The sequence below is a fragment of the Homo sapiens genome, chromosome X, assembly GCF_000001405.40.
Source record: "Homo sapiens chromosome X, GRCh38.p14 Primary Assembly".
NCBI lineage: Eukaryota > Metazoa > Chordata > Mammalia > Primates > Hominidae > Homo > Homo sapiens.
Window position 1 is genome coordinate 115,340,918 of NC_000023.11, and position 72,089 is coordinate 115,413,006.

Below are 72,089 nucleotides of genomic sequence, written 5' to 3' on the forward strand. Positions count from 1 at the left end.
TGGAATCATTTTTGAGGAAAAGGTCTCTTTGTGATGTGAAAAGGTAGATGTGTCTTGGAAAAACAAAACAAAACAAAAAAACGAAAGAGCCCACTTCAGATCTAGAGTGTGCACTGGTTTAAAAAGCTATAAACAGGGCTGGAAACAGTAAGAAAAAAAGATGCTACAGATCTCTGGAGTCACAGATTAGTAACTAAAATAGTGCCTAATACTATTGTCAACAAATACCTTAAGAAGGATGGGAGGGTGAGAAGAAGGGAGTGGTGAATAATGTGTGATTAGGGTAGAAATGGCTTAGAAAAGGAATTAGTAATGTGGCCCAGTCCAGCAAAAGTCAAAGAACTATTGCATATCCAGCACCGAGACACTTCCAACTCCCCCTTATAAAGCTGTCGCTTTCTCACAAGACCCAACTAGTCCTTTGATCTTTGTGTACTTCTCAAGTTGAGGCAGGAATCGAGTTAAAAAATAAAAAAGGATCCCTTTTTGCTTAGAGGGAATAGGACTTTGTAGGCATTATAGAGACATTAGTGGCACTTGGGAGCTCTTCCCAAAGGGACTAGGGTCAGCCCCATCCTGACTAGGGCACCTGAAGAAAACAAGGGAAACTTTAACTTTTAAAAGAGAATTTGCAGAGTCAAAAGATTTTTGATGCATCATTGTGGAAAATTTCAGGGCTTTGTTCAGTGTTTTGTTGACTTTTTTCCTAAAATCAACATTGTCGTCAGAGAAAGTAGCAAATATGGTTACTATATGTCTGTTTACATTATCTTCTGCATTCCCAGAGAGAGGATGTTCTGACTTCTGATAACTGGGCAGAAGTCTGACAAAAAATATTTAGGTGGTAGAGGTTGTTCCATTAGGAAGATGAAAAGACCTCTTAGTTCCATTATTCTGATTTTTTTTTTTTTTTTTTTTTGAGACAGGTTCTCACTCTGTCACTTGGGCTAGGGTGCAGTAGGGGGACCTCAGCTCACTGCAACCTCCACCTCCCGAGCTCAATCGATCCTCCCACTTCAGCCTCGCAAGTAGCTAGGACTACAGGTGTGTGCCACCACGACCAGTTAATTTTTGTATTTTTTTTGTAGAGACAAGGTTTCACTATGTTGCCCAGGCTGATCTCGAACTCCTGGGCTCAAGCGATCCACCAGCTTCAGTCTCGCAAAGTGCTGGGATTACAGGTGTGAGCCACTGCACCTGGTCTATTCTGACTTCATGTCATTTAATTATACCACAATATAAAATCTAGACAGTATGTTGTTTCTCTAAATGGACTTCCTGACCAAGGAGATGGGGCCTGTGCAGAAAACAGGGTGTTCAGGCTTAGATTTTGGTGCAGTTCAGATTAGGAATAGTATAAGCCATTCTGAGGCTCAATCATCCATGGGTAAGTGGACTCTCAAGGTTTTGGGCCTACAGAGCTGAGAGAGAGAACACTTTACCTTCGAGAACCAATTTCTTTGTCTTCTCTCGCCCTACGTGGACAAAGTGTGACCATCCATGAAGACTCTGTCCAGATATGCCTTGCTCTATTTTACACCATTGCCAACAGGTTTCCACCACAGCCCAGCAAGCTTTGCTTTTTTACTTTGCACCCCAGATTGGTTTTTAAAATTGACTCTTGGCCTTTTGCAGTGGCTCATGCCTGTAATCCCAGCACTTTGGGAGGTCGAAGTGGGAGGATCGCTTGAGCTCAGGAGTTCAAGACCAGCCTGGGCAACATGGCGAAACTCCATCTCTACTGAAATTTAAAAATAAATTTAAAAAATAAAATAAAATAGACTCTTGGAGAACACTTCCTGGCACAATAGTCTGTTCCATATTCTGTTGCACCCAATAATTAACTCTTAATAATTGTAGTACAATGGGCTGCTATTTATAGTGACTATTAAAATATCCTTCACTGCCTTTTGCTGTTAAAATGCCTAGAACCCACTTTATAATATTTTAACATGCTTAAACAGTAATATAAAATGGCATCTGCGTATGTTTTTCCTTCTTGAAAATTAATAAAAGAGTGGTTCGCTAATGACTGTGTCTGTACAGAGCAAGACAAGGCTTCCAAAAGGGGCTAACCATCTGTGTATCTACCTTCTCAGTTCTGGTGAAGAATTCTGAGATGACGGGATGAGGACAAGAGAGTTGAGAAGAGCCTGAGAAGGGTGAAATTAATTAGATATCAGGAAATCTCTGGAAGCTCCTTTGAAACCATGCTAGAAATCAATGATATTTGCTATGGGCCAGCCACTGCATCAAAGAGAAAAGAGAGAGTTAGTGTGGACTTTGCAGAAGCACAGCCACATGAAGGGTATTCCACGCAGGGATTTACATGTGCAATTCTGTAAATTTGGGCAAAAAGTCAAGTGACGATGCTATGGAGATAAGTGCTCCAGTGACACATTAAATCACTCTCTGAGAATCTGTTGATTCGGATCTAGTTTCTTTTCGTATTCCAGAATAAAGCTAGAGCAATGCTGTCCTCTTCAATCTCAATATATGTATTGCTTGAAAAACAAGGGAGAATATGAGACCTTTTGCATGTTCACACAGCAAGTACAAGAGAAAGGGGGCAACGTGGATTTTTTCTAAATCATGTTTCCCAGCTGAGGAACAGGCTGGAGCATGAGAGGAGTACAGAGCCATTACAACCGTTTAGATGGGCTTCTCGTTTCAACAGGGTCACACTATCTTCTCCGGAAAGCCCACTTTCCATGCCAAGCAACAGGAGAGGTTTTGAAGGCCAGGGATTTGTTTCTCTTCCTTGTTACCCTTCCCACCCAGGTTGTCACACCATACAAGAGGAATAAAGAATACACTGAGAAATACTGAATAGACCAAAAGTCTGACAAATAACCAAGCATTTTCATAAAAAGAAAGAGTTTGGTAATTGTCAATTTACTCTGGTTTTGCTTCCAGTTGGTTCCCTTTTCAGCTGATTAGCGCAAGTGACTATTGAGAGCATGGAAGCATCTCAGGGTTGAAGAGACAGGAGTCCCATTTTCCACTTCCTGCCCTCTTGGGTAACTCTGCTTCCTCCTGAGCAAAGAGTTAATGAAGACATTGTTGCTTTTTTTTTTTTTTTTTTTGCAAATAAGGAAAGGCAGACACTGAATGTTTATTATTCAGTATGAACATAGAGGCAAAACTAGGAGAAAAAACAGATATGAGGTTTCCAGAACTATGGAATTTTAGGCATATTATATTATCAGTTATCATTTATTGAGTACTTACTATGGACCAGCCACTGCATTAAGCATTTTACATAGTCTATTACATAGTTTAATTTTAAATTTTTATTTATTTACTTATTAGAGTCCCACTCTCACCCAGGCTGGAGTGCAGTGGCATGAAATAATAGCTCACTGCAACCTCAAACTCCTGGGCTCAGGTAATCCCCCTGCCTCAGTCTCCCAAGCAGCTGGGAATATAGGTGTGTGCCACCACACCTGGCTAAAGTTTATTACATAGTTTATTAGTCTTGACAACAGCCCTATGACATAGGTACAATTATTATCCCCATTTTACAGATGAAGAAACTGAGGCTTACAGAGGTTAGGTAACTTTAACCAAGCCTAAACAGCTAGTAAGTGGTGGAAGTGATTCAAATCTAAGACTGTGTTACTAAAAGAGCTGTGTTCTCAATCACTCTGCCACACGGTACAAGAGAGGTGTTAGCTAGAATGCCTTCAGGGGCATAATAATAATTATAGTTAATGCTGTTGTGGAAGGCTTATTATATGGTAGACCCTATTCTAAACACTCACCTATGTCAACTTTAGGCTCTGCATCTCACACTCTATAAAGAAGGTGCTATTATTGGGCGCATTTTACAGTAAGGAAAGTGAGGCACAGAGAGGTCTTAAGTTCACGGAACTAATGAATGGTGGAGCAGGGCTACAAATTCAGGCACTCTGACTCCAAAGATCATCCTCTTAGCTGCTAAGCTATGTTAAGGTAAAATGTTCGTTTCTGTGTGAGGAAGCCCAGTCCACTTCGAGAGTCAGCTTTCTTTGTTAGAAAGTTGTGCCTGCAGCTCTAATAGACTTCTCAGAAGCAAACAGAAGGGTTCAAGAGTCCAGCTGACAGCAGAGGCTCTTGCTCAATCCTTTCCCAGAATGCTTGTCTCCATTACCCTTTAACCTGCATCTTTGAACAAATTGATATATGGGGAGTTCAGCAATGGCAGATCTCAGCTGTGCCTTTAATGTTTGATATGTCTGCTAGCACACCATGTTTTTCATTGGATCTAAAGGAGATCTAATGAGAGATCATTTCCTAGTAACACATTGTCTGCTTTCAACATCACTAGGAAAGCACTTTGCTGCAAACAATCCCTATGTTGGTTTAATTGCCTTTGAAAAGGGGCACAAGAGGGAGCATCAACTCTTCAGAGTTTGGGTCTGATTTCCTGAGGTGTTCCATTTCAGAAGAGGCCCCTGACAACAGGCAGAGAATAAAAACAAGTGTGGTCTAGGGCAGACAGTGTTTTTCAAACAGTTGGCCAAATCTCTCCTGGCAGCCGGGAAGCAGCTGAATCATCAAACACTAGGCCTCTAACGAGATGGAGGCTGGGCTGTATTGAAGTGCATTCCAGACTGACTGTGAAACCCAGAGCTGCTGCTGCTTTCCCAATGCTGGCTCCCTTCCAAGGGGCTGGCCCAGCTGAGCTGCTTGTCAAAGCTTCATTTTGTCTCTTCTCTCTCTTTTTTTCCTCCTCTTTGTGATTTCCCATGTAGCATTTGCCTGCCCTTGGATAGAATATTTGGATGAATTTTGGGGTCACCTCAGGTACAGCCTCTGCTCTGCAAGCTAAAGTTCATGAACTGTGTTTACCTGTTGGAAAGTCAGAATGGCAGAGGGGAAAGGCACTAAGCTAGAGCACTCGGGGAATGGACAAGTGGACAGACATTCTTTTCTGAGAGGCAGGAATGACCTAGACATTCCGAAATTGAAAGCCAGATGTTGGGATAAAACTCTAGACTCAATTTGAATCGTAGGAGTGTTGACAACCTTGATGAAATCCTATGACTAAAACTTTCTAGAGTAGAGGGGAATTAATGGGGCCTAAGTAGGGTAACCCACCTTGAAAATAACCAGATCCCTCTATTTATATCAGAAACAAATGTTTGGACTCTTTAAGTGCCATGGTCTGAATGTTTGTGTCTCCCCCAAAATTCATATATTGAAACCTAATCCCCAACGTGGTGGTAATTGAAGGCAGAGCCTTTAGGTGGTAATTAGGTCATGAGGGCAGAGCCCTCATGAATGGGATTAGTGCCCTTATAAAAGAGGGCAGAGGGAGCTTGTTTGGCCCTTCAGCCATGTGAAGACGCAGCAAGAAAGTGCCATCCATGAAGCAGAGAGTGAGACCCCATCAGACACTGAGTCTGCTGATGCCTTGATCTGGGACTTCCCAGCCTTCAGAACTGTAAGCAATAATCTTCTCTTGTTTATAAATTACCCAGGGTAATGTATTTTGTTATAGCAGTCTATTAAACATGAAGAATAAACAATATTTTCTGTGCCTTTTATGATGACTACCTGTGGCATGTACCATCCGCATGCCTTTTTTTTTTTTTTTTTTTTTAATTTATTTTTTTATTGATAATTCTTGGGTGTTTCTCACAGAGGGGGATTTGGCAGGGTCATGGGACAATAGTGGAGGGAAGGTCAGCAGATAAACAAGTGAACAAAGGTCTCTGGTTTTCCTAGGCAGAGGACCCTGCGGCCTTCCGCAGTGTTTGTGTCCCTGATTACTTGAGATTAGGGATTGGTGATGACTCTTAACGAGCATGCTGCCTTCAAGCATCTGTTTAACAAAGCACATCTTGCACCGCCCTTAATCCATTTAACCCTGAGTGGACACAGCACATGTTTCAGAGAGCACAGGGTTGGGGGTAAGGTCACAGATCAACAGGATCCCAAGGCAGAGGAATTTTTCTTAGTGCAGAACAAAATGAAAAGTCTCCCATGTCTTCTACTTTCTACACAGACACGGCAACCATCCGATTGCTCAATCTTTTCCCCACCTTTCCCGCCTTTCTAATCCACAAAGCCGCCATTGTCATCCTGGCCCGTTCTCAATGAGCTGTTGGGTACACCTCCCAGACGGGGTGGTGGCCGGGCAGAGGGGCTCCTCACTTCCCAGTAGGGGCGGCCGGGCAGAGGCGCCCCTCACCTCCCGGACTGGGCGGCTGGCCGGGCAGGGGGGCTGACCCCCCCCCACCTCCCTCCCGGACGGAGCGGCTGGCCGGGCAGAGGGGCTCCTCACTTCCCAGTAGGGGCAGCCGGGCAGAGGCGCCCCTCACCTCCCGGACGGGGCGGCTGGCCAGGCAGGGGGGCTGACCCCCCCCCCCCCCACCTCCCTCCCGGACGGGGCGGCTGGCCGGGCGGGGGGCCGACCCCCCCACCTCCCTCCCGGACGGGGCGGCTGGCCGGGCAGAGGGGCTCCTCACTTCCCAGTAGGGGCGGCCGGGCAGAGGCGCCCCTCACCTCCCAGACGGGGCGGCTGGCCGGGCGGGGGGCTGACCCCCCCACCTCCCTCCCGGACGGCACGGCTGGCCAGGCGGGGGGCTGACCCCCCCACCTCCCTCCCAGACGGCACGGCTGGCCAGGCGGGGGGCTGACCCCCCCACCTCCCTCCCGGACGGGGCGGCTGGCCGGGCGGGGGGCTGACCCCCCCACCTCCCTCCCGGACGGCACGGCTGGCCAGGCAGGGGGCTGACCCCCCCACCTCCCTCCCGGATGGGGCGGCTGGCCTGGCGGGGGCTGACCCCCCCCCACCTCCCTCCCGGACGGGGTGGCTGCCGGGCGGAGACGCTCCTCACTTCCCAGATGGGGTGGCTGCTGGGCGGAGAGGCTCCTCACTTCTCAGACGGGGCAGCTGCCGGGCGGAGGGGCTCCTCACTTCTCAGACGGGGCGGTTGCCAGGCAGAGGGTCTCCTCACTTCTCAGACGGGGCGGCCGGGCAGAGACGCTCCTCACCTCCCAGACGGGGTCTCGGCCGGGCAGAGGCGCTCCTTACATCCCAGATGGGGCGGCGGGGCAGAGGCGCTCCCCACATCTCAGACGATGGGCGGCCGGGCAGAGACGCTCCTCACTTCCTAGATGTGATGGTGGCTGGGAAGAGGCGCTCCTCACTTCCTAGATGGGATGGCGGCCGGGCGGAGACGCTCCTCACTTTCCAGACTGGGCAGCCAGGCAGAGGGGCTCCTCACATCCCAGACGATGGGCGGCCAGGCAGAGACACTCCTCACTTCCCAGACGGGGTGGCGGCCGGGCAGAGGCTGCAATCTCGGCACTTTGGGAGGCCAAGGCATGCGGCTGCTCCTTGCCCTCGGGCCCCGCGGGGCCCGTCCGCTCCTCCAGCCGCTGCCTCCCGGGCGGCGCTCGCCGGCGCCGCCTAACTTTAAATGAGCACAAAAATATCTATTGTTTTCCATCTCTGCTGATATGTAGATGACTATTGTTTAATTACATTTGCCCCTAATAAGGAAGGGGAAAGATCCAATGTCTTCCTGACTGACAGTGCCATGTTGGCCATTGATCTCAACTTGGAGCTGACCTCAACCTGCTCAGATAGGTTTTTCACCTAAATAAATATTGTGGAAGAGAGAAGCCTCCTTCTTCACTGTTAATAGTAAACTGCAAAAGCATGGAGGTAGGGGGAGGGAGGCTGTGTCTTGGAAAGAACCTTGAAGTTCCACAGTACTATAATCCATTGTCTGGACTCTGATGGGAAAAAGAAAAAAACTGGATTCCCTTCCCATCAGTCTTTGCCAACAGCATTCCTTTTTCAGTTTGTTTTCCCTGACCCCACCCATACTACTACTACTAATAATAACGTGTGTTTTTATAATCTCTAAAGAAGTTTCGCATACATTTATATTTGATCTATACAACTTTGGGAGGATGAAAAGAAGAGACTTGTCCCTTTTTGCAGATGAGAAAACTGAGGTCCAGAGAAATTAATTGATTTGCCCAAAGTCACACAGGAAATTAGTTGTGGAGCCAGATCTATTAGGTCATCAGTTTCCAGGGTCGTTACTTCTTTTACACACCAAACTGTGGAGTGCTGGTTCTCAAATATTCAGTTGCATCATAATCACCTGGGAAGCATTTCACAAATGCATACTTATGGACTCTACCCTCAGAGATACCACGGGTCTAGAATAGGTATCTAGAGTCTGCATTTTTAACAACGTTCCCAAGTGCTTCTAATAAACGTGGTCTCTGGGCCATACCTCGATTGGAAGTGAATCTATAGCCTTGAACTGTTCAGGAATCTCTTTTAAATCTCTATAGATAATCTGTTTATTTTAAGGTTCACATAGGAATGGAAGAAAACAACAGGGTTATCCTTAAGAGGACTGTGAGATGAGGGGGTACAGGAGAGTGGATGTTCTTTGGGAAAGGACACTTGCTACCTCAACTCTCTCTCCAAAATCCCTTTTCCACATGAAATTTGATTCAAATGAACATAAAAGGAAACCTTAAAGATAATGATATGGTGAAAACTGGCCCCTAAGACAGCTGGCCAATAGCCAAAGAAAGGGGCTTTGCAAAGATGCCATGGGAATGGCTCTAGGTCAACAGAATATATATACTTGAACTTCAGGTCTTTTTTTAACAGACAGCTGGTCGGGACTTTTTACTGTGGAGCCCAACTGCCTGGGTTTGAATCCTCTCACTGCCAATTATTATGTGTGTAACCTTGGGCAAGTTATTTAACTTTTCCATGCCTTAGTTTCTTTAACTGTGCAATGGGGATAATATTACTACATATTTCATAGGCTTGTTGTAAACATTAAATAAAATAATGCATGTACAGCATTACATGTTCTAGGCACAGCACCTAGAACAGTGGCTGGCATCTACTGAGTAGTGTTAGTGTTATTGTTAACTACAATTTTCCTGAATCATTGCTCTGCTGCAATCAATAAAGGATGGCTTGGGCCTAGAATTGGTCATTTCAATGGTTTTCATGTCTGTGCCTCAGTAACCTGTGAAACAGGTGCTCTGAAGAGCCACAGGTGGCACTATTGTGACAGTACACTAAGTCCATTTCCCAGACTAATAGATAAATCCTGACGAGCTACGGGACTTCAAATGTTTTCTGTGGCAACATCACAGAACAGAGACATTTGACCCCCAAAGACAATACTCTTCGTGTCCTCTTAAAAATTATTCAGTAGAATTTACTAAAAATCTGGTCAGTATTGGTAGAAAGCAAAGTATACATTCAAAGCACGGTGGTGCAAAGCTGTTGTTCCTCTTTCAACCTTTCCATCTCAAGACTGTTCCATAAATGACAAAAGACGATGATAAGGGGGACACCAAGGCACCGAGTCTCCTCCAAGTGTATTAGAAAGGCCCATGGGGACACAGGCCTCAGTCAACTGCACGGTATGGCATGGTAGCTGGGTATAGAAGTTATGCCCAGGAACTGTCTTCCTAGAATTTGCTGATAGGTAATATTTTGGGATTTTGACAGGGTTTCAAAGTTGATAGATTTATGGGATTCAGATCAACTGTCTGGAGACCCTAGTGTATACGGTCAGGGAATGTATGAGAAAGAGAGAGGAGGAAGGAGGGAGGGAAGACAGAGTGAGAGAAAGAAAGAGAAAGTAACAGAGACAGAGGGCCATGATGTAAACGTATATTGGGCAGAAGTCGGGATTGGGGATGGAAAGCAAGAGAAGAGAAGTTTTGAGAGGTGATGGTGAGAAGCAGGGAGGGGTCTAGACTTGAGTCTAGAATCTCCTTGAAGCTTCTGGAGCACATCATGTCTCACAAGGAAAGCGGAGTTTCATTCCAGCCTGAGTCAGCCTGCCTACCAGCGGCCTTGTTCCCTGCTGTCTTACTGTCACTCATGCTCACAGGCACATCTGCTTCAGTGCCCCAGGCCAATTCACGGTATATTCATCTGAATATTCCCGGCTCATGTGACCGCCAGCCAGCCAGCAAGGCGTCAGAGCACCAGCAAGCAGCCTAGGTTGAAGCGCAAAGGAAACACTGACAAATATAAAATACTTATAAATGTCTGGTGCCAATTACAGCCAGTTAGCCCTTAAAAAATTCAAGAGGCTGGAAGCAGTGGTATCACCATTGGAATCCAAAAGCTTGTGTCTTTGATTATGTGCATATGTGCATCTAAAGAACACACTTGCACATAGAAGTCTTTCAGTAACTGGCAATCTTCATGAAAATGATGTAAGAAGGATAAGTCCATTCCTGGTTTTCTCTTCCAGTAGGTTCAGTTACATAGTGCAAACTGTTCACAGATCAGACCATTTATCCCCTGACGAGTGTCTGTTTGGCCAGGACCCAAGTCCTGCTAGGTTGGAAGGTGATGGCGGCTGCAGAAGCTTTGGCTACTGTGCTTTTTATGCATATGCAGCTCCCACATTTTACCATTGGAATTGGAAAGTCTCTTGCAGAGTACGTTGAACTTGGAGAGATTTTTCCATGTACTTTGCAGCCTCCAAAACATCCAAGGCTTTTCTTATAATCCCAGTTCAGTTGAACTTTGACTAGCTTTTATATAGACATAGTCCAGTTTAATCACTTAAACAGAAGAACATCATGAAACATGTTTTCATTCTGACGATTTTGCACCTAACTAGGAGACAACCACCAAATAAAAAGTCTGTCAGGACTTTTTTTTTTTTACAAGACTATGAAAACTGTTTAATTCTTAGACGAATGTAGAGTTTGAATGAACTAAAGTCAGAGTTTATAGAAGGTCAGAATAGAAGGCTAGAATTAGTGGAAATAAATGCTTTTGCCTTTTGGAGACAAACAGAATAGGACAGAACTATTTATCTAGAGCCAGGTTATTCAGAATATCCAAAGAACCAAAGGATAAAGGCATATCCTTTCAGACTTCTTTGTAAGAACAATTGAGGTAACTGGCTTTGGTGATATACACCACTGTTAGCAAAATCCTCAGCAAGTTGCATGTACCAGTATGGTTTGAAAAAGTGAATAATCTATGCCTAATGTCCAGGACTTACATTTCAGATATAATGATTGCATACATTAGGCCAGTTATGATCATATGCACCAGCCCTTGTCTATAGACTTTTAAAAAAAGTTGTTGGCCGGGTGCGGTGGCTCACACTCCTAATTCCAGCACTTTGGGAGACTGAGGCGGGTGGATCACCTGAGGTCAGGAGTTCGAGACCAGCCTGGCCAACGTGGTGAAACCTTGTCTCTATTAAAAATACAAAAATTAGCAGGGCGTGGTGGCATACAGTTGTAGTCCCAGCTACTCAGGAGGGTGAGGCAGGAGAATCGCTTGAACCCCAGAGCCAGAGGTTGCAGTGAGCCGAGATCCTGCCACTGCACTCCAGCTTTGGAGACAGAGTGAGACTCTGTCTCAAAAAAAAATTTTTTTTTTTTTGTTGAGGTTTGATCTCAGGAAAGTCTTTCCTGAATTCCCCACATTCAGGAAAGAATGTGGGTGAAACGTCCAGTGATATATTTCTAAGTAATTATCTATTTAGATTTCTGTCCATCACAATACACTGTAAGGTCTTTGAAGGCAGATACCATATTCTACTTATATTTAAAATACCACTACTAACTTGCTGTATAATACAGATTAAGTACTAAATAAATATTTGTTTAACTGTTGGTAGAAGACAGGCAGTGGGACAAATGAAAATTGAGCAGGGGTGATCTAAAGTGAACATTCAAAATATGGTCCACTTTTTAGTCTTTTTTCCATGATGTGGATGAAAATCTGCATTCCTGAATCTGAGCCCATCTCTATGACAGGACCAGGATTATATAATATGAGTAAAAAGCCTGTTTTACTAAGTATCTTTCTCCTGAACTTCGTGAGTTTATTCTGTCGTTTTGCCTGAAATCTCACGATAATGAGATCCCTTTTGTAAAGTCTGAGAATCCTTGAGGATCTTTCATGTGATTTGTCTTTCATATCATAGTATGCAATTGTTGGATCAGGTTGTTCTACTTTTAACACCTAGCTGATATTGGCACAAAACAAAAACAAAAACAACAACAAACAAAAACCAAAAAAAAAAAAAAGAGTTTTGGCCAGGCACAGTGGCTCACATCTGGAATCCCGGCGCTTTGGGAGGCCAAGGCAGATGAATCACCTGAGGTCAGGAGTTCGAGACTAGCCTGACCAACATGGTGAAACTCCATCTCTACTGAAATTACAAAAATTAGCTAGGCCTGGTGGTGGGTGCCTGTAATCCCAGCTACTTGGGAGGCTGAGGCAGAAGAATTGCTTGAACCCGGGAGACAGAGGTTGCAGTGAGCCGAGACTGCACTATTACACTCCAGCATGGACAACAAGAGCGAAACTCTGTCTCAAAAAAAAAAAAAAAAATTTTTTTTTGACTAAAGAGGTGGGAGGATGAAAGATGATGCCAAAGTAAGAGAAGAGGAGTATTTTGGAGAATGGGAAAATACCTGAGAAATTCAGTCTGGGTAGCTGACTGCAGATTCAGGTCCTGGGTTGGGTAGTGGGTGGAAGTGAAGCATGGGTACAGAAAAGGATTTGGTGAAGGTCAAAGTCAAATTGAGAGTGATCAAGTTGTGGACTAGGAGAGTTAGAAGGATTATTACAGGTCCTTAATGCCAAGAGAATATGGAAGTATGGAAAGGTTAAGTGACATTTCCAAGGTCATACGGTATTTCTTGGTAGAGCTAGAAATAAAACCAACAGAACTTTGATCCTTTTACCACAAAATTAAATTCCATTTCCGTGCTTGTTAAATAGCTACATGTTCAGCACTGTGCTACATACTACTGGGAGTGAAAGTTCCATTTATGATATTTTGCCATCATGAAGTCCTCCATTTTCCTTCCTTGTAATAAAGATTTCCTGTTGTGAAGGCCAAAATATATGAGCAATACTGCCTAATTTATGCTGGGATATTGGAATTTAAAGATAGCAAGTGAAAGTCTCTGCTTTATAGCAGATTCAAATCAATAGGCGTAACAAACATAATAAAGTCAATCATAAAGAACTAATTTCTCTCTTTAGAATCAACTTTAATATCCCCTTTCTTGATTCATTTAGGCATCAAGTCATGTAGATTCTAACTTCATAATCTCTCCCAGGCCTGGCCCTGTACTCACATCACCTTCATTCTTACCTTAGACTGCATCCTTACCACCTCTCATAGGGATTGTTGCAGCCATCTCTAAAGTGGTATTCCTATATTGATTTTTTATCATCCTTCAATCAATGCACACCTATGTCAGATTAATATTCCTAAAGCACCGCTTTGCATTCCTCCATCATAACTCTGTTCAAAATTAATTTAATGTTTATTTAATATTTAATGCATTTAATGTTCCCCATTGACCAAGGATAAAGGCCAAATTCTTATGCTGACTTCATGGTCATCTCCTTTGTCATCCTTTGTAGTCATCTGTTTATGAACATATCTTATTTCTGACACTGGATTGTACATTTGTAGGGACAGGAACTCTAGCTTCTTGTCTTTCAGTTTCCATACACTAGCACCAATTAGACACTTGGTAAATGTTTCTTACTGATGATTGCTTCCTATAATATAATATCAAAATATTTTCATTTAATATTCCATTATCAAATTCACAGAAGACATTCCTGTATTTGCTAAAGGCTTGTTAGCTATTTGATTTAATCTTTGTAACCACTAATCTTCAGAAAAAATATTTCGTATTATCTATATTGTTACACATATGCACACTTTCACATGGAGTTAAGTCAAGCTTTGGCAGAGACTGACCTAATTCCTTAATATGTATCCCAAACACCTACACTGTTATGATTTGACTTGCCTCTAAGTGCTTAAGCTTAAATCTGTCTTATCGCTACTAAATATACAACCCATTCTAGCCAAGTGTACTAATAGAGAAAAAATAACTCTTCCTTCTCTTTGTGCTTTGTGTTTGTTCTTTGTACTGGTTCCCACAATGGGTATATTCCCAATGGGTCCATAGGCAGTCAACAGGAGTTTTAGCTGAAGGCAAATGATGGATTACACACACTAAGAGAAATTCCATACTTATTTTTAATGGGCTGGGAAACAAGATGTTCTGGAAAAATCATTGACTTAACAATCAGAATAACGGGGTTCTAGACTTGGTTTTACCAGGAATTAGCAGTACGATCTTAGAGTCATGTAAATACTTGTTGTCAATCTATTTCCACATCTGTTGAACATAGGACAATGGTGGTGGATTTGATTCATTCATTTCACAAATCTTCAGTGGTTGCTGAATACATGATAGGCATGGTGCAGGACACTTTATGGAATAGAAAGGTGGCTTGAGTAGAACCCAGGCATGAGCTTCTGTCCTTGAGGAGCTTATAAGTCTAGAAGGTAGACAATACATACCCAAAGGACTGAAATACAAAGCAGACAGACATGAGAACCATGAAAGAGGTCCAGAAAAAGTATGTAATGATCTCTCCGATTCCTTCAGCTTAAATATTCTATGGTTTGTCATTAATTTTTCATGAAAAAACTCTTTCCTTCCCAAAATAGAAGTGCTGTAATAATTTATTAAAGTGCTTTCTTTACTAGCATCACTTCCCGCATCAATGAGAAAGTTAGGGAGATCAAATTGAATGATTTCGACCATAATCACAAGGAGATGGAAAAAAGGGCATTTTGCAGAAAGATGTAATACCCATTAACAAGTCAGCAAAAGACAACAACAGGAACTTTTTAAATTACTTTTTTTAAAAGTACCTGTTTTGTAAAAGAATTTTGAAGACAAAAACCAATCACACGTTACTGAATCTCTATACTTCTAGCCCTCTTCAAGAGACTGCAGGAGTTGGAAACAAAGCTTAACATATGGTGCCTCTCCTCTTTCTGATTAGCATGTAGGTAGGAAGATCAGACTAAATATAGAGAGGATGATTTTAAACCAGTTTGGTATAAAATTGCATAGTGCAAATTATGGTATCATAAGAGATAAGAGAAGAGAAACATTGCAATGGAGGAACGATGTCTTTAGAATCAGTCAGATCTGGATTTAAAACTTTCTCTGCCACTTCTTGGCTATGTGACCTTGGGTTTATTGCATAAATTCACTGTAATTCAATTTTCTCAACTGTAAAATGAGGATAACTGTGTAACTTGCTATGCAGGATTGTTATGAAGATTAAATGGGCAAGTGCATGTAAAGTGACAAGCATTGCCTGGCCCATAGAGGTGTTTAATGGTCATTTGTTGATTTTGATAATTAGAGTGAGTTGGAAAACCCAAGGAAGAAGTTCAGACCCAAGGTGGGCATTTACAGATGGCAGAGAGGAGAGAGTAGAAAAATATATAAATGAAATCTACTTGTAAATTTGACTTGTAAGAAAAAAATTAAGAGAGGAATAAGCGTTATCTCATGCACTTCCACAATGTATCTGGCAATAAACTAATATTAGTAACCACCAGCTAATAGCTAGTGATAATTCACAATCTAGTACTCGTCTGGTTAGCATGTCTCTTCTCAACGTAGTCATTAAACTCATTCGTCAGGGAATCTGTAAATATCATAAAGCTATTAAAATTTGCTCCATGGATCTTAAGAGTAAAACACAAGCACAATTCATTATTTGCTAAACTCAATGAATTTGCTCTTGATCCTCTAGCAGCCCAGAATGAGTAAAAGGTTGAGAAATATTTACAAGTGGCATAATACCTCTTTCTTACGTCAACCTTTCTGAAGCTGTTGAAACTGGATAAAGTATTTAACCAGCCTTATACCTTTTTCTTTTTACATAGTTATTATGATGATGACTGGCAGACCAAAAATATTTTGGTGCTTTGGGGTGAAATGTACTAGACACAGAAGATACAAATCATCAAAAATAAAACTGGAAAGAAAGAAGCTTATCCACTGAATTCAGTTTTCAAGGAAGAAAACCAAACATCTTATTGAGACTAAGTTGTCTACTGTGTTGATGTGAACTATAGGCATGCTATTTTCTCTGAAGCGGGAGTAAACAACACTCTTGTGGTCTTTAACACACTAGAGTTGTTGTGGAAACATCACATCCCACTTTGATTCATGTACTCTGGGCTAGGAAAATGAATTTGGAAAAAACCAAAGCACTCTCTATTTAACTTTCCAATGAAACTACACTCTCTTTGTGTGTCCCCATTACTTGACTTTGAATGGAGGTAACCAAACTCTCTTCCTAAGGCTCCACAGGATTAGAAAAACTCACAGCTTCCAGGTTGTCTTAGCTTGACCCAGGCAATCACCCCTGGGATCTCAGTAAGGCATATTTCCAGAGCTTAGAAGAAAGCTTTTTTTTTTTCCTTGAGGAATTGATGGCATTTTGTAAAGGAGGAAACGAAAACTCATAAAGCATTTGCAAAGACTGAACACTTTAGAACTGAGTTCTTCTCAGAGTTCATCTTTCTGTACATAGCCAGTGCTTCTAAGAAGTGAATCTCACCTCACCACCCCTCCAACCCTGAAACTGAAAGACCTCTCTATTAGTAGTAGGGATTAGCCTCAGAGGGGTGTGTTTGTTATTAGAAGATGAAGTATAAGTCTAGCTATTTAAATCCATTATTTAAAACCTTCACAGTTGATCAGGAGTCATGCAGCAATTTTAGGGTTTAGTAATGCAAGCATCCTTAAATAGACTTGAAGCCTGAGCCATAGCCAAGAGGTATGTCATGATCCTGTGGAAGACAAATCCATTATTTCCTCCAAAAGACTTTTAAGGAAACTAAAAATAGTCAAATACATCTTACGATAAAAATAATAAGACACATTTTGAATCAACAGGTAATAAGATACAGGCACGCAAAAGATGTAATAAAATTGTTATGTCCTTCTGGTTTCTAATGTTAATAGAGGTTTTTCACAATTAAAGATACTAAGATTTTGTCTTTCTATCTGGAGATGGTTTTAACATGAAAATATGGTATATGAAATGGATAATTCATGTTGCAAGCCTGTGAATTTTATATTCCTTTCCAACTGCATGTTGTTTCTCTCCCAAGATACTGTCTCAGAGGTTTGCCAATTACAACAGTGACTCTTTTGAAAGAATGTTCATTTGAGTTCCCAGCAAAAATAATTTCAAGGAGACGTTGCCATTCAAAACATTCACAAATGAACTCCATACTTCATTACCTCAATTGCAGACAAAAATATAAAAATAATCTGACCTTTTCATTCAAAATATGTTTTTGACTGAAACAAACAAAAAATCATATTCTTCCTTAGAAAAAAGTGTCCAAGGAGGGGTAAAGGTAGACTACCTCGACTGCTAATGTGAACTTGATAGTCCTGTTTGGTTACTGACAATGACATAATACATTTTGTTCTCCATGGAACCCATTTTACTACCTCTGACCATTTGACGGTTGCTTAGGTTTGGAAGCTGTCTAATATCTGTGCCCAGGGCAAACCACTGGAGTTAAAATGTACAGAGGAAAGAGAATGTGGTTTATTGAATGCTAAACTAAAGTGAAAGTCAGCAGGCCTCAGTTCTATTTCTGGCTTCTCTTTGGACAAACCGTACCTTCCTTGACCTTGAGCAAGTCATTTACTATCACTGTATCCCAGATGGTACAATAAGACCTCATTATAAGAAAACACCAATACCACATTTTTCCATAGCGTAATTTATAAGGTAAGGAATAAATGTGAAATGGATTAATTGAAGAATTGCTTATTGGAAATGTCTCAAGCCCCACTGTCTAATGGTACTATCAAAAGTACAGCTAAAAACAAACTTCAGAACAGCAGTGGGATACATGGCTCTTTATGTCCTCAGGTGAGATCTGAGGTACAGTTATGGGGGGAAAAGAAAAGAAAGACCCAGGACAAAGATTTAGTTACTCTCCCCACTTCCCTTCCTTTTTCCTATTTCTTCCTTTCCTGATTTTATGAGAACTGCTGAATGTCTTTTGCACTGCAGACACTCATGGTAATAACACTATTGACCAGAGGAAAGTTCTACCTGAACAAAGCAAGAGAACAATAATTGAGGGTTTTATAGGTAAGAGGAAAGAAAATGGTTCATTGTCTGTACCCTTGAGTGTTATCAAAGCTTCAGAAATGGAAAATGGTATGATCTTCAGAATGTCTGTGATTTCCAAGTCTGGAATGTAACTCTTAAAAAACGTCATGTCTCAGAAATACCTCTTTAGTTATAGGATGTAAGGGAGTTGTAACGCAGAATTCCTTTTATTCAAGGATGCTCTAATAAAGAAACAAACAAAAAATCTAGGGATGCAGTTATTTTATATATTGAAGGATAGTTAGGCCAGGCGATTATTATTTCTATTCCATTTTATGGTCTTTAGTGAATTTAGTATAATAATAAAATAGAATCAGAGAATTATAGAGCTGGAAGGAGCATTAGAAATAACAGAGTCATTTTGCAGGCAAATCAGCTGAGGCACAGATATGAGTTGCCCAAGATCAACACTGGTAAATATGAAGGCTAGAAATTGAATCTTCTGAATCTTATTATAATAATAAATATTCCATTACTTAAATTTGACATCATATGACCTGACAAGTTCCTATAAATAGTAACACTTGAATTTTCCTTCTTTCTATAAGATGTCCAACTATTAAATATGAAACCAGTTACTGAGACCATAATTGACTTTAGTTGCATATTCCTTCATTTTTATTTTGGCTTTCGTTTCTCCACCAGTTATATGGTTTGGCTGTGTCCCAACCCAAATCTCATCTTGAATTGTAGTTCCCATAATCCCCACGTCGTGGGAGGGACCTGGTGGGAGGTAATTGAATCATGGGGGTGGTTACCCCCATGCTGCTATTCTTGTGATAGTGAGTGCGTTCTCACGAGATCTCATGATTTTATAAGGGGCTTTTTCACCTTCTGCTTGGCACTTCTCCTTGCTGCCGCTGTGTAAGAAGGATGTATTTGCTTCCCCTTCCACCGTAATTGTAAGTTTCCTGAGGCCTCCCCAGCCATGCTGAACTGTGAGTCAATTAAACCTCTTTCCTTTATTAATTACCCCGTCTTGGATATGTCTTTATTAGCAGCATGAGAATAGACTAATACAACCAGTAAGACATACGTTTAGTTATTATTGTTTTCATTATTATCCCCAACAGAATGAAAAGAGGAGAAAAATAAGAAGCTAAAATGTATTGTCCAACAAAGCCACATGATCGTCTACAAAAAAGTTTTAATAGGGAAGAAAATTGCTGATGATTTTTCCGCCTAAAGATAGCAGGCAAGATGAATCTCTTCCAAAGCCATATTCTACAAGAATATATCAGTGCCAGGGCCACTACTGGCACATACAGTGCCTTCTGGCAAATTATAAAATGGCATTTCCTGCAGGCAGATGAATTGGGGGGAAAAAAAGGTCCCCTGTAATCGGATCAATTACAGAGAGACACAGCTTCTGGAAATGCCTGTGCCAGTAGTATTTCCCCACCTCTACCCATGCACTCAGAGCCTCTGTGCAGGATGCAGCCTGCATAACCTTAAGCTGAGACCCTGAGCATTATTCTCTTTATCACAAATGCTGTCACTTCTGTCTGCATAGACTTCATTAGTAATAAGTTAAAATTCGGCTGTGGAAAACACATGTCTTCAGTTTCTTTGGCTTGCCTTCAATACCAACAAAGATAGGAGTCCCAAGTCTCTAGTATCCTAGCAATAAGTATGGATTTTGACATTACCAAACACATTGACCCATTCTTGTAGATCTGCAGACTGCCCTGCCCAACTTCTCTGTCCAGCCAAATCCTATTGACACTTTAAAACCTCATCTTCTCTTCCAAGCAGCCTTTGCTGACTCATTCCAATCCTCACTGATATTTCTTCCCTACATCCCTTAAGATTCATTATCTGTTGAGGATTTGGCATTTATTAATATGGCATTGAATGATATTTCACCAGAGGACCCAGTAATGCTTAAATCACCAGACTGCCCTGGAGATGACATGGCATTCCTGCCAGAGTGGTTTCAGGGCAAGGGGGAAGACAACCTGAAGACTCTAGCAGCTCTATATTGTGAACTAAGATAGACCAACAAGTAATAAAACAAGTGCTCGGCTGCCCAATGCACCTCGTACTGGCATGTGCTGCCCAGACATCCCACTTTCTTGGTGTATAGATAGCCACCCAGCCAGTGTTTCCAAAAACAGTGGATTGATCCTTCCAACTGGCTATTGTGAATGGTGATTGAAAGTATCTGCCTCTTAAGTAATGGAGGCAGCGCTTTATTTTTTTATATATATCAACTACATTACTTTCGACATGAGAAACTTCTGCAGCCTGTTTAAAAATGTGAGAAAACGCTGGGTGCAGTGGCTCACGCCTGTAATCCCAGCACTTTGGGAGGCTGAGGCTGGCAGATCACAAGGTCAGGAGTTCGAGACAAGCCTAGCCAACATGGTGAAACCCCATCTCTACTAAAAATACAAAAAATTAGCCGGGCTTGGTGGCGGGCACCTGTAATCCCAGCTACTCAGGAGGCTGAGGCAGGACAATCGTTTGAACCTTGGAGGCAGAGGTTGCAGTGAGTGGAGACCGTGCCACTGCACTCCAGCCTGGGTGACAGAGTGAGACTCTCTCTCAAAAACAAAAAAATAAAAAATAAAAATAATAAAAATGTGAGAAAAAAAATCAGGAAAGCTACAAAATTAACTGTCTTACTAATGAAGACATTTAATAATTTAGCCGATCCCCTAAAATAATTGCCACCAGATGCCCCCTTTCCTGAAATTGGTGCATGTTTGAGTAAAAAGCATAAGCATCTTCAAGTCTATCTTTTCAGCTTCAAACAGGAAAGGATGTTGAGCAAGGAGTGGCAGGAATAACAGGAATTGATGTGACTTCCTCTGATATATTATCAAATATGTATGTAGAAGTGTTTATTATTTTCTACCAGTTTGTAGATATGGTGCTAATGACTGCTCCGTTTTGAGATTGCTGTGACATAAAGCTTACCTTTTCCTGAAAAAAAAAAAAAAAAAGGCAACGATACAATAAAAAGGAGGGCAAAAGGCCATCTTACTTCTCTTTCTATCCCAAAACCCAATCCCAAATCTTAACACTCCAATCGAGAATCGGCCAAACAAGTCAAGAAATAATAGAAGAAAAATGCACACTCATAAGCTCCAATGCCCATATAGGTGTGTGTATGTGTGTGTTTGTATGTGGGGTTGAGAGGTGAAGCCAGCTGGACTTTCTGAGTCGGGTGGGAGAACTTGGAGAACTTTTCTGTCTAGCTAAATGATTGTAAACGCACCAATCAGCACTCTGTAAAAACGCAGCAATCAGCACTCTGTGTCTAGCTAAAGGTTTGTAAATGCACCAATCAGCACTCTGTAAAAACGGACCAATCAGCACTCTGTAAAATGGGCCAATCAGCAGGATGTGGGCGGGGCCAAATAAGGGAATAAAAGCTGGCAACCCGAGCCAGCAGCTGGCAACCCTCTTGGGTCGCCTTCCACGCTGTGGAAGCTTCGTTCTTTCTCTCTTCACAGTAAATCTTGCTGCTGCTCACTGTTTGGGTCTGCACTACCTTTAGGAGCTGTAACACTCACTGTGAAGGTCTGTGGCTTCACCCCTGAAGTCAGCGAGACCACGAACCCACTGGGAGGAATGAACAACTCCGGACGTGTCACCTTTAAGAGCTGTAACACTCACTGCGAAGGTCTGCGGCTTCACTCCTGAAGTCCAGCGAGACCACGAACCCACTGGAAGGAAGAAACTGTGGACACATCTGAAGGAACAAACTCCGGACACACTATCTTTAAGAACTGTAACACTCACCACGAGGGTCCGCGGCTTCATTCTTGAAGTCAGCGAGACCAAGAACCCACCCAAAGGAACCAATTCCGGACACAGGGTGGAGGAGGGGGTGAAGGTTAATGTGCAATTTCTAGATGAGAATGCCTGTGGCTTCTCTTAACCACATAAATGAACAAGCACTGGCAGAGAGACAGATGGCTTAGCTGGCCCAGAGCAGCCCCAGTGCTCTTAGGGAAGGAAAAGAGCCCCCTTCACTTCACTTCAGTTCCTCCTTTCCCCAGCAGGGTGAGCAACCCCTAAAGACCATCGTTATTTTGAGGGCTTTTGTTTAAGTATAGCACATATATTAGAATGTACTATGGTGATGGCCTATGGTGCTCTTGAATTGTTTCATAAATATTTATCCTGAATCCCCAGAAAGATTAGAAACTCATTGAGAGCCAGATCCAGTATCCATGCTGCTTCTATGTCTCAAAAGGCTTAACTGAGGCACAGAGTAAATGGTCAGTCATTATGGGTATGATTGAATGAAAAAATAAATCCTTAATTTTGAAACTCAATACAACCTGGTTTTACAGATGTGAGGATAATGATATGGCATATTCAAAGGACGTAGAAAGGAGTTAGGAACTGGCAAAAGAGTTTAAACCATCAAGAGTAGCTCCGTTGTATGAAAAAAGCATACCCCCCTCAAACCTTCTAATCATAGACTAGGCTCTGTGAGTTAATGACATTTCTTTATAAGACATGCAATGTTTTTTTTTTTTTCTGTCTGGAAGCAATACACATTCAGAAATTGAAGCAAACATCAATAGAACAAAAGCTGCTGTAGCTCAGCTGTTTGGAGAAAATCAATTCAAACAACTCATAATTTGCTGGGTGACACATCATGAAACATTAAGCTAAGTGGCGGCACCTGGCTTCAGAAGCATAATCTCTAGGACAGCTACTAATTTATTCGTGCTGAAAAGGAAAGTCTCCCCTCCCCACTCCTTTCATGTAAAGCTTATAAACCAAAATGAGAATGATATCAAAGGGCTCTAAAAAAAAGAGCTTCCCAATAGACAGTTATCTCTTTGTCAGGTTATTTCATGCAACTTCCTCAAACAAAGCAAAAGATGAGCTGTACTAAGGAAATGTTTTGAGATCTATAAGCTGTGAACAGAACTTATGAGGTTCAATATGAAAGGAAGGTATGCAGTATGGCAGGATATTAGTATAATGGAAGTCTGGTTCACAGTTTGGGAAGGTTGTCGGCAAAGGTATTTTCATTTGTTTAGTAACTGGGGTTAGTGATTAGAAAATACAAGGACTCTGAACCTTAAAAATCATCATGATCGGCTACTTACTGATGAAATGGTAAGTGGAGTTCATGCACACACACAAAGCAGGCAGGGAGGGCCTGACCTTGGGTTGACTGAGAAAGAAGGTCAATGGGAATACATCATTGGTGGTGAAACAAGGCATTAAGTCTCATGGAGAAGCTTTGGGGAGTATTCACTACCATCATTGATCATAAGTACATATTGAAGGAAGATTTACTGCATGGCCAGTTTGAGCCAGCTGAGATGAGGAAAATAGAAGAAATGGAGCCACTTTCCCCAAGTAACATATAATCTAATGAAGACAAGATTAATAATGATCATTGAATATTTACTGTGAGCCAAGTAGTGCTTTACGTAGGTTATCTTACAACATAATCCTCACAACATGCCAGTGAAGCAAGTACTGTTATTCCCTCTATTGTAAATACGAGGAGACTAAGGTCAAATAGGTTATGAATCTTGTTTAAATTCATTCATCCAGTAAGTGGCAGAGCTAACTTGAACTGTGGTCTTACTCCAGAGTCTATGCACTTAATCACTATAGTAGACCCAACTGTAAAGTGGGGATAAAAAGGGTGTCTACTACAGAGTTGATATGAGAATAAATGAGGTAACACTAACAACAGCAAGGAGAGTGCCTGGCATGGAGCCAATGTTCAAAAATGGTTGGCTATCATCATCTTTAATGTCATCAGTGTTTTCCTACCTCCTAAAAATATGAATCCTTTTTACAACAATCTTGACAGGTAGTTCCCAGCTCCTGATAATATATCTCCCCAAGGGCAGGAAGCTCAGTATTTGAGCAGGCTGCTTCCTTGTGCAACAGCTCTTGTTGTTCAGAGGAATTTTCTTTGATCAGCTGAAGTAAACTTCAGCTCTTCTGTAACTTTTGCCTATTGGCTTTAGTTCTGCCATTGAGAATAACACAGAGTAAGCTGATACCCTCTTCCACTTGACTTGACAGATTAAATATGGCAAGAACTAGAGAATCATTTACATTTTTTTAGCTGGAGAACAACAACAAAGAAAAGGGAGGCTAATGAAGCTGTGTCTGATGAGAATAAGCAGAGCTGGATTTGAGAGCAGTGAGAATGGAGACAGGGAAGCCAGTGAGAAGGATGTGGCAGTAATCCAGGTCATATGGACCAGGATGAGAGCAATGGCAACGAGGATGAAGAAGAAGTGCAGATAACAGAAACTTTTCATGTGGGAAAATGGACAGAACTTGGGGTCTGGCCAGATACTGGGGGGGGGTAAATTTTAAAAATCTCATTTATGGTCCAGAGTTTTCAAACATAGCTATTAAGAGAATTCAATTTTTTTTTTGTGGTGGGGGTGCATTTGGAGGGTGGTAAGATGATGATTTTGGATTTGAGTTGACAACCAAAAAAAAAAAAAAAAAATCCGGTAACTAGAGACAGGTGACTGGCAAGAGTTATCTGGGATAAGAGATACACATTTAAAGTCATCAGCCAGAAGGGTTGAATAGGTTAGACAAACTGTTGATGCAGGGCTTCAGATGTTAAGGTGAGAATCTGAACGTGGTCCAGAGGGTGAGGCTGGCCCCATGTGGAACTCTGAAGGAGCTAGTATTAGAAGCCTCTGGCTGCCCTCCCACTCTGTCTTTTTTTGGTGGTGTCTTTCCCTTCCATTTAGGTCTTAAATACCCTTATCTCCCTCTACTTGCCCTCTCTCTTAGTCCGTTTACACTGCTAAAATAAAATACCACAGACTGGATAATTTATAAAGAACAGAAATTTATTTCTCACAGTACTGGAGGCTGGGAGTCTAAGATCAAGGCACTGACAGGTTCCATGTCTGGTGAGGGCCTTATCTTCACTTCCAAGAGGTTGCCTTGTTGCTGCATCCTCCAGCGGGGAGCAACGCTGTGTCTTCACATGGTGGAAAAAACAGAAGAGCCAAAAAGGGGACCAAACTCCCTCTGTCGAGTCATTTTATAATGTTTTATAATCCATTCGTGAGGGCAGAGCCCTCAAGACATAAACAGCTCCCAAAAGGCCCCACCCAATTAGCAATACTGTTGCATTGAGGGTGAAGTCTTGAACACATGAATTTTCAGGGACACATTCAGATTATAGAAAGCTCCTCTTAATATTGTGATGAAGACAAAACTAATTTAAGTGGGTCAAGGTGGTTACATGGCAACAACATAAACTGGGATTCAAGAAACCTGGATTCTAAGCCGGTCATGGTGGCTCACGCCTGTAATCTGAGCACTTTGGGAGGCTGAGGCGGGAGGATTGCTTGAGGCCAGGAGTTTGAGACCAGCCTGGGCAACATGGTGAGACCCGGTCTCTAGAAAAAATACAAAAATTAGCCGGCCGTGCTGGTGCACATCTGTAGTCCCAGCTACTTGGGAGGCTGAGGTGGGAGGATCGCTTAAGCCCAGGAGGTCAAGGCTTCAGTGAGCCATGACTGCACCACTGCACTCCAGCCTGGGAAACAGAGCAAGCCTCTCTCTCAGAAAAAGAAACCTGGATTCTAGACTCAACTCTACCACTCCTCCTTTTGAATCTCAGAAGGGCCCAAATGGCCCTTACAACTAAAAATAAATCAATGTGTGTCCAACCTGCCTGTACTGAACACTGCCCCAGTTAATTGGCTCAGTGCTGCAAACCTATTTCCAGATTCTCCATTCGTTCTTAAGTGCAAAAGACACAGAAGAGCTTAGCATATACTGTTGGAAAGAAAGAAGCAGATAATATGTTTAATGGATAATCCAGAAACAATAGTCTTTGGTCTTGGACTGTAGCCTGACATAGATATCCAGACACATGCCTACTAGTACAACCATTCATTCACCTTCTCCTGAACTCAGCTGTATGGCTTACTGCTGGAGCTGGGTGAGATAAAGTGGTAGAGGAAAGCAGTTACATCAAGTAGACTTCTAATGAGGATTCCAAGAGTTATGTATTTGTTGCATACAGTTTATGTGCAAATATGTATATAACTAAGAATAAAAAGATCTGAAAGGTTATATATGGAAGAGTTGACAGCAGTTCCTTCTGGGAAAGAGACTTAGATCGGGATGCAGGGGTGAGAATGAAAGGAGACTCCCATTAACTCTAGACAGTTTGGCATGTTAATTTTCACGATGAGAATGTATTCCTATGTTACACAAGTAATATATGAAACAATGAAAATGCTTTTCATTTTTAAAAAGAGACAACTGTTTATTAAGTCTGAGAAGCTGAAAAGTTTAGAGTAGCATTTCTGGTATCACAATGATAATGACTTCATGTCTTAGGGTGCTTGGTGGACAGCACCCTCTTCTCCCTTCCATAGATCACCAGCCTTTCTAGCCTCATAGCCACCTGAGAAGCAGAATCAAGGAAAGGGGTGTTTGAAAAGAATGCAGAGAAGAAATGGAGTGTATCAAATGACATCAGGAAGGCTGGCTGGTGGACTATAGGCTCCAAAGGTTAGCCAAGCAGTGTGTCAGGCAGTAAACCAGAGGGTCCGCTTTGACCTCCTACCACCATTTGACGAGAAAACAAGAGAAAATGTGGCTGGTGTGGGTCCACTGCAGAGGTGGGGAGTTCTTTCGTGCAGTAGTGACAATGCCCTGCTTCCCCAGATCTGGCACATTTCAGAAGTTGCTGACGTGTTGATGCCTGCTAAAACACAACGTGGGAAGAAGAATGAATGTGGGCAAGCTCGGCTAGCCACTCAGAGGGAAATGATCTCATTTCTCCTGCTGGGCAACCCCCAGTTGCTGGTAAGTGGAAAAAGACAGGGTAGAATTTAAATTCCACCATTATGTTTTTTTTCTCAAAAGCCACAAGTTTACAGATGATGGCTTATATTGTCTCATGAGCTGTTTATCATAGCTATTTCCAGAAAAGGAGAAGGATTCAGAAATACTGTCTTGGCCAGAATTTCATTCCCTTGCTTCTCTTTGGGGATATTTCCATTATTTTTTTTAATATACAGGAGTGGCCTTTGGCACTTGTTATGGTCTTATGTGCTGACTGGTTGGAAGTCATGAATATTGGAGACTTTAATCCATAATCTGTCTCCCAGTGCAATTTGTCTATGAGATTCCTTTCCTGTCCTGCCAGAGGGTAGTAGAGTTATAATTCATTATCCTGTGATCTTCAACATGGCTTCTGGCACAGTGAGTAAGTTCTTTGTTCTTTTAGGACAGAACTGTCACTCATCACTAAACAGCCCTTCATTTTTTTCCCCAAACACTGACTCATAGAATCATAGATTCTCAGGGATGGAAGGAAGCCGAGAGGTCGTCTAATCCAACCCTTTACTAGTTGACTCCAGGCAGTGCCTAGACATGGTAAATTACTTCATGCCCCAAATAAGTAAAATTTAGTGAAATAAGAAGGGCGATTTGTGAGAGTCAGAGATGGAACACCTCCAAAGGGTCTCTAAAGGGATGTGTGTGCTCAAAGGTGCGATGAAGGAAAAAGGCATACTTAATAACATCTCTGTTTCTGTGAGAATGAATTAGGTGCAAATCCAAATTTGAAGCTGAGAACCTCCTAATTCTATAATAATAGTGATAATAATCATAGTAATAATAAGTCAGAACAGTTAAAATAAGTTAAGATTTTCTGAACACTCGCTATGTGTCTGACATGAATCTAATTTATTCATGTGAATTATATAATCATCAAGTCACCACTTTGGGGCTGGTATCTTCCATATTACAGATGAGGAAACTGGGGAGTTTTGGAGTGTTTTGCCCAAGGTCATATACCTAGTAAGTGTCAGAACTAATATTGGAATCCAGGAATGTCTAAGTCTTTACCACCAGGCTATATTACCCTATTATCCTCAAATAAAGACAGTTGCTATAGAAAATAGTTGCCTCCTGGATTTATCACCAGCTGCCAGGCTAGTGAGGAGGATATGTTTTATAATCTTTTCCTAGATCCCTTGAGATCTTCTCAATATAAGTCCTCATTTAAACTGAAGCAGAAACATTTCTTGCTTCTGTCCCTTCACACAAAGGATGTTTTGGTTTCAGACAAAAGCAAGAGAAATAGTTCCCCAGCTTTGAAATGTTTTAGTCATCCCGCTGGTGCATTGGAGCAGGTGATACATTTAAAGTGAAAATAATAGCCTATAGTCCTGGACAGCTGGTTTGAGAGAAATTAAAGCCCTACTCTGATCCAAAGAATAAGAACCTTTCACACAAGCTCTCTGCCCAGCTAGTCAAAATCCATAAATCTGTCAAATAGAGTGAAGTTTTTTTGTCTTAAAATGTCTCAAAGATAAGCTTTCCTATTAAGTGTGTCGTTCTTTGAATACTGCATTTTAAAAAGCTGGGTTGCTATGCTGTGGCTAAATATTTTAAAAGTGTAAGAATATCACAAAAATAAATAACTAGAATCACTTGTAAGCACTTGTAATTTAACGAAGGAGCCATGCTTTTTTTTCATATTCATACTTTACCAAATGCCTTCCCATACTTTACTTGATTTGATCGTCACAACAACCCTTTGAGATAGGCAAAACATATTTTATTTTCCCAATTCAGTGAGAAAGAAAACTGAGACACAGAGTTTAAAAGAATCACTCAAAGTTTTGTGGGGAAATGATGAAAAAGGCAAGACTAGGACTTACAAATATTTTTATCTTGCTCTATCTACATTGGATAGTTCTAGACTGACAGATGGCATGTTTATCATTTTTAAACATTATAAAATATCTCTAATGATTTTATCATCCTTCTTTGGTCTTAAATGTCTTAGTGTTAACAATGTACTTGTTCTTTGATCTTCATGGGAAATTAATAGTATATGTCAAAGCATAAGTAGATTAAGTCTGTGCTGGAATTTCCTGAATATAATTTTTGAAAATGCAATATATGGTCATTGTCTTCATTAAATGATAACACAGCAATAATATTTAATGAACTTGGAAATGTGGTTGGTTGTATGTTTAGAAAGGTGAAAATATCACACTAAATAGGCACTACATGCTGGATACTTTATGTGTGTTATTTCATTTAATGTTCTTCAATATCAAAAAAGGAAGATACCACTATAGTATAGTGGCACTATAAATTGACTGATATTGGGGCTTTTATTTTTATTTTATTTTATTTTATTTTATTTTTAAGAAGGAGTTTCACTCTTGTCACCAAGACTGGAGTGCAATGGGTGACCTCGGCTCACTACAACCTCCGCCGCCTGGGTTTAAGCGATTCTCCTGCCTCAGCCTCCCGAGTAGGTGGGATTACAGGCACCCACCACCACGCCCGGCTAATTTTTTGTATTTTTAGTAGAGACAGGGTTTCGTCACTTTGGCCTGACTGGTCTCGAACTCCTGACCTCAGGTGATCTGCCCGCCTCGGCCTCCCAAAGCGCTGGAATTACAGGCGTGAGCCACTGTGCCCAGCCCAGGACTTTTTAAATGGACTCTTAGAGATGTTGATAAACATCTCTAAAATTGACTCTTAGAGAATTAAAAATTGATTCTTAGAGATGTTAAAAACTGACTGTTAGAGATATTAAACAATATGACCAAGGTCTCATCGATATTAAGTGGTAAAGCTAGGACTCAAACTAGTGTGGTCTGACTCTGAAGTCCAGGTTTTAAACAAACGTGCATACTGCTTTGTAGTAGCTGAAGCTAAATAAATACGAGTAGTAGCTCACCTTGGGGGTTTATTATCTACCAACCATTGTGCTTATTACTTTGCCTCCTTCATCCCATTAATGTCAAAACCTACCAAGTAAGTGTTAATATTATTTCCATTTTGTAGGTGAGGAAACCGAGACTGATAATGGTAAATAATTTAAGCCACACAGCTGGAAAAGAAAGGAACCAGAATAATTACTATGCATCTCTGTATTCTGTGTGCCATTTAGGCAGTACAGCCTATGAGTATAAAAAAAGGAGTAGAGAATCACTTTGCAGCAATATTTTGAGTTGGCACGCATATGCACATACTCACATATCAAAAACTCAAGGCCCATGAGAAACATTACCCTTTTGCTCTCGAGGTTACAGACTGCTTATGAGGGAATGAGGACATTTTGATATGCTAAGAAACTCTATTGAAGACAGAAGCCATTAAATAAATCAGTGTAAGGTTAAGAACAAAACTGTCAATTGGAGCACAGTTTAATTTGCTGCTATGATGACATCGGCCAGTTCATGAACTTGAACCCTGACAGGTATAATCTTTTACCTTGTATTTGTTTTGGAAATTTTACAGAAGAAAAAATTAAAATAATGATGTGATGAATTGCTATGTAATGACACATGAGCTATGCTGTCAAAACATTTAAAAGATAAAGTATATACATACAGACAGGTATCGGTTTGGATCCTAACTCTGCTGCTTCCCAGCTGTGTGATCCTAGTCAAGATAGTGACCTTTCTGAGACTTATTTACTAGGCAATTTTTTTAAAAAAAATGGAGTCTTACTCTACCGCCCAGGTTGGAATGCAGTGGCGTTATCTCGGCTCATTGCAGCCTCTGCCTCCCAGGTTCAAGCAATCCTCCCACCTCAGCCTCCCAAGTAGCTGGCCTGACTAATTTTTGTATTGTTAGTAGAGATGGGGTTTTGCCATGTTGGCCAGGCTGGTCTCAAACTCCTGGCCTCAAGTGATCTGCCCACTTCACCTCCCAAAGGGCTGGGATTATAGGCATGAGCCACCAGTCACCTCACAGGGTTGTGCTTAACCTCACAGGGTTGTGGTGGGCCTCTAATGAGTTTAAATATGCAAAGCAGCTAGTCATGCACTTAGCACACAGCAGTAACTCAATATATATCAGTGCCATTTGCCTTCCCTTGAAAATCCCTATTGAAAATTAATCTCCATACAGCAAGGATATTTTATGATCTATAACATAAATATTTTATATGTAATAATTGCAATTAGTAGTTTCATATTATTTCACCATATCTACTTTGTTACATAGTTGTGGTTACCCCAGATCTTGTGCTTCTTAATAGTATGTGCAGAAACTCACCCACACAAAATGGATTATTTTGTGGCTGATTTAATAAGATTTGCACAAAGTTACTGCTGCATTTTAATTTGTTTATTCTGTTTTTCTTTTCATGCTACCTGGCAGGATTGTCTTAATGGCACTTAGAAAACCATACTTACATGGGAAAGTAAGTTATCCAAGCAGACACCCAGAATTGCTTGGCATACTGTATAACAACTGGCAAATTAACCTTCACACACTCTGATAATACTGCAGAATTTAAGAAGCAACTGTATCTGCCTCCATGCAGCTGTCTAGTTTGCTAATGCATGTTCCTGAAATAAAAAAAAAAAAACACTGACACACATACTGTCTTTTTCCTTTCAACAATCCAGCTACTCAGTCCTTCTTGAAGTCCATTTTCGTAAACACTTTGCTGATCAAGAAGTGTCTGAAGATGGGAAGACGGAGAAAGCTTGTATTGTTTACTGAGTATCAGAGGACACTTCCTTCAAGTGACCTAAGGCATGTGTGAGTGCTATCCTACGAGCCACATTCTAAAGGAGTGAAGTCATCACGAACACTGCCTTAGAAGAGTGAGTTAGTGCCAAAGACTATCCTCAACAGCATTTACAGACTCACTTTTCTAAAAATCCAGAGATTTTTTTTAACATATAAATCAAGAATGAACAAGGCAAATGTTCAGCAATTCACTTCCATGCATTACTCCCCTTCTCCTTGGAACTCAATTTCTTAGCCAGGTTGCTTTTTGGGGCTAAAAGAAAGGAAAACAGAGATGGAGACAGACAGGGCCAAGAAGCCAATAAAGAGATGAGCTGCACAAAGCTATAATAATCAGTAAACCTAAGCAGGAAAAAGCTGAGAGGAAGGAAAGTTACTTAAAATCAGAGAATGCGGGGAGGGAGAAAAATTGCTTAAAATTAGTTTACAGAAAAAGAAAATTAATCTCCATTTTACTGTTGAATGACCTTTAGTCTGGAATTAGAATTCTATAAAGTCTAAACAAAGAGCCACATTTAATTCCCTGGGAAACTCCAATTTTAACTTGGCTTTAATAATAAAAATTTTTGTGTGCAAATTCCGAAAGCAGCACACACAAAGAAATTAAAGAATACAAAAACCTGTCCTAGGTAATCATGGAAATCTTACGTAAAGAGAAAATGAAAATCTTTTCATGCAATTGCACTTTACTCGAAAATTCTACTAATCCTGACCTTTCAGGTTTTGTGAAGTGCCAAATGCAAATTAAATGAAAATGAAATCACAATACATTGGATTTTAGAGAAAGGAAATGGCTAATCATGAATGCTTTTTTTTTTGGCAAGAACTGTTCAGGTGAATATTATGCTTAGTAATTGTTCAGGCAAGAAAGTGGGTAGAAATAAGCTTTCTCTCCTACCATGAGGCTGGATGCATGCTTTGTTCTCTGAGGGAAAGATCTCTACACATTGAATAAAGGCGAAGTACTTACACTGGACTTTAGCGAGAGTCTGACCCACAGAATTCCTTTCCTTTGTGGGAAATAGGGGCAATTCTCAGCATGGGAAGTACACACACACACACACACACACACACACACACATACACACACACACACACACACACACACACACAGACACATCGCGCCCACTCTTTCCTTGCCTGCGCCTTTTGTCTCCAAACCTAAGGGACCACACACCATCTCCATTTTATAGGCCCCTGTTTGACACTCTTAGGCATTTCAAATTTATCCTGCCCAAGCCTATATTTAACATTCTAGATTAAAATCAGAGAATGTTAAAGCTGAAAGTTACCTTATATACACATAGGTCGGCCAGTCAGTCAGCTCTTGCAATATTAAGGCCATTTAAATAATTTAATTGGCAAATTAAATTTCCTTGCTTTTTTCGGAAAAAAAATATATTATGTAAAGTTAGGTTAGCCTCTACAAAAGTATTTGTGCTTTAGCTGTAATCTGGCCAATGATTTTAGTGATCATTTATGAAAATATATCATTCATTCTAAGTCCTGTTAGGCATTTAGAGGTGAATTGAAAATACTTATTTCTGAATTTGTTCCTCCTCTATTTCTTAGGATCACCTCTACCTCCCATGCACATTAACCTGGGAAAGAGACAGAAAAAATCAGAAAAAAAAGATGTTAGGAGAAGCTGAACAGACTGAAATTCTCCAGAATGAGAGTGAAAGGAGCTGAAATGCCTTTGAAATATTATTTCTCAGCAAACAAAAATCACAGAATAGATGCTGCAGACTTGAAAATGGATAAACACTGTTTGTGCCTACATCTTTATCTCTTTGCAATCACCTCAAGATTGAATTGTACTGTACACTATGGATGTCTAGTTGTGCTTCAGTTATAGTACATTTCCTTTGATGCCAACTTCCCTAATGTCAGGATTTTTCCCAGATTAAGAGTGAGAACTGGGATTGAGCCAAACAACAACACAGAATCCATAATCTTCAATACAGTTCAAGGTTGTTTCTAGGGATTAAAGAGTAGAAAAACACACCAATGCAATATAGGGCAAAACAAAATATAGTGATATCTCACCCTATCACCTAGCACACAGTCATATACAGAAAGGCTTATAATTTATCTTGGTAGTAAAAAATGTGTTACCTTAAGCCCTCTATAGTTAGATGATTGCGTGAAAGGTAAAAAAGCAGATTAGAAGGGATGCATCCAGGCATAAAAAAGGAATGCTGATAGTAGAAGAGGAAAATGTGAAATACCCAGGGTCCAAGCTTAGTACACTATGGTTAATTAGTGGTGAGGAGCAAGAGCTAGTTAGTCCACAGGAGTCTCAGGGATAGTGAGACCCCCATCTCTATAACAAAAAAAAATGCCTGGTGTGGTATCATGTGCGCCTGTAGTCCCAGCTACTCAAGAGGCTGAGGTGGGAGGATGGCTTGAGCCCAGGAGGTTGAGGCTGCAGTGAGCCATGATGAGCACACTACTTCACTCCAGCCTGGGTGACAGAGCAAGATTCTGTCTCAAAATAAATAAATAAATGAATAAATAAATAAACCCCAATCACTGTTTAATATACAGTGTGATAATTACATTTGTAATGTTTCTTCTGCCCCCTCAGTTATCATACTCCTCAGTGATTACCATCCTACCCTTGCAAGCTCTGCTCTCTGCTCCAAGTTTCAAGGGGGTGTATGAACTGAAATATCTTCCCTTCAATATAGCCTGTATATGCTTTAAGGCGGTCTTCCATGATCCCTTGTCCATTCAAAAATGGGTTGGGTTGTTCTTTACGTGTTCCCAGCACCCTGAGGTTTCATTCAAAGCATTTATCAAAACTGTAACTAGATCAGGTGCAGTGGCTCATGCCTGTAATCACAGTATTTTGAGAGGCCAAGGCAGGAGGATTGCTTGAGGCCGGAAGTTTGAGACCAGCACAGACAACATAGGGGATGCCCCTGTCTCTACAAAAAAAATGTTTTAATTAGCTGATCTTGGTGGTTCATGTCTGTAGTCCTAGCTACTTGGGAGGCTGAGGCAGGAGGATCATTTGAGGCCAGGAGTTTGAAGTTACAGTGAGGTATGGATTCACCACTGCACTCCAGCCTGGGTGACAAAGTGAAACCATGTCTCAAAAATAAATAAGAAAAAAAGAAGACATGAATTAAGTGAAAAAAACATAAAGGGATGGAGAAAGATATACTATGTGAACACTAATAAAAAAAAAGTGGCAGTAGTTATGTTAATCTCAGAAAGAGTCGACATCAGCTAAGGACAGTTATCAGGGATAAAGAGTGGCATTACATAACGATAAAGGTGTCAATTATCCACGAAGACATAACAACTTTTAATACGTACATGCCTAACTTTAGAACTTCAAAATACATGAGGCAAACACTGAGAGAACTTCAAGAACTTCAAAGAGAAGTAGATGAATCTACTATTATAGATGGAAACTTCATAACACCTATATATCAGAAATGGACAGATTCCAAAGGCAGAAAATCAGTAAGGACATAGTTAAACTTAGCACCATTAATCAACTAGTTATAATTGACATCTATAGACTACCTCATTCCACAACAGCAGATTACACATTATTCTGAAGCTCATGTGGAACATTCACCAAGATTGACATTCTGGATCATAAAACACACCTTAACAAACTGAAAGGAGTAGAAATCATATAATGTCTGTTCTCAGACTACAATTGTATTCACCTAGAAATCAGTAACAAAAAGATAGCTGGAAAACTTCCAAATACTTGGAGATTAAATGTTAAACTTCTAAATAACATGTGGGTCAAAAAAACTCAAGAGAAATTTGAAAAATATTTTGAACTAAATGAAAATGAAAATGCAACTTCTTGAAATTTGTGGGATTCAGCAAAAGCAGTAATTAGAGGGAAATTTGTAGCACTGAATCCATGTATTAGAAAAAAAGAAAGGTTTAATATCAGTCATCTAAGCTTATATTTTAGGAAACTAGAAAAAAAGAGATCACATTAAATCCAAAGTAAAGAGAAGAAATAAAACAGCAGAAATCAATGAAATTAAACAGAAAATTAATAGAGAAAGTAAGTGAAACCAAAAGCTGGTTTTTTCAAAAGATATTGATAAGCCTCTAGCCAGGCTGGGAAAAAATTATAAAAGACATAAATTGTTAATATGAGAAATGAAAGAGGGATATCACTGTAGATCCTGTGGACATTAAAAGGTTATACTTTATTACGAAAGGAATATAATTAACAACACTATGCCCACAAATGTAATAACCCAGATGAAATAGATCAATTCCTTAAAAGACAAAATCTGCTAAAACTCACACAAAAACAAATAGACAATCTGAATAGGCCTATATCTATTAAAGAAATCGAAACAATAAACAGAAAGCACCAAACCCAGATAGCTTCACTGGTAAATTTTACTAAACATTTAAAAAAGCCATTAAAGCAGTTCTCTACAATGTCTTCCAGAAGATAGAAGCAGGCGGAATATTTCCTAATTTATTCTATGCTGCAGCATTACCCTAATACCATAAACAAAGACATTATAGGGAAATAAAACTACAGACCATATCTGTCTTGCACATAGATGTAAAACTTCTCAACAAAGTATTAGCAAATGAAAGCCAACGATATATAAAAATAATTATATGTCACTACTGTACCAGGTATGAAAGCCTGGTTCAACATTTGAAAATCAATTAATTCCAGTTTTATTGTTTATCAGTTAAAAAGAAGAAAGAAAATCAATTAATGTAATCCATCGCATCAACATGCTAAAGAAGAAAAACCACATGATCATATCAATAGGTGCAGAAAACGCATCTGACAAAATCCAACACCCATTTGTGATAAAAACTCTCCATAAATTAGTAATAGAGGAGAAATTTTTCAACTTGATAGAGAATATCTACAAAAAATCTATAGCTAACATTATACCATTAATAAATAGTGAGAAACTTGATGCTGTGAGCACCCTAGACAAGCAAGTTGTCAGTTCTACATTTCCATCTGCCTTCAGGCTATGGGTAATGAGGGGCCCTCTCTGCTTCCATCTGGCTTTGGGAAAAAGCTTGTCACCTTTGATCAGATTAAGATTTCATCCAGTGCCTCAGTACTTGTGGGATATGCTTTGGGTTAGCCTTTTGGCCTCTGATTTGGGATATATTGGAATCTAACTCAAGCCTATAAATAGTAAACAAAGCACAAGCAGATACCACTGGAAAAAAGAGTAAAATACTGGTAGAGGGAAATTAGTATAGACTCAGAGAAATTTGTGAATTTTTCTCTTACTTTGGAATTGAACAAAATTAAAAATAAAACTCCTCTAATAAATTCAATCTCTCCCTTTGTCTCCTCTACACCACCACCCTTCCCGTCCCCACCCAATACATTCACATGTACACATGCACACATACACTCACATGTGCACGAATGAAGACAGAACTAAGCCCATTGACAGTAAGGAGAAGGAAGAATTCAGAACTAGAAATTTGTTGAAGACCCTTTGAGTGACCCTCCAACAAGCCCTAAAAGCAGTCCAATAGGCAATGGAACCCAGACCAGTCCCCCTTCCAGTTAAATTGACTAAATGTCCACAGGGTTTGCGTTTTAAGGTCAAAGCCTGTGCGTGGCCATAACCCTGCTGATTTCAATATGGCCATTTGCTCAAATCTATAGATCCCTTATTTCCCTAAGAAATTCCATCAGTTAAAAAGCCAAATACCTGGCCCTTATTAAATCCAGACCTTCATCTATATTTTCGAGGACCTGTGTGTGTCTTCTTGGGTTTAGTTTCCTAAGACCTGCTCTGACCTAAAATAGGAATAAAAATGATATAAATATGGAAAACAGTTCATTTACATATTCTGTCTCTGTAGGGTGGATGGAGATAACAATACAGCACAATTTTTTAAAGCTATTAATTCTCTAAGACAAGTGATTCAGAATTACAATTCCCTTTCTTGTCTCAAAATTTATAGTGCAAGACAATTCAACAACTGTTTATCAGGTTTATCAGGTGCCTAGCACAGTGTTCTAGTGTCTATCATGGTGTCTCAAAAGTAGTTGCTCAATTATCATTTGATTCAAACTGCTATTAGTTAATTTTGCCAGCCCAAAAGACAGATTGTTAGAAAATATCTTCATTTGGCATCTGAGGGGTTTGGAAAGAATCTGGATTCATTCCCAGAAATGAATATATCTGCTAATCAGGGTTCTGGAGTGGAAAAAAAAATGTTGAAGCTTAGGTCAGATTAAGAAATAGGTGGTTTGTTTTACTTCCTCTGACTATCCAGTGTTATTCTAATGCTGCCCCCTACTTAAATGCATAAGGAACAACATTAAAGCACTCCACTCTGTGCTTTGGTCGGATGGATGGGTCAGTAGAAAAAAAGATATGGCATAAAAATACAAAGTCTGTAGAAATGATTGACTGTAAGGGGCTTTCTTTGGGAGAAGGTTTGTAAATGTGTTATAGGAAGAAAAGGCGTGCCTGGAATCTTGTCAAAAAGACTGGCATCTTCCTCAAGGTCAATCAAGAAACCGAAGTGACTGGCATAAGATGACAATGGAAAATTATAATCTACTCAACTGCATTGGAACTTCTCTGGCATGACATAGTCATGATGAAAAATATAAAAGGAGAATGGAAATTTTAAAACGGAGAAAATAGGATTTTAAAAATGGGAATAATTTATCAGTTTTCAAAGAAGAGTAAACTCTCTCCCTTTCTGTGGGTTACTGAGAAACAATAGCCTCAACGTAGAGAAAGACATTCATTTAGCCATGCTTATTTGATAAAAATAAAAGTACAGAACTCAAGAACCCTCCTTCCCTTCATCCAAATTCTTTGCTCACCAAGCAATCTTCCCATCTATAATTTGGTTCCCTGAGTGCCCATCCAAAAGGAATGTCATGAGAAAATGACAGATGTGAATTATTCTACCAGATCCATCTGTAAATTAATAAATGACTCTGTGGTTTATATGTCAGCCTTTTACAAGTGTAGATAGTATGAAGCAGTCCCCCAAAATTGACCACTTTGGGGCTAAATAAACCAAGTTTCTGGATCTGCAAAGCTGAGGATCTGACCCTGAATCCACGAGGAACTTTCAATCAGCCTGCCCATTGAGCTTTGCTGACTTGGCACAGTAAGCATTCTTGTTACCATTCCTTAGCTGTTGCGTGGCCTGAATATCACATTTACTTTCATTAGAAATAAATGTGCAAAAAACAAGAAACTGGGAGGAAAGTAATATAGCAGAGAGGGAAAGGGCTTTAGTGTCAGAAGACCTGAATTTGGACAAGATACCAAACTCCTACCTTCCATTTTTCTCATTTGAAAATGGACTTAATAATATCTACTTCTGAAATATTTCCTTGTGAAATTAAATGATATTACATATAAAATATCTGGCAAATGGAAGGTGTTCAATAAGACATAAATTTTGTTACTACCAGGCTATGTTTATATTTTAAAAATACCTTAGACTTAACCCAAAGGCATAAGTGTCTGGTGGAGACATCTCAGACCCCAGCCAGGAAGGAAAGTGGCAAAAGAATGTGGGGGGACCCAGGACCTATCAAGGTCTTTGGAAATTGCACCCCAGGAGCTCCAAACACTAGAGCTTCTGGTTGTCCACTTAGGGAGTATGAAGTAATTAGGTAGCTATCCTAAACCCATTTAGGGAGGATGCAGTAATTAGGGAGCTGCTTCTATCATAATTTCTGTGTAGATGGGTGGTTCATTGACATAGGCTACTCCCAACACATTGTCACAAGATACCTTCTATCTTCATCCAGAGAAAGCTTGCTGGGAAATAATACAAATAATAATAGCTAACATTTGTTCAGCATTTACTTTGTGCTTTACACTGTGTTAAGAAAAGTAGTTCTCTAATTATTTTCATATGCATTTGTTTTGTCTCATCAAGAATATCCTAAGCTCCTTGAGGATTTAGTGTCTACCTCATTGCCTAGCACATTGTAGGGTGTAATGGAAGAACAAATGCTACGGATGCTGCTGCTGAACTATTAACATTTATTGATTCCTTACTATAAGCCAACCAATATGCTAACTGCTATTACATGCATTATCTCATTCACTTCTCTTAATAACCGGATGAAGTAGGTTATTATCCCCATCTTACAGATGGAGGCATTGGAGCTTGAAGGTTAGGTTGCTTGCCCAAGTTCACTCAGCTTTAAGTGGCTGAGTATGGAGTCAGTCCATGTCAGTGATTCCCAAAAACCATTCTACTACCATCCTATTATCTCCAGTCTTGGCTTTACCACTTACCTCAGGCAAGTCATTTAATGTTTTTAAAGTACACCTATGCTATGGTCTGAATGTTTGTGTATTCCTAAAAATTCAACTGTTGAAATCCTAACCCACAAGGTGATGGTATTAGGAGGTGGGGCCTATAGGAGGTGATTAGGCCATGAAGGAAGAGCTCAGGATTGAGATTAGTTCCTTTATAAGAAACCCTGGAGTGCTAGCTCACCCCTTCCACCATGTGAGGACACGGCAAATAGGCACTATCTGTGGAAAAAGAAACAGGTCCTCCCTCAACAAAGACCAAATCTGCCAATGCCTTGATATTGGACTTCCCAGCTCCAGACTGTGAGAAATACATTTATGTTGTTTATAAGCTTCCCAGTTTATGGTATTTTGTTATAGCAGCCCAAACAAACTAAGACAGCCTATGAAATTGAAATAATAATTCCCACCCTCAACAAAACAACGCATTGTGAATTCATCATTTTGACCCTGAGAATGATGAAACCCCAAATAAAGACTGGTCATTAGAAAGATCCTGTAATATCTAATTTCACAATCTGTTATGAATCCAATAAGAAATTAATATAAACCTTTTGCATTTTTATCCAATTCAATATAAATATTACTGGTAAAAAAAACAATCAGCACAGAATAAAACTGAAAAAGCTGAAGCAAAACCAACTATATTTGATAATAAAAAATTGTTGTAGATGAAAAACTAAGAATCACACCTTTTCAGTCAAAAAACTGCAAAAATTGACCTGATAAGTTAGACTTGGTAGAACTTATCAAAGAAATAGAATGGAAAATGAATAAAAACACACTAAGCAAAATATGTCATTAATTGCAAATTGAATAGGAAACAAAATTTTGCAAAATATATATTTATCAAATAGGACTAAGGCAAATTGAACTGTGTAGAAATAATTTCCATAAACATGAAACTAGGGAGAAAATATTTGTAAACAACCCATCTGACAAGGAATTGATAACCAGAATATATAAGGAGCTCAAACAACTCTATAGGAAAAAAAATCCAATAATCTGATTTAAAAAAATGGGCAAAATATTTGAGTAGACATTGCTCAAAAGAAAACATACATGTCGCAAACAGGCATATGAAAATGTGCTCAACGTCATTGATCATCAGAGAAATACAAATCAAATCTACAATGAGATATCATCTCATGCCAGTTAAAATGGCTTGTATCCAAAAGACAGAAATAACAAAGACTGCAATAACAAATGCTGGCGAGGACGTGAAGAAAAGGGAACCCTCGTACATTGTTGGAGAGAATGTAAATTAGTACAACCACTATGGAGAAAAGTTTGGAGGTTCCTCAAAAAACTAAAAATAGAGCTACCAGGTGATCCAGCAATCCCACTACTGGGTATGTATCCAAAAGAAAGGAAGTCAATATGTTGAAGAGACATCTGCACTCCTATGTTTGTTGCAGCACTGTTTCCAATAGCCCAGATTTGGAAGCAATCTAAGTGTCCCTCAACAGATGAATGGAAAAAGAATATGTGATACATATCCACAATGGAGAACTATTCAGCCATAAAAAAGAATGAGCTTCAGACATTTGCAACAACATAGATGGAACTGAAGGCCATTATGTTAAGTGAAATAAGCCAGGCACAGAAAGACAAACATCACATGTTCTCACTTATTTGAGGAATCTAAATATCAAAATAATGGAACCCATAGAGATAGAGAGTAGAAGGATGGCTACCAGAGGCCAGGAAGGGTAGTGGGAGGTTGGTGGGGAGGTGGGGATGGTAAATGGGTACAAAAAAATAAAATGAATGAACAAGGCTTAGTATTTGATAGCACAACAGGGTGACCATAGACAATAATAATTGTTCATTTCAAAATGACTAAAAGAGCATAATTGGATTATTTGTAACACAAGGGATAAATGCTTGAGGGGTGGATACCCCATTTTCCATGATGTGCTTATTTTACATTGCATGGCTAAATCAAAGCATCTCATGTACCCCATAAATATATACACCTACTATGTACTCACAACAGTTAAAGTGAAAACATTTTTAAAAGTAAAACTATATATGTACAAAATAAATTTCAATGTAACCTTTATGAAGAAACTAACTTATTTTGATAACAAATAATTTAAGCAAATTAAAAGTAAAAATGAAAAAAATATTTTCACTTCAATGCATAGGAAAATTGATAAAAGAAATATATAGGCTCAGTGGCATTCTCTCCAGAAAATACTTTAAAGAAGAAAATTCATCAATGTTGTTATAATTAAGAATCATAGCAAAATGGTTTTAAAAGTGTGGGCTCTGGAGCCACATGATCTGTGTTTGAATTCCAGCTCCATCACTTACTTAACTGTATACTTCAGCTGGTAGCTTATCCTCTCTGTACCCTGCAATGACCTTGTCTGTAAAATGGGTATAAAAATCTGTAAAATGGGTATAAAAATAGTATTCGGTTCTTGTGAGGAGTAAACAAAGTAGTGCATACAAAGCACTTAAAAGTGTGCCTGACACATACTAAGTGCTATATAAGCACTAGCTATGTACAAATCTTTCCTTTTCCATTACTTTCAGGACCCCACATCGCTTAATATTGGGTCATAATCATTGCATGACAAGGTGCTATCAAGACATTATGATATGCCTGTAATTGACAGAACTAGTGTGTTATCAATGACCAAAAATCCCATGTTTGATAAACAAGTTTTAGGTTATTTCAACTGCCAGAACTAGGTTGTTTTGCAATGATTATAAAAAAGTAAGTTGATAATTTTTCCAAAGAGTTTTCTGAGTTGCTTAAATGTAGGCTGTTTTGTTCTCTAGTGCTAGGAAGGTGGGTGGGTAGTGTCTGCAGAAAAGAGTTGGTCTTCATAAAAAATATATGTGATTTAGGCACATATATATTCAGGCTATAAAGTTGCCTTTTGGTTCAAAGATGCTGAGTCTGGGCACTTTCCTACTAGGTATTTCTGTATTGTAGTTTGATCTCTTTATTTCCAAATAGGATGTGCCTCCCTCAATAATTCATTCTAGTGTTTAAAACCCACTATATGGAGATGTTAAGGCCTGGATATGATGGGAGACGGGCAGAAACCAGAAAAAAAAAGGGCTGGCGAATATCTTCTTTTTACCACCAGTTTTTAAACATTTTATTATTATTTTTTAAAGTTCTGGGGTACATGTGCAGGATGTGCAGGTTTGTTACATAGGTAAATGCGTGTCATGGTGGTTTGCTGCATCTATCAACCCATAACCTAGATATTAAGCCCAGCATGCTTCAACTATTTTTCCTGATGCTCTTCCTGTCCCCTGCCAACCCCGACAGGCTTCAGTGTATATTGTTCCCCTCCCTGTGGCCATGTGTCCTCATTGTTCAGCTCCCACTTATAAGTAAGAACATGAGGCACCACCCGTTTTTTTTAATCCCATAATAAAAATTTTTAGATATTTCCATTTTCCCCTACTCCAGAACTATTTTTTTGCCCCTCATATATCTGTCACTGTCCCTTTTAACCTTTCCCTCTTTATTGCCCAGTTTTCAAGGCTCAGTTCGTTTTCCATCTCCTCCCTCCTCTGATTAATCAAGATACTCTCTCTTTGAATTCACATTGCATTCCTTACCTTGACCATGGAACTTTAGATTTCATTACTTGTGTTGGTCTTCATGTCATGTGTTATTTTAGTCCAGTGTTCTTAGCCACAGCTGCCCACTGAAATTAACTGAGGGGCTTTAAAAATGTTGATGCCTGGGTCCCACCTCACAAATTCTTGTTTAATTAGTCTTAGATGCAACCCAGAGATTGGGATTTTTAAAAGCTCCCCAGGTGATCTTAGTGTGTAGCCAGGATTGAGAACCACCATTTCAGTTCATCGTGAATGTAAGCTCTTTTATATTAATAAATTTTGTATTAGCATTAGCATTAGCAGCCCTCAGACTTGCTCAGATGCTGGTATACCTCGAAGTTACAGTGCTCTTTAAAGAACACTATAAAATATTGATGTATTTGACTGATTCCTGTAAATGAAGAACAATTTTAGTGGCAAATAAAGAACTATGGTTTGAATATAAAATATAAGAGCATAGCCCTGTGTACATATAACCTAGACACACTTTTGAGCTATACATGACTGGCTGATTCCCAGTTTCTCCTTAATATTCTTTGGCTTATTTTTCTGTGATCTGTAAGCATTCACTAACAGTCTCATAATAAGAGGTATCAAAGTTTTAAATAAAAATTGTAAGCCAAAAAAATCCAAAAGTGGCTAAATTCCATCTTTTTGTATTCTTTTACTTGCAAAGTAAGAAAAGCCTATTGCTACTAGATTTTAGTGTTGAAATACCTCCATTCAGCTTGCAGAACACCAAACACAATAATAACTGCTGACATTTATTAAACCCTTATTATATAGCAGATGATCTTCTTTATATACATTATTCATATTTATATGCTTTATATGTTTATGTATTATATATAAATTACCATTTTGTAATGACAGCTTTTGTTAAAAAGGAATGGATGCAATACAAATAGCATTTTATTTGGAAATTACTTGTCTGAAGCAGGTCTTTTGAATCTCTTTATAAAAGAAACTTGTATTTTATTAATAACAATGGCATGTACATGAATATGCAATTGGTAGAAGTCATACATGTAAGCTATTTATTTCCATAAAAGTTTTGGAGCCCTAGAAATAATTCCACAGTTGGCTAGCAAACTGAGACTTACAGGTTGTAAACTAAATGTTGAACTCCAAATTTGGAGTCTGTGGTATGCTGATTAATGGCCCCTAAAGATATCCAGGTCTTAATCTCTGGAATTTGTGCATGTTATATGGCAGAAGAGACTGTACAGATATAATTACATTAAAGCCCTTAAAATAGGGAAAATATCCTGGATTTTTTAGGTGAACCTCAGATGCAATCACGTGCATCCTTTAAGAGTGAAGCAGAGGGAGATTTGACACAGAAGAAAGAAGGCAATATGACAACCTTAGCAGAGAGAGAGAGATTTGAAGATGCCAAGGTATAGGTACTGTAAATGGAAGAAGGGCCCGCCCACAAAACAAAGAATGCAGATCTTTAAGCCGGAAGGCAAGAAAACAGATTCTCCCCTAGAGCTTCCAGGGAGCACAGTTCTGCCAATGCCTGAATTTCAGGCCAGTGAAGCTGATTTTGGACTTCTGGCCTCCAAAACTGCAAGAAAATAAATGTGCATTGTTTTAAGCCACAAAGTTTGTGGTAATTTGTTACAGCAGTCATAGGTAACTAATAAAAAGTCTTTCCCCACATAGATACTGTCAGGAAAAGATGAAGACCAAGATTTCACGTGTAGGCCATCACGACACTTAACAAACATAGAAGGACATATTAAAACGAAGGAAATATTGCCTGAACCTATTCCTTTGTTTTTAAATTGATGAGGTGTGCAATAGAAAACTGGGCTTATTGTTAATGTAGAAACCACTTTAGTTGAACAGTCTTTGAAGAAATTTGGCTCTTTTTTTGGATAGTGTCCCCCCAGCCTAAGATGTGCCAAACCAACCCCATCTGTGTGGTTTACATCAGAAAGCGTACTTTTTTCCCCTTTTTATTGTGTGTGTGTGTGTGTGTGTGTGTGTGTGTGTGTGTGTGTGTGTGTGTGGAGATGGGGTATCACTATGTTACCCAGGCTAGTTCAAACTCCTGGCTTCAAGTGATCCTCCTGCCTCAGCCTCCCAAAGTGTTGGGATTACAGGCATGAGCCACCATGCCCAGCCCAGAAGTGTACTTTTTTAAAGAACGTTTTGGTGAAAGATGACTGAAAGTCTTTACGTGATAGTTGAATTTTGACTTGAAATTCTTTATAAAAAAATTAAAATGTAATAAATGCATGGATTATCAGTTATTTACTTACAAATAACTTTAAGGAGCAGATAGGTTTTCAATACTTTAATGACTTAGGATGTCATCAGTAAACACCCCGTTAAGAATTTGGTGTTTTTGGTCGGGCTCGGTGGCTCACGCCTGTAATCCCAGTACTTTAGGAGGCCGAGGTGGGTGGATCACGAGGTCAGGAGTTCGAGTCCAGCCTGACCAACATGGTGAAACTCTGTCTCAACTAAAAATACAAAAATTAGCTGGGCATGGTGGTGCGCACCTGTAATCCCAGCTACTCAGGAAGCTGAGGCAGGAGAATCACTTAAACCTGAGAGTCAGAGGTTGCAGTGAGCCAAGATTACGCCACTGCACTCCAGCCTGGGCAACACAGTGAGACTCTGTCAAAAAAAAAAAAAAAGAAAAAAGAATTCGGGTTTTTCCACTAAAGATACTACATGGAGAGCATGAGAGTACACTCACATTCTGGTGATGACAGGATGGCATACTCTTTGAAGATTTGGCTTCACCTAAATTTTTTAGAAGGTAAACTCACTTTACCTAGAAGTCAACATGGATGTTGATGGGTCATTTGTAATTTAAAAAGGGGGAATTCCTATGAAGGAAACAAAAATAAAACACCATTTAATGAAACAGGTGTTCCCTTGGGAAGGGTTGTAGGGGTTGGGCTGGGGAGTGAAATTTTATGTTTCAAAAAGCTCGATCAATCTGAAAGTGACTGACTCTATAAAGGCTTCGTTTAAGGGCCACAATAGAAAAGTAATAAAAACAAACAACTATCCCTAAAAGTACAAAACCATAAATTCTGTATCGGTGGGTCTATATTTTTCAAAAGAAGCAAAAAGAAATGGGTGAATTTTTGTTTCAGAATTTGTTATTTTAATTTTGGTTTGGTTTTTAACAGTAGTATGCACCCTAGAGACTAATTATCAGCCTTTCATTTCCTGGTCACAAATTACTTTCAGCTTCATTGTTGTATTAGTATCCATTTTGTGGTGTTTACTTCTGTTTTTTAACCATGAATACACATATTGGAGTAAGGATGTGTAACTGAGGATGTAAAGCAATTTGCTACATATGCAGCCAACATTTAAGTCATTTCAAGCCATTAAAGCTTATAAAAGCAAATTATTTGCCCTTTCTGGGTCCGCTAACAATAACCTTCACCAAAGTGGTTTTAGAGGAGCATAGTTACTGAATTAGATCCTGCTGAATTAGTAAGTTTCTACTCCCCCAAACAGTATTTAGTAAGTCAGCATATCTGTAATTTTTAAATTACTGCTCTTATAAACAAAGACAGAGACAACTGGAGGCCACAACTTAATAGCTCTCTAGACAGTTGCCTATTCCAGTTCATGGGTGATATCTTAATGAGGATTCTTTACATCATGTAACTGGATATAGGAGGAAAGAGGTGACAGTAGCAGAAGGTAGTGGCAAGGTCTTTTGTTTGTGTAATAGGAAGCCTGGACTCTGTCCCTCTAGTGAGAACCCCTGAATGGCATATCTAGCTTCAGAAAAGCTGGATCATCAGTGTTGACAATCAGAAATCCTATTTACATTAATACCATCAAGCCTCTTGAGAATAAAAAACAGATTACTTTTTGACTGACAGTAAGGTTCCTGTGACAAAGAGATCAAGATCCTTAAACAAAGCAATGGGACAATAGTCACCTTTATCTTAGGAAGCATGAGAGGTAATGCCAAGAATGAGTAGTGAGCCCAGAGTAGAATAGGTTTGAGGAAGCTAGGCACTATCACAGACATTGGATTTTTTGTTGGCAGGGAGAAATGTTTTCCAATAAGACCCAAGTGGCTTTTGTTCAGATGTCTATGGTAGCGGTTGGCAAACTTTTTCTGTAAATGGTCGTATAGTAAATATGTTGGGCTTTGTGTCTCAAGAGATAAAATTGAGGATATTATGTCGGTGTTCATATAACAAGAGAGAGAACAAATTTCCACATATTCAATGTTCAGTAATAGTGATTTGAGGCCAGATTTTATTTATTCAGAAAAATTTCAATCTCAGCCCTGAGCTTAAAAAAAAAAAACTCAGTAAAAATTTACCACTGCTAAGCCATTGAACTTCAGTGTCATAGGGCAAGTCAGATATTCAGTTTCTATTTCTGACAAAAATTCACAGAACTGTCGATGGCTAAGTCCAGGAGAGAATGTGAACTTCATCACTGACGCTACTGGTATAATAACACAGTAGATGCAAATATTTTCTGCAAAGTGCCTGCTGAAGCAATGAATAACCATAGGCTTTAATTAACGCACCATCAGTAAATGACTTTCTTTGCTTGCCTAATAAATGAGCCACTTGGAAATTTACTTTTGTGGCAGCCTCACTTCCTGTGAAGAAATTCTTCTGCGATAAGGTATTCCATTTTAAATGTTCTAATTTTTCTGACCATTGCTTTCCTGTGAGTTGGGGATATTAAGAGTGCTTAGTCTGGAATTGTTGACATATACCGTATTCTTTGGATATCCTGCAGCTGTAGTGTCATTGCACAATAAACACAATGCTCTGCCATATAATTAGACAACCAAATATCCAAACTCCAGTATGTCTTAACAATACAACAATCAGAACTGGGTGTTGTGGTGTGTGCCTGCTGTCCCAGCTACTCAGAAGGCTGAGGCAGCTCACTTGAGGCCGGAAGTTTGAGCCCAGCCTGGGCAACATAGCAAGACCTCCGTCTCTTTAAAAATACGTACAACAATCAAAGTCCACGTCATTTTTCTTTGAAAGGCTGTAGAATTATAGATGTGTCACTGCAATTTATAATGCACTGAGTAACAGTGTGAAGAGATGAGAGAGCCATATTTGGTCTCTGTTGCAACTATAGTGTATAACTTTTTTTTTTTTTGAGACAGAGACTCACTCCCTCACGTAGGCTGGAGTGCAGTGGCACAATCTCGGCTCACTGCAACTTCCATCTCCCGGGTTCAAGCGATTCTCGTGCCTCAGCCTCTTGAGTAGCTGGGCTTACAGGAGCGTGCCACCATGCCCAGCTAATTTTTGTAATTTTAGTAGAGACTGGGTTTTGTAATGTTGGCCAGGCTGGTCTCAAACTCCTGACCTCAAGTGATCTGCCTGCCTTGGCCTCCCAAAGTGCTGGTATTACAGGCCTGAGCCATCATGCCCGGCCCCAAGTATAACTTTTGACTCCCCAAAATCTTAACTACTAATAGCCAGCTGTTGAGCAGAAGCCTTACTGATAACATAAACAGTCAAATAACACATATTTTGAAAGTTATATGTACTATATACTGTATTCTTACAATAAAGTAAGCTAGAAATGAGAAAATGTTATTAAGAAAATTATAAGGAAGAGAAAATATAGTACTTTACTTATCGATACCTTAAGTTTACATCATCTGTTTACAAAATAAATTGTCAAAATAGTGGGCCACCTCCCTGTGCAGACCTCAATGTATGGTGCATATCAAGCAATTCAACTTTTTCTTGTAATGTCATGGCTTTCCTCTGCTTCTTATAGGAGCACTTCCAGCACCACTAGGGGCTTTTTGTATGGATCCCATGGTGTTATTCAAGGTTTACCGTATTGCACTAAACATGAAGAAAAATAAAGAGCTCCAGGACAGGTCACTTTTTACTGCACTCCGGGATATACCAGAGAGACAACAGCTCACACAGAGATGATTTGTGTCACATGACGTTTTAAGCAGATATTCAAAATATTTAACCTCACCACAATAGCAACAGGAGGTGGCTACAAAATCATTATGTAGCACAGAATGTATTACAGTTAATTTTATGCAGTTATGATTCATGTAATAAGTTTGTTTACATTTCTTTCAAATGGTGCCAGGTATGGTCTGTGTTTGTGTGCATTCATTTTGATAAATTTTATCTTTTTATAGTAATTTGTGTATATTTTATGGTTGTAAATGGTAACATAGACTATTATTTACATATATTTCATGCATTCATGACATACATTTTTCTTAATTTTTTTGATATTTCTAAACTAGGTGGTTTATCTGTGAGTTTTTCAAATCATCACAAATGTCAAAAAATTGTTCCAATATATTTATTGAAAGAAATCCATGTAACTGTGGACCCATGCAGTCCAAACCCATGTTGTTCAAAGGTCAACTGTACTTAACTCTGCTATCATAGCACAAAAACAACCAGAAATAATGCGTAAATGAATGACTGTGGCTATGTTCCAATAAAACTTTACTTACAGGCCCTGAAATTTGAATTTTATATAATTTTCACGAGTCATGAAATATTTTTCTTTTCTTTTTTTTTTTTTGAGACAGAGTCTCACTCTATCCCCAGGCTGGAGTGCAGTAGCGCGATCTCGGCTCACTGCAACCTCTGCCTCCTGGGTTCAAGCAATTCTGCGGCAGCCTCCCGAGTAGCTGGGACTACAGGCACGTGCCAGCATGCCCAGCTAATTTTTGTATTTTTAGTAGAGATGGGGTTTCACCATGTTGGCCAGGATGGTCTCAATCTCTTGACCTCGTGATCTGCCCACCTCGGCCTCCGAAATATATTTCTTCTTTTGATTTTTCTCATCCATTAAAAAATATTAAAAACCATTCCTACCAGAAGAAAACCTAGAGAAAAAGCTTCATGATATTGGAGTTGGTAGGTTTTATTGGATAAGAGATGAAAAGCACAGGCAACAAAAGCAGAAAATAGACAAATGAAACTACAATAAATTTAAGAAAGCTTTTGTGTATCAAAGGACACAATCAACAGAATGAAATATCAACCTACAGAATGAGAGAAAATATTTGCAAATCATGTATCTGAAATGGGGTTAATATTCAGAATTTTTAAAGAACTCCTACAACTCAACAACAGAAAAACCCAAATAAGCTAATTTAAAAAATGAGCAAAGGACATGAATATACATTTCTCCAAGGATGATATACAAATGGCCAGTAAGCATATGAAAATATGTATATTGCTAATCAGTAAATAATTGCAAATCAAATGAAATATCACCTCACACCTATTAGGATGGCTGCTACCACAAAAAATCAATAAAATAAAACATGTTGACAAGAATGTGGAGAAGTTGGGACTTTTGTGCACTATTGGTAGAATTGTAAAATGGCGCAACTTCTATGGAAAACAATATGGTGGTACCTCAAAAAATCAAAAATAGAACCACCATATGATCCAGCAGGCTTACTTCTGAATATATTCACAAAAGAATTGAAAGCAGGGCCTCAGAGAGATATTTCTATACCCATGTTCATAGCAGCATTATACACAACAGCCATGTGATAGAAACTACTCAGATGTCTATGGACCAATGAATGGATAAACAAAATGTAGTATATACATACAATGGAATATTGTTCAGCCTTAAAAAAGAAGATTCTATCATATGCTACAACAGGGATGAACCTCAATGACATTATGCTTAGTGAAATAAGTCAATCAAAAAATTGCAAGTACTGCATTATTCCACTGCAAATACTGCATTATTAAGTTATCTAAAGTATTCAGTCCTCTTAGAGACAAAAAGTGGAATGGCATTTGCCCAGAGCTAGAGGAAGGGGCAAACGAAGAATTGCTATTCAATAGGTGCAAAGTTTCAGTTTTGCAAGGTGAAAGAGTTTCCAGAGATCTGTTGTGCAACAATGTTTGTATAGTTAACACTACTAAACTTTAAAAATGGTTAAGATGGGCTGGGCACAGTGGCTCATGCCTATAATCCCAGCCCTTTGGGAGGCTGAGGTGGGCGAATGGCTTGAGCCCAGGTGTTGGTGACCAGCCAGGGCAACATGGAGAAACCCTGTCTCTACAAAAAAAAAAAAAAAGCAGGGTGTTGTAGTGCATGCCTGTGGTCCCAGCTACTCAGGAGATTGAGGTGGGAGGGTCATCTGGGCTTTGGGAGTTCGAGGCTGCAGTGAGCTATGATCATGCCACTGCATTCCAGCCTGGGCGACAGAGTGAGACCCTGTCTCAAAAACAAGATAATTGTTAAGATGGTAAATTTTATTTTTTTTAACCACAAAATAAATACAAGTTAGGGAAGGGATATTATTAAAAGAACAGTCTTGAATCTACTGTAAATTAGTTTTTAAGCAAATCATTCCCAAATTTTGAGATGTAAGTATATTTAGTAAAAAATGACTTGAGTCAATGCCTCACAAGTATTAAAATTCATAGAAACAGAAAGAATATTGGTTACCAAGGGCTGGAAGAAGAGAGAAAAGGGAATTGTTTAATGGGTGTGGTGTTTCAGTTTCACAAGATGAAAAAGTTGCAGAGATCTGTTGCACACCAATGTGAATATACTTAACACTACTGAACTGTACTCCTAAACATGGTTAAGGTGGTAAATTTTATGTCATTTTTTTAACCACAATTAAAAATAAACAAAGAAAACCTTCTTAGATTGCATGCCATACAAAAACAGACAGGGCACTGAACTTGGCGTGCAGGTTGTAGTTGCCAACTCTTCCTCTTTGGCCCAGCCTCAGGAAACTTCTCTTAGGTTCCATGCCTGAGAGTACTCTAAACTATAAGAACCACATCCACTTTTGGAGGATTCAATAAAACACCTGCAATACCAGTGGGTAGAAGTTTCTCTTTCCTCTTAGAAAAATTGGCAGTGGATGCAGTGGTGGAAAAACCAGCAGAGTTAGAATGGGAGATATTAAGGGACTGGATAATGGATGTGAGAATGTGTGGGCAATCATAGCAGAGAAGAAAGCGTGAATGGTGAGGAATTTGATAGCCTGTTTGAGGAAGAAGAGGAATATGGACATTGACAATCCACTGCTCACTTTTTACCCAGAGGATGGTGTCATTTTGGTGAGCAAGAGTTAATTCATTCAGTCACTGTGTAAACTTGGACAAGTCCATTCCTCTTACCTTATCTGTGAAAAGGAGGGTGGGAACATTCCTACTGCCCTCTCAGCTCTAAAAACCACAAGACTCTATCACCAAGCTGACAAAGTGCCAATGATTTTATCCTCTCATTTGTACAGCTTTTAAGGCAGGAGACTTTCTGTGTCTCCTATTGGGTAGATTTTATTCATTTACTCTAGCCAGTGTAGGTAAAAAACTAATTACAGTCTATGGAGTCCTGACTAACTCTATCCACAGCTGGGTCTTTTACTCAATACCTCAAGCCTCCCTTCCCCTGGGAACCTGAGGAAATAGTGCAAACAGGGAAGGGAATTAGGAACCATTGTTAACTCCAGTTTCTTTTCTTCTTTTTTATTTTTCTCGCTCTGTCGCCCAGGCTAGAGTGCAGTGGCTCGATCTTGGCTCACTGCAACCTCCACCTCCCAGGTTCAAGTGATTCTCCTGCCTCAGCTTCCTGAGTAGATGAGATTACAGGCTCCCACCACCATGCCTGGCTAATTTTTGTATTTTTTAAATAGAGACGGGGTTTCACCATGTTGGCTAGGCTGGTCTCGAACTCCTGACCTCAGGTGATCCCCCTGCCTCGGCCTCCCAAAGTGCTGGGATTACAGGCATGAGCCACCAGGCCCAGCCTTTAATTCCAGTTTCTTAGCCCCACAGCAGCTACCCCCTCCTGTTAAAAATCTCTGAAGTCTCTTCCAGTTCTTTAATAGGAATGGTTGGGGAAAGAGTCTTCTTTATGAAAAGAATGTAAATCCCAGTGCTTTTGTTTGTTTGTTTGTTTTGTTTTGTTTTGAGATGGAGTCTCACTCTGTTGCCCAGGCTGGAGTGCAGTGGCTCGATCTCAGCTCACTGCAGCCTCTGCCCCCGGGTTCGAGTGATTCTCCTGTCTCAGCCTCCCAAGTAGCTGGGATTACAGGCGTGTGCCACCACACCCAGCTAGTTTTTGTATTTTTAGTAGAGATGGGGTTTCACCTGTTGGCTAGGCTGATCTTGAACTCCTGGCCTCAAGTGATCCTTCCGCCTTGGCCTCCCAAAGTGCTGGGATTATAGGCGTGAGCCACCGCGCCTGGCCAAATCCCAGTGTTCATTTTAAAAAATCATCATTGTGTGTGACAGCGTTATCAAAAGCAACAGCAAAGTTCTTTTAGCTTTTTTTTTTTTAAATCCTCTCCTCCTTCATTAGGACTACCAAGGAAAAAGCAGGAATTTAAAGGGACTCATAACAGACCTTCCTCCTTCCAGTTGTTAACCAGGTTAATCGGATTCATTCCAGTTGTTAACTTCCTTCCTTCCAAAGAGGAAGAAGTGTCCTTTCTGTTGGCCTCTAGTGTGTTGGGGAAAGGGCCACGTGTTGGGAGGAGGGCCTTTATTAATGGGATCACTCCAGTAGCTGTCTCATTTGCTTTCCAGTTTGCAGCTGTCCCGTGATCTGATTATTTGAATCTCAGCCTCAGAACTGACTTGCCTTTGTTTCTGGTTCAAGAAAGCTCTAGTTAGAATGGGAAAGCTCAGCCACATTGTTCAAGTTAAACACATCGCAATGGCGAAACATGAACCTCAAGACTGCTGTATCGGGGTTAGAATTTTCAAAGTGAATGCCTTTGCCAGTGTTGTGCTTTTGTTTACTTCTGGGGCTGGTTGTGGTGTTAGCCTCACATTTGCTCAGCCATTTTCCTGGGGTGATTTACCATAACATTTGGTCCAATAAAAAGGAAATTAAATATCTATTGGCTACCTTTGTGCATTCATTGCCATGTTACAGTTGGAGCTATAATAATAATAATAAAATGTCTTGCAGGTGTAAGTTGTGATTAGTTATACAACACTTGCACATCATGTTCTTGTTTAACATAACAAACCCTGGGAGGTAAACAGAGTAAGAGTTTTATCCTCATTTTACTGATGATAAAACTGAGGCTCAGAAAGCTGAAGTGACTTGCCTAAGTTAGTGGTTAATTTGGAACTAAAACCTACCTGAAGATAATAGCTTTTTACAGAACATCACACTGCCTACCCTCTTTCAGAAAAGCAGAGAGGTTGCAATTTTACAAGGTTTAGACTCAGCCTGGAGGCAGGAGGAGTGGTTAAAATCATGAAACATTTTGGGAGGCCGAGGCAGGCGGATCACGAGGTCAGGAGATCAAGACCATCCTGGCTACCACAGTGAAACCCCGTCTCTACTAAAAATACAAAAAATTAGCCAGGCGTGGTGGCGGGCGCCTGTAGTCCCAGCTACTTTGGAGGCTGAGGCAGGAGAATGGTGTGAACCCGGGAGGCGGAGCTTGCAGTGAGCCAAGATAGCACCGCTGCACTCCAGCCTGGGTGACAGTGTGAGACTCCGTCGGAAAAAAACAAACAAAAAACAAAAAACAAACAAACAAAAAAATCATGAAATACTGAGGCACTGATTGGTGAAGAGCTGCTGCTTTGAGCCCTTTGAATGGATGCCAGTTGCATCAGCATGGAGGAGTCTTTCTGGGGGCTGCCCTGCTGCCTGTCTGCCAACAGGCTCCCATCCATGTGTCCAGATGACCAGAGCTGAGATAGCACCAGCTAGAGTGGAAACAGCACCCCTGGCAACAGGACCAGCACCTTAGTGTGCAAACTGTGTACTGAGCCCACAGCTGACCAGCATGCCCCTCAAGGACCTTCAGCTAGCCACTGATGAGAACTTCTGCCTCTCCAATATATCCTACTGCTTCTTAAATACTTTTAATATTATCCAAACATGTACAACTAAGTCGAAGCAACAGCAAAACTGTGAAATAGATCCCTATCATTTGTCTTTTCTCCACAGTGGGTGCCCTGCCCCTGAATGGGTGCCTGGTTCCTCAGGTTACCCCCTGCCCTAGTCTGTTAGAGGCCTTCACTTCAGAGTGATATCTGGGCTAGGTCTATTCAGGCTTTTCCTCCCTTCCTTTTACCATACCCACCTATCTAAGCTGTCAGAGCCTGACTTTTGAAAGTTTTAGTGACTAGTGACAGATAGTTGTGATGCTTAAAGATATAAAGTCTTAGCGACATCTTTACCTATGAAACTTTAGGCCCCATGGGGGATGGGACAGGATATATTTTTTGAGAGCTGGCTTTTCTGTTCTCAAGCCCTATCTTGTCATAAATATCTACAAAACTAGGTCATGGCTTACTGCAGCCTCAACCTCCTGGACTCAAGTAATCCTCCTATTTCAGCCTCCTGAATAGCTGGGACTATGGGCATATGCCACCACACCTGGCTAATTTTTAAATGTTTTGTGGAGATGGGGTTTTGCTATGCTATCCAGGATGGTCTCAAACTCCTGGTTTCAAGTGATCCTACTGCTTCGCCCTCCCAAAGTTCTGGGATGACAGATATGAGCCACTGTCTCCTGCTCTAAAATACATTTTTAATGTATGATCGCCTTCTATTCTACAGGAAAATAAGGAGCTATATTTAATACAAGAAATGTGTTTAGGAGGAGGGTATTTCTTTCAAAGGCATAACTCTGAAAATAAACATAAATGCCATATTTCGTGGTTAAGAGCACAGGCTTTCAACTCTTTTTTACAAATGGCAAGAAAATAATCCCAGCATTTTGGGATGCTGAGATGGGAGGATAGCTTGAGGCCAGGAGTTTGAAATCAGCCTGTTCAACATAGCAAGACCCTGTCTCTACAAAAACTGAAGAAAAAAAATAGGCGTGGTGGTGTGCACCTGCAGTCCAAGCTACTCTACTCAGGAGGCTAAAGTGGAAAGGATTGCTTGAGCCCAGGAGGTCAAAGCTGCAGTGTGCCATGATTGCACCACTGCACTGCAGCCTGGGTGCCTGGGTTACAGAGGAAGACACTGTTGAAAGAAAGAAAGAAAGAAAGAAAGAAAGAAAGAAAGAAAGAAAGAAAGAAAGAAAGAAAGAAAGAAAGAAAGAAAGAAGGAAGGAAAGGGGGAGGGAGGGAGGAAGGAAGAAAGGGCAAGAAAAGAGGGAGAAACTTATAGATTAAAAGAAACTTAAGAGATGACTTATCAACGAAACGCCATTATATGATGCAAACCTTTTCTGGATCATGATTCAAATAACCCAATGTGAAAAAAAAATGAGATAATTGGGGAAATATGACCATGGATTGGACAATTAATGATGTTAAGAAATAATGCATTTTAAAGGTATTATAGCTATTTTTTAAAGAGTCCATTTCTTTTGAAAATATATATTGAAATATTTACAATGAAATGACATGAAATCTTGAGTATGTGTGTGTGTGTGTGTGTGTGTGTGTGGTATATGCAACCAGTGTGTGTGTCCTATAAATAGCTTTGCAATATACAAGATGTCTACTGTTGTTTTGCAACTGAAGAGCTTGTCTAGGAAAGAGTTTGCAGTGGCAGCACAGGTGGAAACAGTAGTGAAGAATCAGACAGTTAATCCTGAGGAATAAGAAAAGCCTTGCTTCACGGGCAAAGATTTCATGATTAAAACATTAAAAGCAATTGTAACAAAAGCAAAAATGGACAAATGGAATCTAATTAAACTAAAGAGCTTCTGCACAGCAAAACAAACTACCATCAGAGTAAACAGAGAACCTGCAGAATGAGAGAAAAATTTTGCAATCTATCCATCTGACAAAGGGCTAATATCCAGATTCTACAAGGAACTTAAACAAACGTACAAGAAAAAAGCAAACAATTCCATTGAAAAGTGGGCAAACGACATGAACAGACACTTCTGAAAAGAAGACATTTATGCAGCCAGCAAACATATGAAAAAAAGCTCAACATCACTGAGCATTAGAGAAATGCAAATCAAAACCACAGTGAGACACCCTGCCATGCCAGTCAGAATAGCAATTGTTAAAAAGTCAAGAAGCAACAGATGCTGGCAAAGCTGTGGAGAAATAGGAATGCTTTTATACTGTTGGTGGGAATGTAAATTATTTCAGCCATTGTGGAAGACAGTATGGCAATTCCTCAAAGACCTAGAACCAGAATTACTATTTGACCCAGCAATCCCATTACTGGGTATATACCCAAAGGAATATACTTCATTCTATTATAAAGATATATGCACACATATGTTCATTGCAGCACTATTCATAATAGCAAAGACATGGGACCAACCCAAAGGCCCATCAGTGATAGACTGGGTAAAGAAAATGTGGTACATATACACCATGGAATACTATGCAGCCATAAAAAGAAATGAGATCATGTCCTTTGCAGGGACATGGATGGAGCTGGAAGCCATTATCCTCAGCAAAGTAATGCAGGAACAGAATACCAAACACAGCATGTTCTCACTTATAATTGGGAGCTGAACAAGGAGAACACATGGACACAGGGAGGGGAGCAACACACACTGGGGCCTGTCAGGGGTGGTGGGGAAGGGAGACCATAGGGATAAATAGCCAATGCACGTGGAGCTTAATACCTAGGCGATGGGTTGATAGGTGCAGCCAACCACCATGGCACACGTTTACCTGTGTAACAAATCTGCACGTCCTGCACATGTATCCTGGAACTTAAATTAAATTAAATTTTTAAAAACGGAAAAGCCTTGCTTCGCAGCACTAAGCCTTTAAAAGCATCCTTAGGAACAAAAGTAGCGTATTTCTTCTGTATCTGTTTTTTGTCCTCTCTCTACCACCTCCCACCCCACATTGCCCCATAGTGAATGTTAATAACCAATTAATTCTCCTCAGATTTCCTCAGAATACTGAGCGGGAAAAGTCTGGTTGCCACTGAAGCAGGAATACAGATCCCTTCCTTACATAGTCCTTATACCTGACATAGGAATGGAGAACTCTGTAGTCATACTTTAACTCTTTTAACAAACATTTACCAAATGTTCACTACATGCCAATAGTCTGCTAGACACTCACACGTTATCTCAGTGATCTGGTCCAGACCCGTTTTACATATGAGTAGACTGAGGTTTGGAGAGATTAAGCGGCTCACCCAGAATTACACACACTGCTAATGTAATCATGGGCCATCAATGCCTGTGGAGGCTCTGTGGTCTGTGAAGGGGAGAAAATTACAGAACAAAGAGGCCCTTCATGTTTAGGTTCAATACCAAGCCCATGCTGCACACAAAGGTTCAGAGCAAGTGAACAACATGGAGTCCACTGAGCTCCATTGTAAGGTAGAAGTGGACTACCAGATGGGACCTTTGCCAGCCCTGAGCCATTAAAGACTTCCTGAGCCCAGCCAATTTACCTGCTTTTCAATAAGATCTTTATTTGCCCTTCTATTCTTGTCTAAAGTTGTTGTCATTTCCTTTTCTGTCTGGCGACACTGAAAGCTGCCTTCAGGCAGTATGACCATGCTGGCCCCTTCTGCAACCCCCACCTCACCAAGAAACATATCTTAGGATTCCCTTTGTTTGACTTTTTTCTTCTTTTTTGAGCAGAAAGCATCTTATCTCTCACATTTCTAGAACTTTGGCTATTCAAATTCTTTATTGGATCCGCAAGCAGCTCAGGGTCGGGAGTAAATGGAAAGTGCTGTCCTAGCAGCTCTGGTTTCATTATTAAGCGGTTGCATTGGGAGACATATGGATTCACAGGACCAGAGCCTCTTAGAGCTGCCAAGCTCTCAGAAACTGTAGAATTGGGCCCAATCTGGGATGACTGCAACTTGGCTGCTAACAGTTCATTTGTTTGTTCGTTCATCCCTCCCTTCGTTCTTTTATTCCAGAAACACTTCTTAACTGCCTACTTGTGCCTTGCTCTCCCCGCCCAACTCAGGCGGCTGTTATCTTGAGGAAGGGGGTGAATGGACCAGTAAACAGAGGGTCACCATCCAGTGTGACTAGTTCTATGAAGGAGAGGCGGTGTCAGATAGTGGTTTAGAAAGTACAATTTAAAAATCACACAGTCCTGGTTTAAACTTCAGCCTTCATACTTATTTGTTGTGTGGTGGTGGATGAGCTATGAAACCTCCTCAGTTAATCCATAGTGGGGAGGTACCTGGTACTAGAGCAGCACAGATAGGCAGCAGAACATCTCTTTCTGACTAATGGGGATCCATAAAACCAGGAGCTAACATGGGAGAATTTTATCCTTAAAAACATCTTATCTTTGGCACGGTGGCGTGCACTTGTAATCCCAGCCACTCAGGAGGCTGAGGCAGGAGGATCTCTTGAACCAAGGAGTTGGAAGCTGCAGTGAGCTGTGATCATGTCACTGCACTCCAGCCTAGGCAAGAGGGCAAGACCTCATGTCTTTCTCTCTCTCTCTCTCTATCTCTCAGTGTGTGTGTGTGTGTGTGTGTGTGTGTGTGTGTGTGTGTGTGTGTGTGTATGTGGGCGCATATATATATATATCCTATGGCAAGGGCAGGCAACAGGCAGGTAGACGGCTGGGACAAGGGATGTTTGTTCATTGGGACGAGATGTCCACAGGGGCTCTAGTTCAGAGTCAGATCCATAATTTATAGAAGGATTTAGGGGGCAAGGCAGACTTCACTCCCAGAGGAAATATACGGCTGGCTTTATAGAATGAGAGTATAAATTAGGACTTGGAAACAACAGAACCCGGTAACCAGAATACAGGGGCCACACTAAACAGTACAGGAGCCCTGCTGACAATGCTGGGGTTGGCAGGCATGGCAGTCCTGAGAATGTGCCACTCAGATTTCTGCAGGGACAGTGACCAAGCTGCTGCTGTGCTCTGAAATCATCGCCTTGGCACTGAGGCCATGCTTCCTACGGCTGCTCCCCGTCATTGTGTGAGCACAGCAGGGAACCTAGACAGGCCTGTCCATGAGACACTGGATTCCTTTGACTGGTGACTGTCTCAAGGACTCCCTGGCAGCCTTGTTAAACTTTCCTTAGAACTACATGGTAGGCTAATACCCTCCATCCCCCACTCCTTCCTTCCTTCCTTCTTTCTCTCTCTCTCTCCTTCACTCAGGGTGAGACTTGCATTGCATTGCAATGAATGCTGGTGGCTCTCCTAGATTTTCCTAGCTCCCTCCCCATTTTCCATCATATGGATTGCCTCTAATAAATTTCTTGTGTTTTTAACCCTATCACTTTGTCTGCTTCTTGGAGAGCCTGGACTAACACAGAGGGTCACTTACAGGTGTGGTTTAAGGGACCCCAGCTTAAAGGTTAGTGAGTTGAAATAACAAAGATTTCATAGGACATTTAGTGCAACGGTTTCACATTTCATTCCATGAAGAATGTAGATTCACTGGGGAGGCCTTAGGGGCCAGCCACAATGCCACTCTCTAGGAATACAGTAATGAACAAGATGAGCAAGATACCCTTACAGATTTTGCCAGGAAAGACGGCAGAGTAAGCAAGTAATTAAGAAAATATTTCCATTAGTTTTTTAAAATTTAGAAGCTAGTAATATAGTTCAAATCCCTTACATATCTTACAAGTCTTCATGATCTAGCCCATACCTTTTTATCTCCTTTTTTTTTTTTTTGGCCATATCCTTATTACATTCCGCATAAGCTAGCCAGAAATGTTTGCAATTTCCAGAAACTTCCACCTTCCTTCTTATTCTGAGCCGTTGCCAAAGCTACCCTTCACCTACTAGCCTTAACCATATCCATCTGCCGGGCTTAATTCAGGCATCCCCTCTCTGGGAAGTTTTCCTTGAGCAACTGAAGGTGCTCCCATAGCAACCTCTACCCTGATCATAGATTTCATTAAAGGCAGGTAAATGGAAAACAATAGAAAAGCAAATGTCATGCCAGGTATGAGAAATCTATATTCCTTCTTTCCAAATCAGTTGGCTCATATTTAAGAAATACTATCTCCACCCTTTATGCTCAAGCCAAACTTGACTTTTGTTTTGTTGCAGAGACTGCCTACCCAATATCTTTTCTCCCCTGCTTCCTTACTATAATAATGTGGCCAACTAAAAAATATCTATGCTTCTTAGTCTTTCTTGCAGATAGAGACAATGAGATACAAGCAGAAGTCATAGGGTGGGGCTTCTGGGAAGCCCTTTTTGCCTTTTGACTCTCCCTTCTACCCACTGCCTGGTATTTGAATGTGATGCTTAAAGTACCACCAGGCATCTTGGGACTATGAGGGAAAGGTCAAGAGAATTACAAACAGCCCTGACATTCTTGAGCTGCTAAACCAACACCAGCAACCGCCTACCTTTGGACTTCTCATTACATGGGACAAATAAACCCTCATGTGTTTCAGCCACTGTAATCAAATTTCTTTCGCTGACAGATTAATGCATTTCAGAACTGGTCCACTTTAACAAGTTCTGCTCCCTTCTCCTTAGCTATACTCATGCCTGGAACACCTCCCTCCCCACCATCCTTTCCCCTAAATCTCCAAATCCTATCCATCATGGAAGATCCAGTTTAAATGACATTCAGTTAATGGGATCTTATTTTATCCCATCCCACACTTGATGTGCTATTTCTTCTGACTCTTATGACTCATCGTATTGCACTTTATCTGGACTTCTGTTGTGGAATATATATATTATACACATATATATGTTTATATATAAAATACATATTATACATATATTTGTGGAATATATATTATACATGTGTGTATATATACATATATATTATGTGGAATATATATGTATATACATATATGTATATACACATATATTATGTGGAATATATGTGTATATACATATATGTATATACACATATATTATGTGGAATATATATGTATACACATATATGTATATACACATACACATATACGTATATACACATACACATATACACATATATGTATATACACATACACATATACACATATATGTATATACACATACACATATATGTATATACACATACACATATACACATACACATATATGTATATGCACATACACATATACACATACACATATATGTATATGCACATACACATATACACATATATGTATATACACATACACATATACACACGTATACATACATGTATATACACACGTGTACATACATGTATATACACAGGTATACATACATGTATATACACGCGTATACATACATGTATATACACAGGTATACATACATGTATATACACATACACATATACACATACATGTATATACACATACATGTATATACACATATATGTATACACACACATATATGTATATACACATACACACATATATGTATATACACATACACACATATACATATATGTATATACACATACATGTATATACACACATATACATGTATGTATATACACATACACATACATACCTATATGCGTATACATACATATATGTACATGTGCGTATACATGCATATACATATATGTGCATATACATACATATACGTATACGTACACATACATACATATACATACGTATATGTATATGTACACATACTTACGTATATGTATATGTACATATACATACATAAACCTACATATATGTATATATACATAAACCTACATATATGTATATATACATAAACCTACATATATGTATATATACATATACATACATATATGTATATATACATATACATACATATATGTATATATACATATACATACATATATGTATATATACATATACATACATATATGTATATATACATATACATACATATATGTATATATACATATACATATACATACATATATGTATATATACATATACATACATATATGTGCATACATACATATATGTGCATATATACATATACATACGTGTGCATATACACATACACATACACAAATATATGTGCATATGTACATATACGTGCATATGTACATATACATACATGTGCATATATACACACATACATGTGCATATATACACACATACATGTGTATATACACACATACATATATGTGTATATACACACATACATATATGTGTATATACACACATACATGTATGTGTATATACACACATACATATATGTGTATACATACGCATACATACATACATATATGTGTATACATACGCATACATACATATATGTGTATACATACGTACGCATATATACATATATGTGTATACATACGCATACATACATATATGTGTATACATACGTACGCATATATACATATATGTGTATACATACGTACGCATATATACATATATGTGTATACATACGTACGCATATATACATATATGTGTATACATACGTACGCATATATACATATATGTGTATACATACGTACGCATATATACATATATGTGTATACATACGTACGCATATATACATATATGTGTATACATACGTACGCATATATACATATATGTGTATACATACGTACGCATATATACATATATGTGTATACATACGTACATATATATACATATGTGTGTACATACGTACGCATATATACATATGTGTGTACAGACGTATACATATATACATGTGTGTACATACGTATGCATATACACATATGTGTATATATGCATATACATGTATACATATATGTGTATACATATACATATATACATATGTGTATATATATGTGTGTATACATATACATACATATGTATATGTATACACATATATACATATATACGTATATACGTATATACGTATACATATATACGTATATACGTATATACGTATACGTATATACGTATATACATATATAAATATATACATATATACACACATATATACATATATACGTTTATATAATATATATGTATATATTATACATATGTATGTATACATATACGTGTATATGTATACACGTATACATATATGTATATATAATACGTACATATATATGTATAATGGCTCTTATTGGTATTGAATACATCTTTGTACTTCTCCAATAAGTTGCAGAGACACACATAGTAGACATTCAGCAAATCTTTGTTGAATTAAATATAAACTTGCAATATGAACATAACTTTACACACACACACACACACACACACACACACATTTAACCACTGACTACTGTATTTTTTGGAATGAAGTTGGGCAGAATGCAAGCAAACAAATTGATAACATATGCCTTCAAATGACATCTTCTTTAATTGATTTGGAAAATCAAATTATTCACATGACAATGGGATATTTCCTTCTGCTTATTTTTAGATTGAGCATTCTTTCATTTCAATATTTATATTTATTTAATGTCTCCACTATGAAGTCATAGTGCTATGAACGGGGCTATATTAAGATGAATGAAAGTTTGAGCTGGGAATGTTATGATCAGAGCTAAAATATGGAGGCTATCGAAGACCTAGGTGAATGTGGTGAGATCCTGAACTAAGCTGAGGGCAGGGCAAATGGAAAGGGGAAGCAAGTCTGTACTATTTGGCCCAGACTCTGAGAACAGGCACATAAATATTACTTAAAGATCTGCCATTCAAGCTCATACTAGACACCAGAATCTTATTGAATATTACATGCCCCAAAATGATGCAGATAAAGAGGGAGATAGAGCTGACAGTGTGTTTAAAGATGATGTTTCGATGAAAGATAAATGCATATTCAGAATTCTAAAAAAAAAAATCCCATGAGATAAACAGCTGAGAAGAGCTCATTAGAAAGAACGATCCTTACACAGGAAGAAAGCCTCTTTCTCTCTGCTCATAGAGCACTCTGTTCATGCCTATTATAGCCTTAATTAGATTAGATTGTAATATGTTATTTACATTTCTCCCATAACTTTGAGTACAGGAATCACATATTATCCATCTTTGTGTCCACCTAGCACTATGCCTGACACATAGTAGACACTACTCAGTAAGTGATTGCTGATTGTCATCCTTCTTGACTTGTCTGCAACATTTATAATTATTGACATTGGCCTTCTTGAAACATGCTTACTCTTTGCTTTCATGACACTGGATTCTCTTGGCTCTTCTATCTTCTCCCTAGTAAGTCATTTTCAGTTTTCTTTGCTAAGTCTTCTTTCCCGCAACTACCTTTACAAGTATTGGTATTCTTCAAGGTACTGTCCTTCCCCCTCTTCTTTTCATTTATATTAAATACCAAAAAAATTGTTAAAACTTTATCTCCATAAATATATTACTCCTTTTACATTCTTTCTACTCTTGCCTTCTGAAACTTCACTTAGATATATTTGAGACTTTTCTTAATGCAATCCTCAATGTCTTTTAGCCTCTTTCAGAATTTTATTTCATAGCTTTGTGCTTCTTACTGGGAAATACCATTTGACCTATTTTCCAACTCACGAATTGTCTTCAGCTCTCTGTTTAACCCATCCAAGGAGATTTTATTTTGTACTTAAATTATATTTTCCACTTCTCACATCCATTTTGGTCTCTTTTTTAAAAAAATCTTCCTGCTCAGTTTTCACAGTTTCTTATTTTGTAATCATCTTTAAATTCCCTTTTATTTATTTTAGCATATTGAACATCCTTATTTTCTATTCAATATTGGATCATTCTTATCTTTCTGAGCCTTTGTGGCTCTGTTTCTGCAGACTGTCATTCAAAACGGTTTGTTTCTTTGTAGATTTCATGATTTTGTTTCATTGTGAGCTCATGTTCTTTGGAATTTTATCTGTGGGAATTCTTTGAGGCCACTTAACCATTCTTCTAGCAGAAATTTTAATTTGCTACTACGGTGTGCCTAGGGGTGCTATTAACCAAGGACCACCATAAACTAACTTTTCTGAATGATGGTTTCGAAGACACAGGAATAGAATTCTGCTCCTAAAACTGCTTGAGTGTGAGTATGTGGTTGGGAATTCTCAGAGGAAATAATTTTTCCCCACACTCTTCTGCCTCATCCCTGGACAGATAAGTATCTTTTATGTAGAGATAGGGTATTTTCTAGGCCACTCACTGAGGTAGTCACTGTTAGAGGATTTTAGCTTTATGATAGACTCTCCAATCGGCTTGACTGCCTTGCGTGGGTGCCAGGCTTTACAGCCTGTTTTGGTCCTGCCACACAGTCCTTTAATACTGACTCTAGGCCACCAGGGATAAGCAGATACTTCCAAGACAAACCTTGGCTGGATTACCTTTAGAAAACCAGGCTTTATTGTCTGGCCTCTGATTGTTTTCCTTACTTATCTTCAGCTCAGCTCCACTTTAAAAACATTTTAAATATTCTATCCAGCTTTTCAGGCACTCTTTTTTTGGAAGGGTTTCCCTACACACCTATCCTATTGCCTGAAGCAGAAAATGTTCTCTTATTTAATACTATTTTCCCTGGCTAGTTTCATCCTCTTTCGACTATATTTTCTCTCTGGATGAGTCTCAAATCTACATTCTGGCCTTTTTCTTGAGGTTCAGACATGACTAACTCTCCCTGTCCCAAGTTTACTCTTTGTCCTATGCCTAATTTCTCAGTAAGGGGCACAATAATCTGCCTTATCAATCAGGCTAGAAATGTTAACATCCACTTCAGATCATTTCTGTCTCTCATACTCAGTTACCAGTTCCTGTAATTACCTACTGTGAAATTGTCTCAGGTTATCCCTTCTTTTTCATTCCCTGTGGAAACACCTTCATTCAGGCTCTTGCCCATCCCTCATCTAGACAATATCCCTAGTCACACAACTGATAGTTGACCTCTGACCTTTTCATGATTGAAGCTGCCACTGAAATTCTCCTTCGAAATCACGGATCTGATCATATCACTTGCCTGCACAAAAACCATGATTGACTTTCCATTGCCTATTAAAGAAGGAATAAAATCCTGATGTCTTTGCTTAGTGTTCAAGGTACACAGCAATGGGGTAGCGATCTTTACAGCCTTTTCATTGCGACTCCTTATTCTGTGATACATGCAATGCTCCAGTTATACTATACTTGTCACTCTGTGATTTAGCTCCTTTACCTGAAATACCCTTTCCCTCATCTCCATCTACCAAAATCCCACTTGTCATTTAAGGCTCAGTTCAATTTTTACTCCCTCCATGAGGCCTTCCCAGATATTAAATACACCTTCATCTGCACTCCCATAGCAGTTTGCCTATATCTTTTGTGGCACGTACCATATTGTTCCTTTTATTAGAGATCATTTAGATATTTCTTTTTCCTACCAGATTCTGAATCTTTGAAGGCATGAGAGGATGGCAGTTGCATATGGTGGCTCTGGGATCAAAAAGATCAGGCTCAAACCTTGATCCCATCACTAGCTGTGTGACTTTGGGCTTAACCTCTCTGAATTTCAGTTTCCTGATTTACAAAAGGCAGTATAGTAGCGTTGTAAAGTTTAAATTACCTAATTCATGTAAAGACTTTAGCGCAGTGCTTGGCACAGAGTAACTGTTCAATACGTATTCACTATTATTATTAAAGATAAGTGGTACAGCTTGTTCATCTTTCTGTCTTCAGCAGTTCCTCGAGCTTCATCTCTTCCTGCACCCCTCTTCTCCTTCCAGGGCTTAGCCCAGAACCTTGCACAGACTAAGTAATTGCTAAATTCTTCTGGAGCAAATGCTGAAAACATCAGACAGTTTTTATATAAAACATTTAATTCAGTCTGAGTAGGAACAGTTCATGTTTGTATGAGACACCAACAAACGAATGCTTATGGGATGTCCCTGCAAGATATATCAATGGAACATCCTGTCTGAGCACCAAAGAGCAGCCCCTTTCAGTATTGTCTGAACAAGCTGGCCTTACTAGGAGTGGTGAAAGAGAAGGGGGAGGTTTCATATCCTAAGGAAGTGTTTGGAACTTAATGAGAAGTGTAGGCTGAGAAAATGACCCTGCTCTTTGAAAATCAAATGCAGCTACTGAATGTGAGGCTTACACACAGCCAAGGCCATGTATGAGCAACAGGGGCCAGAGTTTTGCAAAATCTTTTTCCTGGCCTGTGGTGAATTTTGAATCAAACCCACTCAGCATTTTGCTCTCTATAGACACAGCACATTTTTTCTCTAAATCCTCACTCTCAGCATGCTTACTAGCCAACATTCCTGATAAAAACCAATGAAACCAAATGAATTATTTCGGGTGAGATATGAAGTTGGTCTTCCCCCCATGTCTTGCTCCAGTACCACAACTGTTTATGCTACACTTTACATTCCTTGAAACTACCAATATTCCAAAGTTATCTTCCTCAGATTCCATAGTTTTTTCTGTTCTAGAAAAACAAAAACACCACATTTTATGACATACCTGTTCTAATGTTATCAGTAAGATTCTCATAAAGGTGAAAGGTTTTCAAGTCCAAATTTTGTTTTTTTAACTCTTCCTGAATTATATCTTGCATAGCTGCAAATCCATCAAAATGCTCAAACGATTCTATATATGTTTCCAAGTTTACTTATGAATTTGAGAACAGTTTAGACTTTTGCTGCTTTAAGCTAACTATTTTAGGAATGTGGAGCTTTATCATTCAGAGATGATAAAAATGGAATTTTCCTTTAGCCTCACAGCACACACAACTCAATGGTATTTCTGAAATCTGATTGTTTCCCCTTGGGTAAAGAGTATGGAACAGCTCTATTACATGATATACTCCAGGTGACCCTCCACACCACACTCTCCCTGACAAGAAATTCAATTAAAAGGCTTTGTTTTTGAAACCAAAGATTATATACATGGCTGCCTGGCTGATCTTTATTTGTACATGTAACTCTTGATTCCTAACCTGTCCCTTCCATTGGAAAAATCAGTGGCCCAGGATATATATAGTAAATGTCATTCAGTTCTATCTCCTAAATAGTTTTTCTTTGATAGTATCTGCTCTCTCTTCCTCAATATTGATCTCGCCCTCAGTTAGCTGTCAATTAATCACTGACAAGGTCTTGGCTGATAAGGCTTAAGCCATGAGTTTCTAAGAGTTGTGTGTGCATGCATTGTGTGTGTGTCTGTGTGTGTGTGTGTGAGAGAGAGAGAGAGAGAGGAAAATAAGGAGAGGAGAGTCAAGAGTCAGAAGAAAGGAAGGGAGAACCCAGAAAGTAGAAAATAGTGAGGCATGACAGAAGCAACCAGCATGAAGACCTAGAAAGTGAAGCCAGGGTATTGTTTTCTGGCTAGGAATTCCTAGCCTAAGGCGTTACCAATCTGAGTTAATGAAAATCTTCTTTAATACCCAACCAGTTTTATTACTTGAAAGTTTTCATGGCAGAACTTTAGGCACCTTGGCAATTCCGGGGGAAGATAGTTTGGAGATGGCCTTATAATTCAGAGTGATCTTCTCAGTGGTGTAATCTGTGTGGTGCAAAGCAGAATCCCTGACTCCGGTCACTACTCAGACCTTATTGAATCTGCGAGGCGAAGAGTGGGAAACTGTTTCTTGTCATACTTTATGGCCCAGACAAGGCAATATGAGTTTATTTTGCTTCAGGGGTTGAAGTTTTTGGAGCCCTCCTTTTCCTATTTCAGTTCCACTAACTCTAATGCTATTGAAGAGGTAGAAGGTGAGGCACATACAAATCTAGTTTGACACCCACAAGTAAGCTACCTAGTGTCAATTGAAGAATGATGAAGTTCACAAATTTGGAAAAGAGAGCTTTATTTCTCATAAAGGGTTGTAGCCTGCAGGGTGGCCATTCTGACAGGCTGGGAAGCAGAGCCTCCTGCCAGAAGCTAGAAACAGATGCTTTAAGGGAGGAGCAAAAGGAACAGGAATTTATGCTGAGCAGGGTGGCTGAATATACATATTCAATAAGCTATAGGAGGAGTCATGAATATTTATGAAAGGAGAACTGCACATATATAACTGAGCTTCATGCCCCTTCATGGGTCCTGTGTACAAAAAAATGGTGGTGTTAGCATGATCTGAGGGTAGAGTTTTTGGCTTTCTGACATCAAAAGGTGAAGTGGGAGACATGAAAACCCTTGCTGCACATCCTTCATAGACTGGTCAGACCACTCCGTGGTCAGTGCTCTCTTACGCAAAAAAAGGAGGGTCAGCATCAGGAGGTTGGTTCATATCAGTGGTACAGTCTTTTGAAAAGGCTGGTTACCGTTAAACCCTTAGGGAAGAAAGTCTAATTGTGGTTAGGGAGGGAGGGAGGGAGGGAGAATAATGAGGCATATCTGACTCCCCATTCCGTCATGGCTAAGAATTCACTTTCTTTCTCTCTCTCGCTCTCTCTCTCTCCCTTTTCTCTTTATTTTATCTCTCTTTCTTCTTTCTGTTTTCTTTTTTCTTCTTTCTTTCTCTCTCTCTTTCTTTCTTTTTCTTCCTTTCTTTCTTTCTTTTTCTTCCTTTCTTCTTTTTTGTTGAGTCAGTATCTTGCTCCCAGACTGGAGTGCAGTGGTGCAATAATGGCTTGCTGCAGCCTCAACCTCCTGGGCTCAAACAATCCTCCTCCCTCAGCCTCCCAAAGTGCTAGGATTACAGATGAGAGCCACTGTGCTTATCCAGCATTAGAACTCACTTTTCAAGGTTACTCTGGAATCCTATTGGCTGAGAGATGGCCAATTCAGTCAGTTTGGGTACTTAGAATTTTAGTTTACACTAGGAATAATTGGCCATACAAGCTCCTCCAGAAAAGCAGCCAGATCTTTTATATTGTGCTTGTATGAGGCCTGACCTCATTTCCAAGTCTCCCCTGGAGGAACCCTTGTGAGGTAGGTGAGTCTTTTGGTTGCTCCCCTGTTGTCTTCCTCTGGGATTTCCCAACCCCAGCTGCTTACTTCATTCCCTCAGGGCCTTGGTTTCATTCAGTCTACTATAAAAGCACCTTTACTTCAGGTATCAGGCCTGCCCATGATAAGGCTTTGTTATTATAATGTTCATCCTCATGTAGTTTTTCATTTTGCAGGACAGACACAAATATACGGCAAGGTGGGCCTTTCCAAACAGCTTAATCAGGACCTCTTGAAGACAGAAAATCTTTCAAAAATGTAAGTGTTTATTTTCTGCTCCTGCCTGCTGTTTCTATTATGTCTCCACAGGAATATTGTTGATCTTCAATGGTGTATTTTGGTGAATGTAATATGTGATGGGGAGGGGGAGCAGAGCCTCCCTTAAAATCCTTCAGTCAAGCAACCTAGACATTATCTAGGCAGTGAATAATTGTTCCATCTCTTCGGAAGCCCAGCCACATCCACAATTAAGAAAAGGAAAGCATCATGCTTGCCTTAGTTCACACTACTATAACAAAATGCCATAAACTGGATGGCTTACACACAAAAGAAATGTATTTCTCATATTTCTGGAGTCTGGGGAGTCCAAGATCAAAGAATTGATAGATGTGGTGTCTGGAGAGGGCCTGCCCTCTGGTTTGTAGATGGCACCTTCTCGCTGTGTCCTCACGTGCTGAAGGACGAAAGGCAGTTCTCTGGGGTTGTCTTTTATAAGTGCACTAATCCCATTCATGAGGGCTCTCTTCTCATGACCTAATAATCTCCCAAAGGCTCCATCTCCTAACACCATCACATTGGTGATTGGGCTTCAACATATGACTGTGGTGGGGATACGTATAGTCAGACCGTAGCAGTGCTATAGCACTGGTTCTCACCTTGCCTGTATGTTATAACCATTGGAGATACTTTAAAAACACTGATGGGTCTTGCGTGAAGCTTGAGCACCCAGATTGTTTGAAGCTCCCCAGGTGAGTATAATATATAGCCAGGCCTGAGAGCTACTTTGTTACAGTGTGAAGTTCTTGCTGACAAATGGCATCCTATGTCATATCAGAGTTTGATTGAATTTTCCTCTGTCAACAATCATCTTCTTTGAAAAAACAGGTGAGGGCCAAAAATGGT

The 72,089-nt window shown here is 39.7% G+C and overlaps 1 long non-coding RNA gene across 1 annotated transcript, besides 4 other annotated features; it reads left to right on the forward strand.

The window, feature by feature from the left end:
- The first annotated feature begins 2,590 nt into the window (after nt 1-2,590).
- Nucleotides 2,591-32,495, forward strand: LOC107985681 (uncharacterized). Its single transcript, XR_001755944.2, has 3 exons — nt 2,591-5,428; nt 26,669-26,809; nt 31,393-32,495. It is a non-coding gene; the product is annotated as an uncharacterized LOC107985681 (long non-coding RNA).
- Nucleotides 4,150-4,649: an enhancer, noted in NCBI's record as "OCT4-NANOG-H3K27ac hESC enhancer chrX:114579651-114580150 (GRCh37/hg19 assembly coordinates)". NCBI's record gives its function as "activates a minimal SCP1, AML or CMV promoter by ChIP-STARR-seq in naive H9 embryonic stem cells {active_cell/tissue: H9 hESC(naive)}" and the evidence as "EXISTENCE:reporter gene assay evidence [ECO:0000049][PMID:30033119]".
- Nucleotides 31,013-31,870: an enhancer, noted in NCBI's record as "NANOG-H3K27ac hESC enhancer chrX:114606578-114607435 (GRCh37/hg19 assembly coordinates)". NCBI's record gives its function as "activates a minimal SCP1, AML or CMV promoter by ChIP-STARR-seq in primed H9 embryonic stem cells {active_cell/tissue: H9 hESC(primed)}" and the evidence as "EXISTENCE:reporter gene assay evidence [ECO:0000049][PMID:30033119]".
- Nucleotides 32,010-32,512: an enhancer, noted in NCBI's record as "H3K27ac hESC enhancer chrX:114607575-114608077 (GRCh37/hg19 assembly coordinates)". NCBI's record gives its function as "activates a minimal SCP1, AML or CMV promoter by ChIP-STARR-seq in primed H9 embryonic stem cells {active_cell/tissue: H9 hESC(primed)}" and the evidence as "EXISTENCE:reporter gene assay evidence [ECO:0000049][PMID:30033119]".
- Nucleotides 58,246-58,819: an enhancer, noted in NCBI's record as "NANOG hESC enhancer chrX:114633821-114634394 (GRCh37/hg19 assembly coordinates)". NCBI's record gives its function as "activates a minimal SCP1, AML or CMV promoter by ChIP-STARR-seq in naive H9 embryonic stem cells {active_cell/tissue: H9 hESC(naive)}" and the evidence as "EXISTENCE:reporter gene assay evidence [ECO:0000049][PMID:30033119]".